The sequence below is a fragment of the Falco biarmicus genome, chromosome 1 (genome assembly GCF_023638135.1).
Source record: "Falco biarmicus isolate bFalBia1 chromosome 1, bFalBia1.pri, whole genome shotgun sequence".
NCBI classification, from domain to species: domain Eukaryota; kingdom Metazoa; phylum Chordata; class Aves; order Falconiformes; family Falconidae; genus Falco; species Falco biarmicus.
The window spans coordinates 58,701,114-58,771,395 of NC_079288.1; the positions used below are offsets into that span (position 1 = coordinate 58,701,114).

Sequence of the window (70,282 nt, forward strand, 5' to 3'; positions counted from 1 at the left end):
CCCGCACAGTAAAGAACTTCTTCCTTATATCTAATCTAAATCTACCCTATTTTGTCACTAAAGGCACTACTAAAAATTCTGTCTGTCTCTTTCTTATAAGCCCACTTAAGTATTCATAGGCCACTGTAAGTGCTCCCTAAAGCCTTCTCTTTTCCAGGCTGAACAACCCCAACTCCTTCAGCCTGTCTTCATAGGAGAGGTGCTCCAGCCCTCTCATCATCTCCGTGACCTTCCTCTGGACTCACTCGAACTCAATGTCCATGTTAATGGCAAAGATGTTAAAACAGCGCGAGTCACAGTACTGACCCCTGAGGAACACCACTCATCACTGGTCTTCACTTGCACATTGAGCCATTGACTGCAACTCTTCGAGTGCAACCCTCCAGCCAAATCCTTACCCACCAAATGGTCCACCTATCAAATCTGTGTCTTTCCAGTTTAGAGACACAGATGTCATGTGGGACAGTATCAAAAGCTTTGCACAAATCCAGGCAGATGACATCTTTTCCTCTTCCCTTATCCACCAACTCTGTAACATGCTTGTAGAAGGCCACCGAATCTGTCAGGCACAATTTGCCCTTATTGGCTATCACCAATCACCACCTTATTTTCCATGTGCCTTAGCATAGCTTCCAGGAGGATCTGCTCCGTGAGACTGACCAGCCTGTAGATCCCCAGGTCCCTCCTGGCTTTTGTGCCCAACTTCCTCAGTGTTGGAACGCACCGCTCCTGAGCTTGGAGGAGGTGATCCCTGACTATTAACCAACTTCCCTGGGTGCCTCTTCCCTCCAGGGCTCTATCCCATGGTACTCTACCAAACAGATCCGTGGAAAGTCCAAAGTCAGCTCTGCCAAAATCCAGGGTAGCGAGCTTGTTGTGTGCCCTCCTTGCTGCCCTAAGGATCTTCAACTTGACTGTTTCATGGTCACTGCACCCAAGGCTGCTCTTGACATTCACATGCCCCACCAGACCCTCCTCATTGCTGAGAACAAGGTCCAACACGGCATCTCTCCTCCTTGCTCCTCTATCGCTTGGACAAAGAAGTTAACATCAGCACATTCCAGGAACCTCCTAGATTGATTAGGCCCTGCTGTGTGGTCCCTCCAACAGGTATCGGGGTGGCTGAAGTCCCCCATGAGGACTAGAGCTTGTGAACGTGAGGTGTTTCCTGTCTGCCTAGAGAGGGCCTCATCCGCTCAGTCTTCCTTGCCGGGTGGCCTGTAGCAGACCTCCACAACAATGTCTCCTGTCCCTGCCTTCCCTTTGATCCTAAGTCATAAGCTCTCGGTCAGCTCCTCATCCACCCCCAGACAGAGCTCCATGTGCTCCAGATGGTCACCGACATAGAGGGCAACAACCCCTCCTCCACTCCACACATTGGTGTTCCTCTCCACTATCACCATTAGTTTAGAGGCCCCCGCACCAGCTTGGCAAGCCTATGGCCAATGTCACTCTTTCATTTTTCCAACAGATTATATTCCATACCATAGGATATCATGCTCAGCATATAAACCTGGGGGGAAAAGGATGAAAAGGAGGATGCAAAGAATTATGGCATTTTGTCTTCCAAGTAACTGTTATGTGTGATGGAGCCCTGCTTTCCTGGGGATGGCTGAACACCTCCCTGCCCATGGGAAGCAGCAAAGGAATTCCTTCTTTTGCTTTGCTTGTGTGCAGCTTTTGCTTTACCTATTAAACTGTCTTTATCTCAACCCACAAGTTTTCTCACTTTTACCCTTCTGATTCTCTCCCCCATCCCACATGGAGGGAGGGAGCAAGTGGTTGCATGGGGCTTAGTTGCTGGCTGGGGTTAAACCACAACAAAAAGAATTACATATTACAAGACATGGTCTTTTATTGCCAGTACTTGAATGAGGCTATGCTGGAATTCTCCACCAGCAACTCACCATTTTTAAACACACTTTTCTTCAAGAAATCTTCATAATATGAACTAAGGACATCCCTGAACCAAAAGTCTGTATGAAAAGGAAAACAGCTATAGGTGTTTTAACAATTGATGAAAATTCTGTAGCCATTCTCTACATAAGGTTGATCTTTACGAGACTTTTTTTTTTCCTTTGCACAGAAGGAAAAATGACCAAATTACTGTAAGTAAAATAGCCAAGAATGTATACAAAGAAAAATTATAAAACTTTCTCATGTTCTTAACAAAGCCATTTCTTTGTGGAGCTCAGAAGTGTGCATGTATTTAAAAATACTCACAGCAAAACATTAGAAACTATGATGAATCACTGCCATTGAGTGTCTCCTAACTACCAAGTAAAGCAAACACATTTTCAGTTTTCAGAAAGCAGCAGTGTTTTTCCTTGAAGAAATTATGAAGAGAGGAGTTAGTTATAACTGTCTCTAATTAAGAAGTATCAAAAATACTTTGCATTTTGCACTGTACTTTTGATGTTGACTCTGATGGCATGTTTATTGCTCTGCTGTCACATAGTATGATAGGAAATTTTTGCTCATTTAACACTGGATCTTTCAGACTGTATCCTATTTTAAACTATAATAGTGCTAAACTTTTTCCTAGTGGAAATTTACGCTTAAACATGATCTTGTCTCATGATTGTCTTCACTGTCTGGAAAAAATTCAATCAAATGATCAAAATATTGTTCTTCATAGGTGGCAGATGAACTATAAACAAGGCAGAACTCAATGGTACGTAAGCAATCCTACAAACAACCTTCCATTTATTACTCAGCTGTAGTTTTCCATTCTACAGGCAACCCATTTGAACCCAATGCTTAAGGGTCAAGGAGTCCCTTCTGCTTCCACTTAAGCCTTTGAGAAAGCTGCTGATGAAATCTAGTACAAAAGCCTAAACGTTTTTCTGTGAGGAACAATCCTGAAATCAGAGAAATGTTTCCATGTTAGGGGAGTGGGTTTGTCCTCCTGAACAGAATGTCATGTTTTGTAATAAATAAAATGCACCAATAATGTTCAGGGAATATTAACACATGGATACTGGTGTCTCTCATCTGTCTCATCACGACTGTTGCAACAAACTACTGTCAATCATTACAGGAATAAGTGATTTAGACCACAAAAATTCAGACACAAGTCATCTGGGTGGAAAGTGGAGATCTGCAGGTGCTCAGCAAAAACTGAAAACTCACAGCTTAGGCTGCAAGTCTTTTACTTGCAATCGTAACTGCTGTTATGAGATTAAAAGAAGTGAATATGGTCAAAATGATGCAATTCTTTATGATGCAATTTAGAGTGATGAGTTAGGACTCCACAGACAACACAGCTTTGTTTGCAGAGATAAAAGAAAAACTTGGGTGCTATTTCCACCCCATTGAAATTTATACCATTTTTTTTAATCATTTTATACATAGACAGGTAGCATTCTGACTACGATCATACTTCAAAGCATTGTGTAGATGTATTTTAACATGAAGGTCAGGTGACAGTCCTTATATTGAATCCAAGGCTCCTCGAGTTTTATGGCATATAAAAATCTCTGTATTCTCTGTTTAAAGTGGGAGCCATTTACTGTCTAAGAATTCCAGATGTGGCTTTATAGTAGTGTTTTCTAGCTTTCAGTGTAGTTGCCTTCCCCACTCCAAAATGATATCAAGATGAGGTTTCCAGGGCAAACAGCTCTGGAAATGCTGAAAGCGTGATTCTGGCTCATGCACACATATCCCATCCCATAAAGAAGAAAGTAAGTGATTTTAATAAAGACTAAATAATGAAAAGTGATACAGGTTTTAAAAATCCTAATACCACAGTGGCAGACACTGAGCTTGCATAAAGACAACCCTTCAACGGACACTTCAAAAGCCTAGTAAAAATCTAGCTATATTCATAATCTAAAAGTTTTTTGTGAATGAGAAAGCAAACTTAAAAGAGACACTGCTATTCCAGCCCTCAGGCTTTCTCCATGGTAAAATAACACAACTGAGCAGAAACATCAGCACAGTCTTCCTTTAAACCACGTTTACCCAACACCTGTTTGGCTGCTGGAAAGGAACTCTCCTATCCAAGAAATTGGCCATTGGGGCTTTAAATTTACCCTTGGCAATCTAACATCTCAGCTCCACCTTGTAAAAAAAAAAAACTCTTTAACATGAAAAAAATGGAACAAGTGTCACTCTCCTCTTCAACAGCATTTAAATGAGGAGTTTTGGTAAGCAAGTTTCCAAGGCAAGTTTATGAAGAACAACAAAATACTAATTCTGAGCTATCAATTGCTTTCATTCTTGCATTTAATTCAGCCAATTTACTCCAGGTTGAATTCTCTGTTATTTTATGGGTGGTTGTAAAGGATTCTGTGTCAGGTTTAAGGAGAATTCCTACATATTTCTTACTAGTGTTACAGCACCACAGTAAATCCTGTCCCTCTAAATGGACAAACAGACATGCATGCAAAGTTAAAAGAAGAATCAGTTTCCATCTTACTTTTTCCTGTGGATTCTCCTATGTTAAGTGAAGGAATAGTTTCCCCTTTCCCTGTCTTTGGAGATGGTGCCATAGATGCATTAAACTCATCTTCTGACTCACAGAGAAGCAGAGATGAGAGTTTTTTTCTGTGTTCCTACAGTGCCTAGCACAAAAGCTTAAAGGCTCATGACCAGAGATATAGGGGATGTTATTGTTTTTGAAGCTGTCAGCATTTACAGGGGAACAGAGTAATACATTAGCACATTTAGTACATCAGGAAGGGAAAAGGATCTGGGCTACTCTGTTGGTATTTGATCAGGATGCTCAAATTAATTTTTATTCTTTTTGCAGTATGGAAAGGCAGTAAGTTTAACCCTCCATGTGACCTACCTGTGGAACTTTTTGACATTAAGGAAAAATGAAATGCAAGGGAGGTCCAAACCCAAACCAATTACAGTATTGGCTACACAGTTCATGGTAGCCCTGTTCTATTTCCACCACCACACCAAGACATCCACTTATTTCCTCCCCCTCCTGACCTCTACTGAATTATTCCAGATTTACAAGCTTGGTTAGCTCCAAACTGCATCTAAAAACCCACTGTGACCTGGTCTATTATTTCCCATTTCACATTTCTGATGGTTTACTGAGTTGTTAGTGCTCAGATCCCCTCTTGAAAGAAAAAAAGGGGAGAAGTAATCATCCTTAGAATTCATCTACTATTTTTCAATCACAATGTGTAGATCCTTACTTGAAAATCTACCCTGAATACTCACGTTAGTCAAAAACAGGCATACAGGAGCTCACATAGGAAAACAGAATTCTCAGCCATGAGGTTCTTAAAAAAAACAATTTGCCTTTTTCTTAAGCTGCTCACAGGTACTGCAGGAATCAAAGTCATCTGAAATTATTACTGTCACCTAGGAGAGGTAGTAATTTTGTACCATTCATTTAATCCCAAGGATTAGGGCTTGGCAATCTCCACCTACCTCATTAATCCCTGTATTTTGGAAAACTGGGTCCACATTGTCCTTGTATCAGCCATACGGATCAAGGGTGTTATTGCTTTCATACATCACATGCCCAATACCTCAGAACGATCAACTAGAAGTGAATAATCATCCTGAGACCATACAAAAGCACAGGATAATAGCTGTAAATTATTCTGGGCACGAGTACCAGGTAAAGAACCTTTTACAGGGTAGATGAATGAACAGAGTAAAACTCTTCTTGACTGTTAAAGCAAAGTGACCTTTAGAAAAAGGACATACTTGAAGATTTAATTTTGCCGTTCTTCATAAGAAAAGAACACACCTATATAACTGCTTAGATTCATGATACCTCTATTTTTCCAGTTTGAAAAAAAAATAAAATAAAAAAGGCAGTTGTTTTTACGAACTGAAGAAATAAGACAATGGAATTATATTTTTTCCCCACTGGAAAGTTAAGTCAGGCTTGTCCCCATATCCATTCACATGGTTCAAGAGTATTATTACTTTTGTACGGTGTGTTCCTGAGGTCACTGCTCTTTGGTGACAGAGCAGGTGTGGGAAGACAGGTGTTGGGTGCAACAACCATTATCTCCTTAGTCCTTGTTACTGCCTCCTTGAAGATACCCAACTGTTGTCTCAGAAGACCTCAAACAACATAGCACCCTTAATAAAGGGGAACCTACTGTTAAAAACAGAATGTTAGGACTGGCCAACTGACAATGCTATGCACTGAGAGAAAAGCTAAAGAAAGAGACACACTGGCAAACGAACAGTTTGTGGGGTAGCCTTTTCCTGGAAGTACAGCTTCCTTAAATAAGGTGGCTGCAGACAAGAGATAAAATTTGAACTCTACAGATAAAACTCATATGATACAGGAAAATACTGTTGTATAGAGCAAGCTCTGCCCACAAATCAGCCAGATGCTCCTGTTCTTAATCAGCATTACGCTGGGAATGCCACGGCTGTTGGCTAAAATTTAGAATAAACCTGAAAGCTTCTTTAATACAGAGCTTTGCAAGGAATGCTTTCCAGAAGCACTCTAACAACAGGGCCTCAGCATCAAACCAGCTAAGTATGAAAACTAGATCTGCTTTTTATAGCTGTATTAATTTGCTTGAAGGCATTCCTGCTTCTAAATTAACTTTACAGGTTGATTCACATTCATGCTTACCACTCCCACTTATTTTCTGGACTACATGTAGCATTTTTAAAACATTGACTTCTATATACTTTCACCTGTATTCTGCCAAAATATTTTTATTACCTTTCATCATAGCTAGCAGAAGAATCAAACCTGACAGCAAAGAGTGCAAACTCCCAATAGCAAATCCCAATTTAGCAGCTGATAACTCTTGTTCATCTTCATAGTTAAATTTGAAGTTTTGCATGAACAGCTGCAAACAGATGAACTGACTCTTTCTTCTGGATTTCACACATTCTACATATTGATACAATCTAAAAAGAAAGCCAAGTTTGAAGAAAATCTGTTCAGCAGTTCTGAAGAAATAAGCTTTAAAGCACCAAAACACAGTCTCAAGTAATTGTTGTGGTTAGCTAATAAATATGCCTCTTGTCTTTTCCCAATTCTGCTTTACCTTCTATCAGAGGTAAGAATCCCATTAAAAGATACTTCCTACATCTCTTTGAAGAGACAGAGGAAGAAAAGAGAAGGAAGTAATTCTCAAAACATTTGTCTTAAATACTACTGTGAACAAGTAGATACTGCAAGTAGCAATCATCACATTCATTACACATCATCACAACCTGCCCTCTGTCCAAAAAAACTCTAGACGAACATATGCTTCATCCAGGCTCACTAGCAGGCCATATCAGCAGTTCCTCCTATATACATTGTTTAACAACAGAAAAATAAGTTTCTGTGATAAGGGTATGAGACAGTTTATAGCTAATAGGTTAAGAAGGGTTACTTGCAAATGCTTCAAAAGATCCCAATAGGTCAGTGTTACTCTACATTTAAAGAACTGTGGGGGGTGTGTGTGTGTGGGGGGGTGTTCATTTTTTTTTTTTTATGTTTTCCTTTAGCAGTTAGTGTTTCACATACCGAATTCACCAACTTCAGGATTTTTTAGGAGTTCTTGAAGAACATATGCTTTGTCTTTCAAGCAAGCAAATCTGAACTGAGAGATTATTCTTCGGACACTTGGAAAAAACCTAGAAAATTAACCTCAGGACAAAGTGTTTGTTAGGGAATGCCAAGATCTAAGGATTTTTTAAAAAAAATTTTTTTGCAACAATGACACATGAATTCAAGGTTGGTCTGTCATATTTTGTTTAAAGTTGTAGAAGGCTGAACAAGTATATTTGGAATCAAAATCTGGCAACTTTTATCAAATAAAATACAGCATTCCCTACTGACACCTATGGCAACAAGCACATATAAACCCAATTACCTAGATTAATTAATTATCAATTAAAAGTGAAAAACAGATATTTTCTTTTATTCATTACTTGGCCATCTCTACAGGTCCAAAGCAGAACAAAATCACCAGACAACTCAATGAACTCCAAAACTAAACAAAGAAAGCAAAAAAAGTTTAATTATGCAACATTTTAAAAAAAATCTGCTTTTTCATTACATATAGTGAGAAATTAATGTTAAGTGCTTCTGGAGATGATTATGAGATAAAGATGAGGACACTTTTACAGATTTTTAGAACGTATTTACTTTTTTGATTTATAGATAATCTATCCATAGTTAAGGGTCTAATCATTACTTTTTCTCCTACAAACTACTAAAACCAGACACTACTCAGCACTTTAAATAACATGTGAAAAATGCTGCATCTATTTAACAGCTGCAGAACTTATAGGACAGAGGCAGTAAAATATAAAAAAAGACAAGAGTTAAAAATCCTACTGCAAGAATATTAACTGTAATAAAAGAGAAGACATTAAAACCAGCAGCTAGTTAGGTGCCAGGACATAATAGAACCCATAAGACCAGGCAAAGAATGATGCTAAGTTAAGGAGAAAGAGTCTGTTTTCAGAGAGGAACTTCCTGACAGACACCACAACAAAGCAACATGAATGGTGACTGTGTGGTCCCCTTCTCGTAAATAAATCAGGCGTCAAAGGTTGATCTGCAGTTAATAAGAGGCCTAAGCCTTCTCCAAGGATTTGTAGTATTCTGTCAGCACAGTCCAAGCCTTAGGAGCCATGAAGCCTTCTGGCGGGTTTTGTCCTTCTCGAGCCAGCTTGCGCATGCGGGTCCCCGATATAAATTCAAAGTCTTCATGGCTGAGAAAGTAGGAGTGGGGGAAAGAGGGGAGAGGAGCAAGGGAGAGGAGGGAAAAATAATACATTTTAAAAGCAAGAAAAGTTGCTCATATTCCTTCTGCTTTCTTGATACTTTATAAATTTCTTCTTGGGAGTATAATGCTGTATAGCAACTGTCATTTCCAGACATTGGCCAGCAATGCCAGTAAATCTCTACGCCCTCTACAATATTCCACTAGGTAACTCCAGAGGTTTAGCAGCATGGGCATGCCTGGCTTTCTCTCTATTAGGAAACAGGTAACTGCTGTTGAGAGACAACAGTCTCCTCCACCTCCTGTCTCAGCTCTCTGCCAGGCATCCCATTCTGCACCTTGCCCTGCCATGGCAGTGGACCAACCCTATGTGCTGGTTGAAGAAGGTCACTTCAGTGCCACTACGGAATGCAAAAAACCAACGCTGCATGAAACCTTAGGGAAGGACACTTTGCAGAACAGAGAAAGTAAAAGCCTCAGAGTCTAGAGGCAAGCTCCACAGCTGGACCACTGCAAGCCACTGAGCATGCATATACAAATATATTCATATCAGTAATGTGGCACATACAGTTCAAAATAAACAAAAAACCTACAGAATAATAAAATTACCTTCCCCTAAAAATGTTTCTTCCTGAAAAACAGAATTCAGTTGGACAAATACACAAATGAACCCAGATCAGGATTGTTTATCATTGTTAACATGACAATCTAAATGAATATTAACTTCTCAGTTATGTGGTCATAAGCAGCAGAAGCTCTACAAGTTAAACACTTACTCCTCACAGGACTGAAACAGGAAAAACAAGACCAGAACACCAGAGGCATATCAAATGCTCCAAAGGAAAAATAATTTATTCTTAAATTAAATACGCAATTTTACTCATGCCATTTGTTCAATTTGCAACATGTATGCATTACTCATTCTTCACTTGTCTGTTTGAAATAATAGCCAAGTATTGGTCTCAGATGCACATGCCTCAGATAGAAACAAGAGCCAAGTGTGCACATCAGAGGGCAGAACTTGGCTCTAAGTGCTGAACTATGCTCAGTAGGGTATGGAAGTTAGCAAGATGCAGAAAGCACTCCATGGTTCCCTTTCACAAAACCACTAGCCCCATAATTTTTTGATTTGGATCGCATACATTTACACAACAGCACTGCCATACATACTTTTTTCTTACTGCTCTCAATTTTGGACTGTGGGTTCCTGAAGTGTCACAAGGCAAAAAAACCCTACTGTGCTTCAATTCTGCAAAATATAAGTTATGCAAAAATGAAAACTTAAAGTTGATGTAGGCCCATGGGAGAAAAAGTTATGTCACTGCTATTTATAATGCCTGAAAATTTTCTTTCTTGGCAGAGACACGCCTACTGTTCACTAACACTGCTTGAAGGCAACCTGTGTTCTTTGCAAAAACTATTTCTATAAAACATATGTGGGGAGGTGATAAGCCTGGTTAATTCTAGTGAAAAAATACTAAGTGTTCAGATGATCAGGAAGAGAATAGTAAAGTAAGTACTATAAAGTTGCTCCATGTGTGGTTCTCTCTATGGTGTGGTAGCAATACCAAAGTTCATGCATTAAAAAATTTTAGCTGCTTTATCCCCACTTTGCCTGTTAAGTTTTCAGAAAAACACTCAATTTCCATGCCCTACAAGTGAAATAAAGTACTAAGACAACACATTTATATATGCCATATAAGTTTGCTTCAGTAAGACCCCCAATTCCTTTAGCTTCTTCTCATCGCTGGTTGCATAAAAGGCACCTCTAGGAAGTAGAGATATCAAGGAGAGAAACATTAAAAGAAGCTAAGGAGATCTATAGAAACCCTAAGAGGAAAGAAAACATGGACAAGGTTTATTTAAGAAACATACTACATTCAGCATCTCATAACATTTCTAGAAATGTTTCAGAAATACTATTAACAAGTACAAAAGTATTAATGATAACCTCTCCTTATCCAAAATTACTGTTTTGAATGGGGTTTTAGTTAAAAAAAAACCACCAAACAAAAACACCTTAACTAGTAAACACTGAAGTGACTCAAATGGAGCTTTGGCAACATATACTGTATGTTGAAACAACACAGTAATTCCTGCCTTGTTTAAAATTACTGCATTTTCAATTTTATTGTTTCCAGTTTAACCTCCACTTCCATACCTAAAACAGAGTATTTGAATAACCACTCAATACTTGTTGTCTTTACTGATAGTAAAGATCAAATCTCTTGAATATCAGAAACTGAGATCTCCACTAACCAGAAATGCTTTAATAGTACTGGCACTGTGTTGTGATGTGAATCACCAGCATTATGAAAGCAAAACGTATCAGTATGAATAATTTGATTTTGTTGAAAAAGGAACCAGAAAGAAGAGTCAGGTAATTTTGTTCATAGTGAACTTTGAGGATATTAGAAGCTACTCTACACAAAATGCATTTGAGCAGAACATGACAGGGGGGAAATATCTGACCATTAAAGCTGCCGTGAAATATAAATGCCAAAGCCATTCAAATTTCATTCTCAAGTGAGACTTGGAATGACTATGAATAAAACTTAACCCAAGCCTTTTCTGCACATGGAACTTAAATGTTTTTGAAATTTTTATTCAGTGGGTGCTAGAATTAGCTTTCTTTGAGCCACATCGTATGTTAGCAAATGCCTGGAACATGGATTTGACCTTTTACTACCAATTGATTTTGACTAGTATTGACATAATATTTGGTGCCAATGCAATCAAAAGCATTCTCCAAAAGAAAGAGGAAAAAAGGCATAAATAAAGCCACAACAAAACTTGTCAACAGAAAACCAGTCTTGAGACATATTACATTGAGACTGGTATGTGCTCCATGGCATAGCAACCTAGAACCCTACTACACTTGCAGTGTGGAAAAAGCCTTACACACACATGCTATGAAATCTCCTTACTTGGGCAGGGGTAGGCCAACAGAAAATATGTAGCTTTGATGTGCTCTCATATGTCTAGCAAAAGGAGAAAAGCAATCTTTTCAAACACGTCACTTACAAAGACTGATGTTTTAATTTGTTAAATTGATTTCCCTTATTTTCGTGCATTCAGTAGTTGTTTTTTACTATAATACCACAAGTAACCCCAGCAGCAATGACAGCTCTTTACACTTTGTTATGAACTCAGACACTAAGAGCAGTGTGTGAGGCTAAGATTTCAAAGACCTTACAGCTCTTGTGACAAAACAAAGAAGTTACCACCAGTTTGCAAGCAGGAAATGACTGCATGAAGATGCCCACAGTGCTACACGGAACTTCTGCTGTATCTCTGAGGTGTCAATACAGTACCTTAAAACAATGACTGAGAAGAATATTTTTTCCGCTTCAACAAGTATTCCCTACAGGTTTAATCTAAGTATAAAATATGTTATGTAACTGATTTTTTCACTTGGGAGCAATGAAGATCAATCACAATCTCAGGAACCCCCACCTTCTGTTAGGGTATCTGGCACTGTGCAAATGACGTTCTTGAAATTCCCATTCTCTGTGGAGAGTAATGCCTAGTGCTCTAGAGGTACCAAGAAATGACTCTTAAATACAGGAAACACAATAAAAGTACAGACCATTCATTCATAGTTTTGCCCATTCGTCAAGATACGGGTTATTTGGAAACAAATGTATGGAAATACAACAATAACATGACTTATTTGCCCTCATCTGGCTTTGAAACAACTGCCACGTTCTACTCAGCTGGTAAATTTTAGATCCAATTAATTCCTAAGACTATTCCCAGTCTCCTTATTTGGGGTTTAGTCCCATAACAATTTTCCTTCTCCAACTTCAAACTTCCTGGACAGGATCTGTCATGAGGTGAAACCTAACTTTACAACCCTTTTCAGAAGGATTTTCACTGTATTTAAATCTGCAGCATTAAGTCATGACTTACACCATATCTTCTACAGGAACAGAACACTGCCCCATACAGTGTCAAGTCTTTGCCATGTCAGTCTGTGTTATGCCTTGGGAATGCCCCATGATGCTGAATGAACCAGCTATTATCAGCTAGGTTCAAAACCTAACTGGCCGTGAACAAACTCTCTGTGAAAGTAGAACATAATAATGAGATTAATATCAACATATGCATAGCAAATCCTTTACCTGCTGTGAATGAAATTCCTTTCTGACTGGCAGCAGTGTTTGAGTCTTCTGAGCTGCTTTAGTGTTTCAGGGTATCCTACATTAGGTACTAACGTTATTTCCCTTAGCTAAATTAAGGAGGACAGTCAACTATGTTCATCTTAGCCTCTTAATATCACTTTAAACATCAGGTATCACACCAAACAAATTTGGGAACAGTACATACTTAGTTGGAACAGCTGTCCCGTATGACTTGTAGTATTTAAAGCAGTCATGCCAAACACATGAAAGGTTCTGGGAATAAACTAAAGTTAAAATCTCTCCTTTTCACACATATTTCATTCACATTTTACAAAAAGCATTAACAGTTTGCTCTAGCAACCTTACTTACGGGTTTCTTTTAGCCAAAATGATCTCATCAGTTTTCTTTCAGGACAAAAAAAAAAAAAAAAAACCACAAAAAACCCACACACAACCATTTTTCCAGACACTGCTGTGGCTTTTTTAATTGCCAAACTAATTTCCTTTCTTAATTGAGTTTTTTCTCAGCAGCAGTCTGTGGCTGCATTTTATAGGACTGATCTTCTGTAAAGAATTGGGAATCTCTGCTCACCCAAACAACTACTATTATTAAGCCACCAATCCCAAATTACACTTGTCTGTGGTAACTGAGAGGCCTTTTTGGCTGAAGAAACACACTAACTGTTTTTCTGAAAGGATTTCAGCATTGGGTAGGGATTTTGGGGGGAATGGTGGTGGGTTTTGTTGGTTGCTTGTTTCTTTGGTTGTTTTTTCTTTACACTTCTGTCTAATAGTGGTTCATAGGTCAGACATTCATTCGGAATTTCTCTGTTACAACTAGAATAATTCCTATACATTTTTCCAAAACATGTTTGGACATATTCAACTACTGATTCAAATGTCTATGAAATCTGAAAGGATAAAAACTATAATAAGCAAAGGACTATACCAATATTCATGCTATTTTTTATTTGTATTATTTCCTCAGAATTCTGTGCAAGTGGAAATGCTCAAGCTTCCCATAGATACTTAGATAAGGCTTGCTATCTGACTTCAACAATAAAATAATATTTTTTTAAAAAAATCCCTTTATTATCCTCATTTTTACCAAAGGGAAAATAAACTGAAACTATTTCTACCTGTCCTGCTAATACATTGCTTCAAATGCATTCCTCAAATCCCCTTCCTAAATCTTAGTTTTAGAGACATCTTTTTCAAAGGTATGTTTTAAGAATGCAGTTCCACGAGGTGCTAAACCTAGTTCTAAGAGGTCCAAGAAACAAATTAAAAATTGTGCTGGCTTCATGAGGTAAAATACAAATATAGTTCCAAGATATTGGCTGTTCACAGGTCTTACTACTTTAAAGGGTAACTTTAGTAAACCAGTTTATACCAGTTAAACTTTGTGCACCACTCTGCAACTACAACTGCTGTGCAGCTAGAATAAAGGCTTTTACATCAGTCTTTTTTTATCCCCTTTCCTCGCACACAACGCTCCATGGTTTTTCCTGAATGCAACCAGGATACCTTTGCCTTTCCTTATAAACAGGGGTACATGTAGATACAGTGCTGCCAGGCGACTTCAGCTCCAACACAGCACCACAGCAGCTCAACATCATTAACCAGCAGCATGAGGCCTTGACACTCGAAGTTAACAGTCACGTTCTCCAGGCTGTTCCCAAGCAGATGCACCAGATCTATTGAAACTCTAAGGGCAGCACACATTCTGGAGGACACTAATGGAAGCAAGAAACAAAACTTAACTTCTGTATCAGCTCCACAAAAATCAGCACTTGCACCTTTGGGAACCGAAGGCCGTAAGAAAATGACCTCTTAGAATCACGGCCAGCACACCTGAGAAGTAAGGGTCTTTGTTACTGATTTGGAAGCAGAGCCAGTGGCAGGCTTTTTGATGCTTCCTAGGCTTGCCACAAGGCCACGAGCAGCTCAGCCACAGTAAGGTATCACACAGCTGCCCAGTATCTTATGGTACATAGCTGACCAGCACCAACCCAGCATGTGAAAACCTAACCCCAAAGGCATACTATGAATGTTATCAGCAAGTGTTAGAATTTTCTCATAAAAGCTGAGCATAAATGTTTAGAGATGTCATGAGGAAAGCAACTCTCTGCCACTGCTAATGTTGCAGCCCCAACTTGGCAGACATCCTTCTGGCAGTTGAATCAAGCTTTTGGTAACCTCTCACCACTAGCCAAAGATTCATCCCTCACCATCCCCATGGCTTGGGATTGCCTTCAAAACCGGAAAGATAATTCACTAACATCAGCAAAGAGTCCGGGTGCTAGAAACTTGGCATGTCTTTGCTGCTAAACCAGGCGTGGTTCAACTCTGCCAAATTACAGAGACACCCAGGATAGCAGATGGTGTCCATTATGGCTTCTTACAGGTAGCTCTCCCAGGTAAAGGAGTATAGGAGGCCTGAAAGACTAGAAGACATGACCACTCTGGGAAAGAATAACTGATTCCAGCAGCTGAGACACACAGCTCAGCTACAGCTCAGTCCAAAGGAAACCTGCTTGCCATAACCTTCCACGCATCCACTAGTGATGGAAATTCTTGAATTGCCTAGTTTTTTTGTCAAGTCTCTAAGCCTCAAAGAACTAAGAAAGGTACAATAGAAATCAAGTTATCCATTTCCAAAACAAGTCAGAGCAATGCTTCTATGCATGCAACCCTCCTCCCTACATTTTCATGCTGTTTTTCACCAGGTTAAGTGGTGAACTGAGGAATGATTTCCACAAACATCACTATTTCGCACCCAAGGGTCTTCTACCAGTACTGAATCCTTTCTGTTTCCAAACAATCCTGTGTTCCCTGCCATCCTCCTTACAGAGTCAAACACTGCATGGTCCAGGAGTCTGCCACATTTTCAGCATTACATAGACTATCTTGAAATGCAGCCAGCTGCATCCATCCAAGCTCTGTCTGGAGCCTACCACAATGTTCTGTCTATGGCAAGCAGAAGCAATAATGGCTCTCTCTTCAGGGAGCCTGCATGTGTCCACATTGCCATCTAGGGGGCTGCTGCCATACTCCAGCACACTCTGTAGCTTGCAAACGACACCTAGGGAAGGACGAGACAAATGGTCTTACATTCTGACAGCAGCAGGGCAAAACTGCATGTTAATAGCTGCATAGTCCTTTTTCCAAAACAGTGACAGAAACAAGAAAGAAATGCTTCAAACCAAAGGGTCCCCACAGGCGTGATGAGAGGATAAGAGTGTGCATATGCAGTCTGTGACAAAAGGCAAAACTTGTTACCACAGAGATTTTTTTTAATAGTTTAACTCTCCTTGATTTAAATCAAATCTATCCTCCTAAGAGTACAGTATCAATGATAACAGAATCAATATTATTCTACAAAGATTTTATGTTCCATGTAATGGGAATTCTGGCCTCTCACATTGCCATTCCCCTTCCATTCCAAATTATTAAGAAGTGACATACCAGTATAACTATTTCACTTTAATCTTTATGTATTTGTCTAAAACTTGCTGAATTACTTAAACAGGACAAATATCCATAGTATTTACTATAACAACCTTTTGAACCTTATGTTATAATCTATAGATATTTGCATAAAATTATCAATATTTGCATCACAATAATTACTGTGCAGAGCAATCAGGACTTCTAGATGCATCTCAATGAAAGGCACAAAGGTAGTGAAGTGTTCAACAGCTAGCTAAGAGGTAGTAAGTTTAGGTAAAGGCTTTCATGTCAGATACAGTAGAAATATCCTTCCCTCTGATTTAATTCCTCCTAATGAAAATACCATATGTATCAGGGCATAGGTCTGATCTGATGCTACTGTCTACAGCATCACTTGAAAGAAAAAGAAAAAACAAACAAAAAAACCCTGCTGCAATGCCATCCAAAGAGAAGCTTCACAGTACTAAGGAGAACATTATGCTGGAATGCTGCCTATATGGGAGGGAAGAGGAAGAAAGAACAACATTGGCAAACTACAACTGCTAAATAAGACTCCCTGATTAGCTTCAATTTTAAAACATCTGCAATGTAGCAAATCATCAAATTTCTAAACACATATGGACATCACAGAGTAATATACAGTGAAACTATTTTAATTCTTGTCAGGTTTCAACAGATTTGCCTTTACCATGCTGCTTATGATTTCCAAACAACAGAAGAACATGCCATAAAGTTATATTTAGTCATGTAAGAGACTAACACTTCGCAGCCTTAAAAAATAAAAGCAGACTAATTCAGGTGCTTGTAATTTACTGCTGAAATAATGAAGCAGTTATATAACTTACAATCAAGGTTAAACCAGCATACTATCTACTAATATAATTCATGGTAAGAAACACACAAGCTGCTGAATAAAACTTGTTGGTTGATTGTCACAAGCCACAGTGGCATCTTTGAAGACTTATACTCAAGTGTTCTTCAGCTGCTTACGCTGTGGTTACAAGAGGTAAGAGACAGGTTCATTTTTACATATCAGTCCATCCCATGCTGATTTCATGCTTTGAAAGATGAACTGTGTTGTGCAGACATACTTCTTCAGTTAGAAGTAATAGGAAATAGTTACAATAAATAGAAAAATTAAAAAAAAAATCTTGCTTGACTTTGTATTTCAGTATTCAGGTTGTATTTCAATAGTAACTTCAACTGCAGTTTGATGAAAACCAAAAATACAGTTCAATAATCTGAATGAAGATGTTTAAACTAAATTGACATCTTCCCAGTCCCACTCAATGCCACCATAGCAACACATACGGTGAGTTTTGGACTCTGCTGTTCCACGAGTGAAAGAAAATATTGGAACATGCAGAAGGTGAAATTACCTGTCCTGGAACTGGATGAAAAAAACAAAAACAAGACACCAAAAAACCCAAACAGCTGAAAACACTGTGACATTCAATGAATTTAGAGCACCATTTTGCACTACTGTTAGACAGAGCAAACACTTATTTGTCACCCTCTTGCCCACTATCTTCTCCCTCTGAACTCTCTCATTGTTTCTCCTTCCATCATAGCTGATGCAAACCTGGCACGTGAGAAGCATATTTAGAAAGGTAAACCACTAGAGAGCTAATCTTACCATTATAATAAATAGTAATATTTCTCTGTGGATTTGGCAGTCTGTGCCAACATATTCCAGAATTAGAGAAACTCCAGTACCTGTGAGGAAAAGGGGAGCTTCCAGTGGCAACTAAAGTTGGATCAGGTTAGCTGTGCTGTGAAACTACATTCAAATCATGCTGAAGTCAAGTTGCATTCATGATCTAAAACCACATCTAAACACTGCCATCTTTGCTCAATATGAATTTAATTAAAAACTTTTTTTTATGTGGGCAGGGGGTAAGAGGCAGCTATTGCTCAAGAAGTCTTAAAACGAAAATACAACTTACTGATCAGAGTCATAATAATCCATACACTTCTTTTTCTTATTATAAGCTGCAACTCTGAAGGGTACGATTTCCAGTGCTCGGAGGCCTGGAGCCATTGTCAACACTTTGGCGCCATGGGTTGGTTCATACAAATCTTTCCCAGTGTCAGGGTGCGGCATCCCTGCTGGATCTCGCCCTACAATGTAGAAGTTAGCTCCTGCGACCATCCGTGATCTACAGTGCCACTGAACCTAGAACAGAAACCAGGAAAAACTGTTAACAGAAGAAAACTGTCAAAGCATGACCCTTAAAGTGTGCCTGCATTGTATAATTACCACTTTTTCCCTAATCAGATGTGACTTCTACTGTGGTGGTACAACAACACAAAGAATCTATTACGTGAATCACCACCAAGCTTACTGCTGAGACATACTATTACCCTGTTTCATGTGCATGTTAGGATACTTTAAAAGCTACTTTTGTACAGCGTTTGGAACAGCACAATCGGAGCAAGAAAGATGGAGCTCATCACTTCCTTAGCTCAGTTCTTCCTGATGTTGTCACCTTCCATCCCTTTCCTGTTACATAAAAAGATTAACACAGAAGCAACTGCTTTGGGAAGCTTAGTGGGCTCTAGCAATGTATTGCTCTACTTAATCACAGTAATTTCTCTAATAAATAAAAAAAAAAAAAGACACCCTGACAAATAGATAGCTGCCAAACATCTCATTGGAAGACAGACAAGATAGACTACTTAAACACAGTGGTCACAAGTGATCTAATCAACTTATTTACACATCAAAAAAGTTACCCATGCTCAGCATTTTCACCTGGTGCATGTGGCAAGGATGTTGTCCAAGGCAGGACTTCAACACTTAGTCTGCATCAATATTATGACCCAAAGGACACATACACCAGGCACATACTGCACATAATGCTTTCGCAGCGCTAATGCTGCCTATTCATACCATGAGCTTCCAAGACAAAAACTGATCAAGCAATTCTAGCTTTGGTAAAGTTACGTTGATATATTCACTTTCCCTGATCATTTTGAAATAATTTCCTTTCTAACACATCTATATGAACTGGGGCGGAACCAAAGTCAAAAACAGAAACTTTAGCTTTACTGAATTTTTGCTTGGATGCACCAACTCCCTTCCACTTAATATTTCAAGTATTGTACATACTGACAAACGGCTTTCCCACACTACTTTGCAGCATATTTCACAATGAGTGGTTTCATAACTAACAAGTTGATTTTTACTTTTTTCCCTTATAGCTCAGTTATAACTGAAAGTAAAAAAAAAAAATATTATACTTCAAAGGAAATTCTGCACACAGATTATTCAATCACATGTTCCCTACAGCCAAAGAAATGCTTTCAAATTATTTAGAAATGCACCTCCTTTATGGTGAGAGGATTTTTTTCTCCCAAAGACTGTTTGCAGTATTTAATCGCAGATTGTTTGATGTTACACTTACAACAGATTTTAGACTTATTACACTATCCAAATGTTAGTGAATTTTAATTCATTTTTATATGTAATATTTTCAATAGCAAATTCAACTGTATCGTCCAGAAAAGTAAAATAAATATTACTTTATTTTAGGTAACAAAGACACATCACTTCAGGAAATATCAGTATGTTCTCATACTAGGAAGTATTCCTCTAAAAGAACTGTCATACCATCTATATAGTTTAGTATCTGCCAAAGGATATTCAGAGAAGAGTTTAAGAAAAAAAAAAAGCAAGTAGGTTAACAGTAGTTTCTTGTAGCCTTACCTTCACACAAAATTAAAGGCCTACCCAGTAACTAAACAAGATAAAATAGCTTCACAAGTTGAACAGTAACAAACACCTGTCAAGCACTAAAGGGGAAAAAAAAAGAAGGGGTGGCAGGAGGGCAAAAAAACCACAAATCACAGGACAAAAGTTTCTGCCACTACCTTGTGGTAAACTGGCAACATGACAGATAAATTTTCTTTCCATTACAAAAAAAAAAATTGCATCTGCCTACTTTACATAAAACAAAATCAGTATTTCATATTTTAGTCACTGTGCATGCTGTTTACGTTAACAAGCTTTAGGCAAGAAGCTCAAAAGTAATTTCTCAAAGTGGTAACTGCTAGCCCTACCTTAGTTCTACACCTAATCATTACAGAAATGATTCAAAGAGGAAGTTTTGCAGTCAATATGGACAGAATTCTGTAAATCAATAGTCAGATAATGAAATTAGGAACCAGTCATGAGTGTACCATTGGTACCAGTTTTCATTCTGACCACAGCCAGATGTTACACATGATGGATTCCACCACTATTCAAGCATACAGGGTGCTATGGAAGCATCTGGATGCTGATAGCTAGACTAATAATTTTAGTATTTACGTTACAAGCACAGAGTTGGCCATACACATGAAATCCCAGCATACTACAGCAGCAAGCAGCACGTTTTCTGAAACTATTCTAGCATAGTTAAGAAATCTAAGTTTCATGTTGTCACGTGGGTAACAGCAAGTAAGAACACCATTTTGATTAAGTGAAGCTATTTGACTAAGGCAATTTAGAACAATGTTAACCACATGTTTGAGACATAAAACTAGCAGCTATTGTCCCATATTCCTATACATCTATACTACTTCAGAACATATTTACTTTCCCCTAAGCAGGTGAATTCATTGCATTTTTGATACAGAATTTTCCCCTATAGAACTGTTTCTTTTCTTCCATGGTAATTATCAGGAACGTTAAAAATATAAAAATGCTAAATTGATGCTTATGAAACACGTCCATTAAAATCTTTACAGACTGGAAGGCCACATCCATCCTTCAGATAACCATGCTAACAGTTGCTTGTTCTGTAAAGCACTTGTGCTACAGAAACAAATCTGGTACCTATGTCTTTTAAATGACCTCTGGAAAAATATTACAGAAAGAGTCTCTTATTACTTTGCTACAAATATTATTGTCAGGCTGTACTCTGAGGTCACTGGAAATGCTATATAGGTTAGGAGAAAACTTTTATTCTGTTCAGGATAAGGATGTGGATTTTGTTCCTCCTGATCAGTCTTGTGTTCATGAACTTAAGTTTTCTGTTAATTCTCACAAAAGGTCTGTAGCAACAGTCCAAGATTCCCCACAGTAACTCACTCACATGCCTCAACTAGATGCAGACTACAGTTTTTTCTCTGGACTGAAAGGCAGTGCAAGCTCTGTTCAATCAGTCAACTGGCCAGCAGAAAATAAGCAACACCTGTCTCATTTGATTCCACTGGTGAGATTTCCATCTATCAAAAGCTACCACAGAGTTAACCTCTTGAGCCTGGTCAGAATTTGAACTTCCTGTGACTGGGGGGCAGGGCAGCGGGAAGTAAGGAGAGATGGAGAACCAATACCCCTTAAAAGAATTGCCCTCAAACGAGAGCATTTATTCTCTCTGCTGCTTCCCACAAACCTCTAGGGATTCCAGCCCAAGACCTGGCTTCTAAATAAAGTGTTGCCAAAGAATTATTTCATACAAAAACCTTGAAACAATTATCTCTGAATTAAGTTTGCCAAAAAGTAAAGCAAGCTTTTTTTTTTTTCTTTCTCTACTTTGTGTATAGTCCTCCAACATACAAATTTCTTGCTTAATAATCATACAACTTAAGTATCTTAACATTCAGGACAACTATTTGGTATGTTAATAGATCTTATAATTCCTTCTGAAAGAGACTGTAAAAAAGGAGGAAGGATTAATTCATTATCATACCCTTGTAACTGTAAAGAAAAGAGCACATAAAACCAACGTTGTCTCCCACCATTTCCACCAAAGTATTGTAATATATACAGAAGGTTTTGGTTGATGACGGAGAGTGTCTTCACAGTCTGGTTTCCCAAGGAAAATTAGGCTCCTCTCTCCATTAAAAAAAAAAACACAACAAACATACCTCAGGCATAGCACAAAACACTGTAGTGCACAATCAAAAGGGGTTTTGTTTTAAATTCTTGGTATATTTTACCTCAGTTGGTCCAGCATACATCATGGGGGAAGGGAATATAGCCACCACTGTCGTTTCTGGATTCAAGATTCCCTCCTCCAGTACTGCAGCATGTTGCTTCATGCGCCACATGAGAGGAACATCATCCTCCTTTGTCCAGCCTCCAAGTGGATGCAAGAGTAAAACTGGGCGACGGTAGCCACGCTCCAAAAGCTGCTTATGAGTATCCTGCATTAAAAGAGCATGCCCATTGTGCACGGGGTTGCGTAACTGGAATGCAAAGACAGCATCTATAGAGAAAAAACAGGGAAAAAAAAGTTAGAAAAGAAAGTTATTTTATCAGGAGTTGTACAACCATAGAAAAACATTATCTTTCCTCTGAACTCTATTAATCAAGTATAATATGAGTAGTAATATGTGATTAAGGGTTATGAATTATTATAAAATCACTATATTCAATAAACAAAGCTAATAATAAAGCAACCATACAAAAAAAAAAAAAAAACTAAACAAAAATACCCACAAATCAGCCTCCTTAACTTTTGAGAAGTTTCTCCAATAGCTATAATCTTCTCTTTGGATTTTTCACTTGGCATGAGCATATAATACAAAGTTAAATTCTAAGAGGAAATCCAACTGTGCTGCCTGTCTTAAAGGCTCAATGTATCATCAGGAGAACAAACGGACATGTTTGCAACAAAACAAATAAAAGGGTATTTAATGTGCCTTAATTAGTTTCCTTCACCTAAACAGCTTAGTAGAATTTATACACAGTAAGAACAAAGGAAGGCTAACTGCTATTACAAACCTTTCGATGAAAAACCCTGACACAAACAGGATTTCTCTCTTCTGCAAACTGAGATGAAGACAGCAAATCACCCTAACTGAGAGGTTTCCTAGTAAGGAACCAATGAAATCTAGAGAACAGGGTTTTTTTCAGGTATCAGATATGCTTATTTAGGGGCTAGCTAAAAAAAAAAAAAAACCCAAAACAAAACAAAAAAACCTGGTATCTCAAATCTGCAAATCCTGGAAATACTGACCACACTGAAAAATTACAGGAGCTCAGGACCAACCTCAGTTTGCATTCTTGATGTTAATCTCTCCCCTCACACTCAGAAGTGCTTAGCAGCTACCTGCCAGTCACTGCCACAATGAAAGCTGTATGATTGTTCTCTGCTTTATGACTTTACTCAGCCTCTTATTTAACTGCCTAACACAACTGAATTAGTGAGAAAAGTTTCTTCTGCAATATAAAGCCAGCAGTTAACTCATAATTTTTAACTGTGATACATTCCACTTGCACCAGTCTACTTGCATTACTGTCATAAGCTTTGCTCCCCAGAAGCAGCATGGAACAGACTTAAAAATAGAGCATGAAAGCTCAGCACTCAGCCATACCTGATAATTTTTAAATCATATTCTACCACATTTTCACATTATCTTTTCTTGCATTAGTGCCATGTCTAGCATGCATGGAAAGACAAAATTCAGAATCTCAGGCATTACCAGCTTCTCTTGTGTATTTAGGCAATGCCTGAGATCATAAAAATTAATACCAGTAAAAGGCAAAGAATGACATTTAAGGGACCATTCAAAATCTTCATCCTTGAAACAATGCTAGTTAGCCCCTGGGGTACCAAGACGGCAGGCATTTGGATAAATCTTTGCAGAAGAAGCAGAACAAGAAAAATTCATTCACCAGCATTCATTTCCTTGAATTTCTGCCTTAGTTCAGCTGGAGTGAGACGGTATTGATCAAGTCCATCATTCCAATAAATACGATCAAGGACCTGTAGATCTCCACCTACAAACCAGTTCCCTTGCTCCATAACCATCTAAGAAAAGAAAGGAAAATCCTTGTTAGGATTGGTTTTCAGGTTCTCCTGAGCATCTAGGGTACTGCACTAGGGACACATCTTTACAAAGGGAAGAGTTCCAGGTTAATTTTATTTGACAGTCTCACGTCAAGCGTCAATGTTTTTAAAAAAAAAAAAAAAAAAAAAATCATCACTGGAACACAGTCCTGACATGTTATACCATGGTGCTGGAGAGATGCACAAGTCTTCAGTAGGCATATGCCTTTTTTTCAAAATAAAGAATTTTTTTAATATATAGAAATGCAAGTAGCCAGCATTCTTAACCAACATTATTACATGACAAAAAGAGCTAGTGCCTGGAAATCCTATAAAATCCTATATATAAACTGCACACTTTATAGTTGTTGGTCAAAGCAAATGCAGTTCCAGTATGGCCCTGCAGTTTACAAGATTCTGGTCAGCAATAAAGCAAAAACAAAACAGTTTTGATTAACTACTTAACCACTTTAATTTATGAATAAAATCAGAATCTTTGGGGTAGGATCGCTTTAGGATTTGTTTTACAATAGCACTTTACCAAGGCAACATATGTTCTTCTGATGTAATAATTTATAGTTGTTAACTTGATTATAATAATCTTTTAGCCTTATGTAGCTTAAAGATGACAACAAATGTTAATATAATGTAAGACATCACATATTAAACCCAAAAGCCAAGATGCTGAAGTTAAGTGTGGATTTTTCAATTTATTTTTGCTTTGAGTTAGAGGACTTGCTGGAATTAGATTATGCTAGTCACCACCCCCTTCCCAAAGAAAATGCCAAACTTTGACATCTCACCAAGGTGAGGGGAAGGTGTGATAAAGATAGGAAGATAAGAAAACTCTGCATTACAGTAACTTTCAGGTATTCTGAGATTAGTGATTAATTTAGAAGGGCCACCGGATTCACGTGCTATCATGCTAGGGAAGTGATCATCTCCCTGTACTTGGCACTGGTGAGGCAGACTGTACCTCAAATATACTGTGCTCAGTTTTTTCACTACAAGAAAAACACTGAGGTGCTGGATATACGTCCAAAGAAGGGCAAAAAAGCTGGTGAAGTGTCCAGAGCACAAGTCTTAAAAGGAGCATCTGAGGGAACTTGGTTGTTTAGCCTGGAGAAAAGGAGGCTCAGGGGGAACCTTGTCACTCCCTACAACCTGAAAGGAGGCTGTAGCAAGGTATGTGTTGGTCTCTTCTTCCAAGTAACAAGCAACAGAACAAGAAGAAACAGCCTCAAATTTCACCAGGGTAGGTTTAAATTGGATTTTAGGAAAAATTTCTTCACCAAAAGGGTTGCCAAGCATTGAACCAGGTTGCCCAAGGAAGTGTTGAGTCACCGTCTCTGGAGATACTTAAAAGACACACGGATGTGGCACTTCAGGACCTGGTTTAGTGGTGGACTTGGCAGTGCTAGGTTAATGGTTAGACTCTGTCTTAAAGGTCTTTTCTAACTTACACTATTCTAGGAAACTACTATGCACACATTCATATGCTGTCATGATACTACTACACATCCCAGTACAGACATAATAACATCCTCATCTTCTATACTAGTTTGAGCCATGTCATTCTGTAATTGCTAATGCATTATAACAAGTTATTCAAATCTTGTCTGCATGAGATTTCTTTATAATTTCTTAAATTTGTGTTAAGTTTTCAGTAACGGGGTAATCTTACATTCATCAGCACAGACCACACCAAGGGCTTAGAAAATCTTCCAAAATAATCTTACTCATATCAAGCAGACACTCTTTTTCAGTTATACTCCTGAATACAACTTCAGTCAGTAGAAGGATGTCATTACACATTAATAAAAAAATTGATTACACATTAATAAAATAAAGATGTAAAAAAATCCATAGTTTTCACATATGTATAACTATTAGTCAGAGATACTTTTTGAACAGATCAAAGACTTTCCCTTTTTAAAAGCAAGCTCATAATTCAAGGTTTGTTTGATTTCTTTTTACCTGATTTTAAGTCATATTTGTAAACAAAAAGACACTATAGAGACAAATGGAGAAAGAATCATATTTTGACTCTGCAAAGCCAAGATGCAACATTTACATCAGCTTGCAAAATTCAATACAGCATTGCAACGAGCATGTTACAACTAAAATATTTCACTATGACATACACATAAGATCAAGATAATAAAACATACTGAACACAGTGGATGGGAAATAACTCCCCAGAGAGTTAAGTGATGAACTCTCCAGGAACAGCACCTATTTCAAAAGCATCTAAAACTGGCAGTTCTCAGGTGTTCCACATACAGACAGAATATAAGTTTTCTTGCCTTCACAATACATATACCTGCTGATTAAGGAGCTTTGATGATCCATCTGGCTACAGAGATGTGTTTCCTAGGCACACTAGAGGGCAAAATTCCCTCTTCTGTAGCGCAGATTCTACAGTACATTCTAAATTCATTTCATGTGTACATACTGACATTAGATTTCCACATTAAATGCAGACTATTCAACAGCTGCATAGAACAAAAAAAATCACCTTTGTTTCTGCTCAAATATTTTAATTAGTTCTCGAGTAGTTTTGCTACGGAAATTCACGCCAGCCACAGACATCTGCTTCACCTAATTTGCAGCTCCACAAACAATACAGCTCATAGGAATAAGTTTTCAACTTTTAAACACACACCTTGATATAGGGATGTTCTTTGCATGTTGTTCCCCATTGCCTAGCACAGCGTTCCTCCTTCCTGTGCTCATAGAATTCAGGATTACGGAGAATGGCCACACGGCGACCTTCATACACCAGTGCAATTGCTGTACATCCATCCAGTCTTTCTTTGTCTTCTTGAGTGGCTGTTAGTACTATAGGCACTGACAGATTAATAACTCCCCCTGCAAAATTAATTAAAAAAAGTCTTTATCTTTAGTAATGGTCATCAATGATGATATGAAAATCTACCTACCTAACAAGTTACAGTCCAGACTGTAAGTATATCACACAACAGGTAGTTCAAGCACTTTACCAGGAGTTAAAAGTAACTTTTAGAATGAACTCTTGCATAAGATACATGTCCTATAAAATGTGCAAGCACTGAGATTTAAGAGCAATGACAGTACTTAAAATTGCAAGCACTTATAACCCCACACAAGGCATTTAGACTGTGAGGATACTACTTTTTAGGGATCTCAAATTAATATCTTGTTCAAGATGTTACATAGTAAGAAAAAAACCACAACTGACATCATCTAAAATACAGGCAAGATTGGTACTGTAGTGGATAATGAGTAAAAAAATAGTATTCTTGGCAGCCATACTTTGTCCATAAGAAAAGCTCAATGCGATAGAAGCAGCCAGATGTACCCAAGCAGTCAGCATATATAATTCAACAATTTGAAAAGGTAACTTTTGCGCTTCACTTAAAGCTATATTCCAGCAAAAACTGTTGAGTCAGGCAGACATTTTGCATAGTTTGTTCAGCTGAAAACTTACCAGCTACTTCTAAAACTAAACCAATGTATCTGAATCTTAATGTTATGCGTGGTCCTCATGTTTAAGTATTTACTTCACTGCTACATGCTAGAAGTCTTATTTTTCTTGACTACAACAGTGAGATTTGAGAAACCCAGTGGAGTAAATACCATAAGTCTCATACAAAGGCTTGAATTCTAATGAGCAAACACTTGCCGAAAGAGTGCAAAACTTTTGGATGGTCTCCAGGAGAAAAGTCATGGGCCCCTTGAAGTTTATGGGGGTTTTGCTATTGGCTGTAATGGGGCCAAGACTCTAAATAACGCTGATTTCCCTGTTATTTGAGTAATACGGTTTTTACAACCGTTTCTCAATTTTACCTTAAGAGTGGTAGCAAGTTCAAAATTATGAAGCTGGATGAAAAGTTTAAGAGAAAAATAGGTACCCTTCAAAATGCAAAGCATGCTCTACACCTCCTCCTAAGTTCAGTCTTAGCACTCAGTTATTTTCAAAGCAACTAGATCATAAAATTGAGCTTGGCAACAGTCACAGAGAAGATGATTTGCCACCCCTAGCCTGATAATTCAAAAAGAATCCTTTTGCTTTGCAAATAGGTAAATAATTCCAAACTGGGAGCATATTTCAAAGCCATTAATTGTTACAATTTTGTCAGTGACCAATAATAAATATATAATATCTTTGCCATTATCTTCAGCCACTGTACAAATGAGAAACAGACAAGGTAGGAGTGAGTTCGTTAAGTCACGGATGAGCACAGTGTCAGCTTGAGACTATTTCAGATTACTTCAGCTTTGAAGAGAGAATTATCAACACACCTGAACCGATCTCCATAACGTAGAAGTCAGTCAGTATGAACATCACATTTAGAGTCCAGAGGATGAAATGCATTGCAGGTATTAAACAATACTTACTTCTCTTCAAAATCAGAACCCTGGAAAATTACTGCTGCTATGATACACCAGAACTAACGTACCAAGCAGGGAAGAACCTTTCAGGATGTGGTTTTGACTTAACAGTTGCCACTGCTTCAAGTAGTAAAAGCAGCTTTAAAGCAATCACACTTTGCTAAATAGGTTCTCATATGTGCATATTACAGTAGATAACTAAGAAGAGGAAATATGGTAGCATCTAGAAGAACATGATTGTTCTGTTCAGGCATAGGACTGAAAATTGTTTCCATCAATAAGTTATTTGTTAATTTTCATTGCTCGTTTTTTTTGCAGCATACATGAGGTCCAAAAAACAACTGCAAGAGAGGTTTAAAAACTTGTAACATTGCCATATCTGAAACACTCGGCTATACAAGGTCTTAAAAGCCTCATAAAAGTTCCAATTTACAGAAGACTACAGGGCAGAATAAGGAGCTACAAGCTATTTTAGCAGTTGAATGTATAGCACGTCATCTGCAGAGTACACTTCACCTGGATGGACACACAGAAGGCAAATGGAACTAAAATAAAACTAGCAGTCCATAACAATATGGCTAACTTTAGATACTCCAAAATAACAGAATGGCATTATATTGCCTAGGATAGTATCCGAGATGCTTATAGAAAAGGGAACTTTAAAAAAAAAAGAGTAACAAGAGTAACAGGGACAACTGATGTCTTTCAATTCTATGATCCAGACAAGTAACTTTTTTTTTTCCTGCTATTTGGTGTCCAGTAAGAGAAGAATAATGCAGAAGGAAGTGGGGAGACAGGAAATTTTACTATCCCTCTTTGATATAGAGAGAGCAAAAACTCTCAAAGACTGGAGTAAAACAGAGCCTTCAAAAAGGAATAAATGAAAAATGACAGCAGATCACAATCAAATTCAAAAACTTAAGGATGTTACCACTTGTTAAGTACCTTAACTAATGTTTGTTCTTAGCCAACTGGTAATACAAAATAAAATATATTCATTTAAATCACCACATGATTCTTCACTGAAATGGTGGTCAAGCATTGGAACAAGCTGCCCAGGGAGGTGGTAGAATCACCATCCCCGGAGGTGCTTAAAAAAATGCATAGATGTGGTGTTTAGGGACTTGGTTTAGTGATGGACTTGGCAGTCCTTGGTTAACAGTTGGACTTGATGATCTTAAAGGTTTTTTCCACCTAAATGATTCTACAATAATCACTAAGTCATAGTAATTTGATTGCATGTGACAATTGTCCATACTCAAGCCACCTTGTCAAATTCTAATTTCATATTTGCAATAGCTCCAGCACTCAAGTCAGTTTGTTGCGCTTTCCTTCATTACTATCACAGAACAGATCTTTTGGCACAGAGTTAAACAGCAATTAAATTGCAATTCTGAATTCTAACAATTTCTTGTAACAAATTAGAAATATGGATTTTATGTTTAAATGTTTTCCAAAATGAAAACATTTGAAAAATAAAATTTGTAAGGCAAAAAAAGACAAGACATTCAAACTTTAAACATGATGATAGATACAAAAAGAATAAAACCATCAAGCTTAAAATTGCTTACTATAACACCCTACTCTCCTACCCCAGGTTGTGCGCAAGCCTGGTAACGTGTTACCACAGAACCAAGAAGCAAAGCGTCAACAATATTCTAGAAGTAGGATTAGCTTGCTCAGGTTTACAAATGGAAGTTTCACCTTACCATCAAGGAGACAGTCAAAGTGAAGGCACTGTAGGTATTCTCTCTCTCTCATAAAGCCATTCAGGGGTGTTGCCCAGCCTTCTGCTAGCACTTGCACCCATTGCATATCCACCTTGTAAAGAAATGGAGAAACAGAACAGATAGAAGTTGTTGCTTCATGATTGGCATCAGGTATTAACGATAATAAATCATGATTTACCTATAAAATACAGAACAGTGTAAATGAAAGTTTTCTCAGTATCACAGTTTTTAAACACAAAGAATTCAAAGTTTCTACAAGTAAGAAAAAAAGAACAACTTCTTCCTCAATGTTGATATTTTTGGCTATTTTCCAGTCCTTACACTAGATCAAGTTTCCTTGTGTTAAAAAACAAACCAAAAAAAAAAAAAAAAGAAACAAACCACAGATTTTATTTGTAAGTGTTTGATAAAGTTCAACTTAACAGAGAGTCCCACCTGCATTTATTTTTTTAACAAAGGAAGATAACCACGATATTTAAAAAAAAAAAGAGAAAAAACAATGAAAACAATGCATACAATTACCACACAAATAACAGAATTATGGGGGTGAATATTAAGAGGTCTAATCTTAAAACAGATTAGAAAGAAAATTTTTATTGCATAAACTAGTGAGACAATCCAGAAGTAAAATTCTCTCGGGACTAGTACTTATTTTAGTTTAAGAGGTATCAGCTTACAGGGAATTTCCTTCCTTAGCACTTAAACAGTCACATTATGACTTAGTGTGTGGCCTCTACTATTTCTACTTGGTCAAGTCTGACAAGGACAGGCTTTGCTTGTGCAAGTCTCTTTTGCAAAGAGCATGACTAATTTTATTACACTGTATAATTTATGCTGAAGCAAGTACAACACACATTTTCTTCCCAAGTTTACATTACATACTTGCTTGATATTTAACAACACACTGGTTGGGGGTGGGAGGGGAAAGGATTTGTTTTTCTAGATAGGGAGCAATTTAGAACAGGACACTACAGAAATTTAATAATGGTGACCTTAAATATTTATTCCTCAAAGTAATAAAAAGTTTTAAAGACACATGTGAAAGGAATCTAGTATGATGCGGTGAAAGGAAGTACTAAAATTTGCTAGTAGTAGAAGGCTAGGCAAATTTTAGAACTATTTAATTCAGTGCTTGGTATGTTCTCTCAATCCTTCAAAGTCAAGTTACTCACTGCAGATGCCCAATTCTGAGCTTAGCTCCTAGATCAAATCCTGAGCTTTAAGTTTAGTAATACTGTCAAAAAGCCATTGAAAACACTCATGCATTGTATCAGTGTTTAAGCCTAGTTCTTCAGAAAACAAAGATAAAGCAGAACAGAAACACAGCCAGAAGCAGCTTTGTCTAATTCATCTGAGCTGGAAAATTGTGTATTTAACCAAAATAAGAACAGAGTTGATCAAGTTGATCCATATTTTTCCACATTTTCTCTGCTGGAAGCCAGAAAAGTAGCATGAATACGTTCTAACCAGAAAAAAAAAAATAAAGTACTTCTGATAATCTCTTTGTAGACTTAAATTTGCAGCTGCTTGAGGCTGCTATACAAGGTTACTATCGTTCAGCTGAAGGTTACCAACATGGACAATCAAGAAGCAGTAACTGTCTTCATATTTCTAGGTCACTGCAATTTAAAGTAAAATGGTTTGTGTAAGTAAAAAAAAAGTTAGTAATCCTTCAAGAAATAGTTAATCACACAGGACATGCCAGCCACGGTTTAGTCCGTGGACTGGAGAGGGGGCATGCATGGGAGGAAGTCACTGTAAATTTAATCTTCAGGCTCGGGATAAGCTAAGTAACACTATACCAGCCGTTATTTATGAAGTTACAGAGATTCGTTTATCTCTAATAAGTGATCAAAGAACACACAGATGCTGTGCTTTCTCTCAAGAACAAAGGGTAAAAGTATATTGTGATACATTCTGTAACCAGTACAGGTATTTCGACTATCTCTACTTACACTGAGCAACAGATTAGACTGTCTTTCAATTTCAGTGAGATAAGTGAACACACAATACCTTATTTATTTCCAAGGTTAACAGAGACTCAGCATCAGTTTTGGCCAACTGTAGCTTGTTTTCTGGCACATAAAGCTCTTTCACCTCATAAGAGGCATCCACTGGTACAATGTCCTGTATAAAAGGAATAAACAGAAAGCTTCTTGGACACTGAACACTTAGTCAGGAAATAAAATTCTAGTGTTACACTACTGTGTAGCAAAAGTTTATTCATTAAACATTTTTTACTAATTTAAAAGCCAGCACTGTTCCAAGATTATGATACGTTGCTAGCCAAGCTGCTGGCTTGAGTAACTGAAGCGAAACATCCTGACGAGATTTTCAAAAACCTTAAATACCCCACATAATATTTACCTAGTAAATATTTAACTATTGAATTATGTACAGGGTTTATGACTTATTAATGCCTACATTATCTACAGCAGAAAGGAAGACACTATGCTTTTATACTTGCTAAAGTAGTAAAAAAAGTTTTAGAGACTGAGCATTTATAAATTTAAGTCATTCGCTATACAACATATGTTAGAAGTGGTAACATGGAGATAAAAAAAAATATCTCTTTCTCAAAGTGATTAATGCAGAAATACAAATTAAATGTATTACTTACAATTAATGACATAACATCAGTGTCCTAATCTATATATGAACAGCTAGAACATTTAAATGTGAAGCTATCTGTGCGCATATATGCAATGAACTGAAATCTAGTTTTATAACCAGTTTTATTTGAAAAAAATTCAACTTCCTCCATGCAAGACATTCTCACACCACGATGCTCAAGACCTTAAACTTCTTGTAAGATATGAATATAAGGATAAAAACATTTGCTTTAAAAAAGGGGGAAATGAAAGAAGGCCATAAAACTTAGATAAAACTTCGAGTATCCTCTGAGAAAGGATGGTGCAAAATGTCAAAACCCAGTCAAATATTCAAGTGATATTCAGTAGCAAAATATCAGTGAAAAGCAGCTGACAGTCTTTTTAAAACACATTTCTCAGAGTTCTGGAAACTTTTGTAAAGTAACGCTTTACTTTTTGAGAAAAATGCTCACCCATACAGCAAATTATATACAGAGATAACAAGAATAAAGAAATTATCTTTATTTTTCCAGTATATGCAGCCCAGAATAAATAGGTATGCCTGTATGAAACACAAAGTTTGCCTAAGCATTTTAAAGCATTTATCCAAGATTTATCAGACATTAGGCACTACCTCTGTGGAAAGTAAAACAAAGGAAGTGAGATGATGAAAGGAAGTGGGAGATAAAATGACTGCGGGAGTAAAAATACCTAGTGAGTCAGACTCACTGGCTGTTACATAATTCATATCTCCAAAGACAAATAAAAGAAAATCAAATTAAACTAGCACTTAGAAATTATCCTTTATATGGAAAAGCTCAGTCCATTACATATCAGACATCATTTGGGAAGCTAATTTTATTAGACAGCAAGTTAGGCAAAACCTGCCTTCTCTTTTCTCCGACTGCACAGCAGCATTACAGCCCAGGAGAGCTGCAGCAGACTCCTGCCACAGCAATAAGCCCAGAATCAAATAAAGGCATTGCCTGCTGTAAAGAACAGCAGACCTTACAAGCCAAATATGACTTGAATACACATTAAGCTGCTCCATAGAAGATTCCCCTCTGGACCCTAATTCATTAACATGCTAAAATGTCCTGATTTTACAAACCATCAAAATCCTAAAATAGATGTGCCTATTGAAAGGGTGTCTTCAGATATTATCCTGTTTTTAGTGCCCCACTAACGGTCTAAACAATGGAGAAAACAAAGGTTTCACAATGTATTTTCTGCCAACAATCTACTTCACTATAAGGATGTAAATATCTTGACAGTTCTTGCAACACTGAGTCAGGTATTTAGAGAATTTGTAGGATTAGTAAACCTAGACTCCCTTGCCGGCATAAAAATGGTATTTAAAACAGCATCTTAGATTATAAAAAAACATCAGTATCTTAGATGTAAAAAAAAAAAAAAAAAGGCAGTAAGAGGAATCCATAGGTCTTTAAACCACATGAATTTTACGAAAATGCTAGGCAAGCAAGCCATCTAGTGACCACTTCAAGGTATTAAGTTTACTTAAAGGTTCATTCTACCAAAGGATAATTTACACCATATTCCACTATATTTCTTATTTATCGATGCATTCATAGAAATAATGACAAAATAATAAAAAAATAAACCAGATACTTCATGGGACTGTTCCTCCTCAGACTGTGATAGTAGGTTCTTTGCTGATATCTAACATCCTCAACAGTCTGTAAAGAGAGGGCCTTCAGGCAGGTTTCCCATAGACGGGCATTCACAAGTGACATCCAATTTACATTACTGAATAACTAGCCTTGTAAGATCATATTGAGGTGTAAGGCCACTGTATTATTTATATATGGAAAAAACAGAGGTATTTGCTTGACTATAATAATCACTTAAGTCTTGATACCTACAGCTTGCAAGGCAGTTTGTCAGTACTTTTAAGTATAGGGAAAACTGAAACATGTAGTGGCCACCACGATCTTAACAGAAGGAGACATTATTTTCTGGACTGAGGGCTGCCTCTTCTCTGCCCACCAGTTGTGTTCTATCGCTTTGTAAATTCACTGGAGCCATAGAAACACTCCTCCACTGATGCAAAGAATAGGAACTTCTGACCCCAGACATTAAATGATGTTCCTCTCATATGTGTAAAGACACCCCTTTACACATTTGTTTTGGTCAAAATAATTCATGTTTAGCTTATGTACATCTGCATAATCTTAAATAATTTTGACCACAAACACCTAGGAAATATTCATACAAACCTATCAGTCAGCAGATCTAACTGGATGATTGTTGCCTAAAGGAGAATCCCTGCAATTAATACAGAATGGCTCTGAACCAAAACCTTGTCTGTGCCTTTTCCCAGAACACAGAAGTTTAAAAACAAGAGAAGAAAGCAAAAGAAATAAATAACACCACCATCACAGTATTTAACAGGTACACAACTCCATGTAACTGCAGCTTGCTCTTTAATAGTAACTCCAAAACTATATGTGCCCTTTTACCAATTTGAGGTACTGAAATTCCTGTAACATTCAGTAGTATGTTTTCAGAAAAAAGCACCCACAACTAAAGCACACATACCTCAAAAATAGGAAATCCATAACTTAAAGTACAGGAAGCTCTGCTTAATTTAATCTAAGCGTGAGAAGAAATTGTGTTTTATTGATGTGGGAATTACAGAAGTCAAATACTGAGGTGTTTTTTTTTAAATTATGATTAAAAGCTTATACTGGTTTTTGCTCACTCTTGCTTACATCTTCACTGTTGCATGTTTAAATCTTCACTATAACAGTATAAAACTAATAGTATAATCTTGCATATACTTTACACAGAGCATAGGGGTTTTTTCCCCAGCTTCTCACACAAAACAATTACGAGCCATGTCACAGAATCACAGAAGGGCCTCTGGAGGTCATCTAGTCCAAACTCCTGCTCAAACCTGGTCCCAGTTCAGCAGGGTGCTCAGGAACTGGGCCAGTCAAGTTTTGACTAACTCCAAGGATGGAGCATCCACAAAATCTCAGAGCAACTTGTGCTAATATTTTACCATCTTTACAGTTAAAGTTTTCCCCTATGTCTACTTTGAATTTCCTATGTTTCATCTCATGAACAACCTCAGTTCCCTCAGCCTATCTTCACAGGACAGGTTCTCTAGCCCTCTCACCATCTTTGTGGCTCTCTTCCAGACTCACTCCAACAGATCCATGTCCTCCTTATGTTGGGGGCTGCAGAGCTAAACACCAGGTGAGGTCTCACAAGAGCAGAAGGGGACAATCACCTCCCTCAACCTGCTCGCCATGCTTCTTTTGATACAGCTCTAGATAGGGTTGGCTCTCTGGGCTGCAAGTGCACATTGTTGAGTCAGGTTGAGCTTCTCATCAACCAACAGCCCCAAGGCCTTCTCCTCAGGGCTGCTCTACATCAATTCTCCACTTATCCTGTACCGATAATGGCAGTTGCCCTGACTCACATGCAGGACTCTACACTTGGCCTTGCTAACTTCACAAGGTTCACATGGGTGCACCTCTCAAGCCTATCAAGGTCCCCAGTGAAAGCTCCCAGTAAGCAGCACACCTCTCTAGAGAGTATGTCAGGTCAGCAAATAGGTGCCTCTGTACCTTCCCAGAAGAGAGTCACCTACCACCATTACGGGTCACCTTTTCTTAGTTGCGCTAGGTATTACACAGGCAACAGATCAGGCTGCCTTACTCCCTGTTCCAGCATCTCTCCTGATGTGGCGCATCTTTCCTCTTCAGTCTGCAGAGTGGTGAGGCAATTCTGCAAGGGCACCTCAGGCTTCAGGGAAAGTCTCTTCTTCCTCCAGGTACTTGCCATTGCAAGCTTCCATTCCCCTGCACTATTGGCCCCCCTCCTCCCTCTTGCATGTGCTGGTGGGGGAGGTTTTGGCTGTTTACCTGTGGCCTGTAAGTCTACTGCAGGGTGCAACTTGGAACCAGCTATCTAACTTCTCCTCAGCCTACCTGACATTCTGCAGCCACTTTCTGCAGGAGCCTCTCCACCTGAGCACACCTTTTGCAGGCAGGTCTGCTGCCTGTCCCTGCCCCAAGGAGAAAGGTCGAGGCCCTTCCTGCAAGTCTGAGGCCTGCGCTGCAGCCTCTTCCTTCAGCAGCTCTGTCTGGGGAGGCATTGGCCACTGCTGGGGTAGATGGCACAGCCCCCCTGGAGCTGCAGCCTTTGCTCTCAGATGACTACCCACCATTCTGCCTTGAGGGTCAGGTAGGATGAGCGCCCTTGACCTGTGCAGATGGTCACTGACCAGTGCCCAGTTGCTGGGATGTGTGTACTTCAAGTCTCTCCATTCAGCCAGCAGAATGTCCATTCCTCGAAGAGGTGTCCTCCCGCTCAGCCATGCCATGCCACAGCCCGTTTGCCCACCCTGGTCACAGCACTCCCCAGGGCTGCCCTTTGTGGGAGTGGGGGTGGCCACCGTTACGCCCGGGCCCACGCACACCTGGTCAGCTGCTCCCATGGGAGCTGTCGGCTCCTGGCGGGTCTCTGCTCTGCCCTTCCCCTGGGACTCCCTGGCTCAGGAAACCACCCTCCATATGCCTCAATCTCTCACTCTGTTGTAGAATGCACCTGCACCAAAGCTGATGATGGCCTGGGTTCTCTTGTCTCTTTCTCATGTCTTAGGAAGAAAGATACTTTGTTTAGTTATCAAAAGGTCAGTCATTGCACACAATGTCAGCATGTATCAAAGGTAAAAGATAGGTATGCTGCAAGTTAATGTCATTGTACTGTATTTCATACAAATGCTTATTACCAGCATTATATACCATTTATAAAATCTGCATGATCTGCATTTTGTTTTAGAAATCCCAGTTAGTTCCATCCAATCGCCTTTTCCTGTAGGCATCGCCATCTGAACAAGTAACAGTTGTATTCATACAGTTTTTCTGCTGAAATTATTTTGAAAGCAGGAGGAGACAGGAAACAAAGTTTCACAAAAAATAATGATTCAGAACCCACCTAGCAGCTGGGTATAATCAATTGTCCCAAATATACTCTGAGTGTCTAATTTACAGTCTAATAACAAAGTGAGCTGAAGACCTGTAATGCCTGCTCTATGTGAATGTTGCAGATACTAAGCTCCTATGTTTGCAAGTTTCTTAATAAAAAAATACCGAAAGATGTTTTGGAGCCTGCGGTAATTCGCATTGATGACCAACATGATCACGCAGAGTATTCTTTATTATCAAGTTTTTGGTAAGTGAATGAGGAACTAGACAGGATTGAGAACTTTGCTCCAGAGAGAACCATGGTGTTGTTATAGTGATAGCTACAGTAAAATTTGAGGTTAAAAGAAAAACCACAAAACAAACAGATTTACAGAACAGTAGAATCCATTTTATATTTTCCAGGAACCGCCAGCCTCAAGCTTCACATCATTAACAAAAAAAAAAAAAAAAAAAACCAAAAAAAAACCACACACACAACTTGACCTTATAAACCACAACAAAGAACAACCCCTAACTTCTATTCTGCCTCAAATTCTCGCCACTCCAAACTTCAGAATTTGAATACAATTGCAAGCAATCGTGTGAGTAAGTCTAAGAAATCAGTACTATAAGATACCATGAGGACCACCTTCCCAAATACAAGTATAATGCTAAGCTTAGGTAAGAACTTGGCTGTAACTGTTGGGGGATGGATGGGAGATGGAACAAGGGACAGAACGTTGATCCGTACACTCACAGTGGACTGAACTAAATAGTAGTAAAGTGCATAATCAGATTCCAGTTTGGGAGGTTGTATTTGTAGAGCCACTGTAAGGTGATGTCCCTAACAGGACATTTATACAAAAGGTAGTTAAAAATTAAAAAAGTTACCTACTAGAAATGCAACTCTTTCCTTGTACACTTTGTACTTCCTCAACAATAAAGATGGCATTCCTGAGTTATGACTTCTTCAGAAAATATTTTCCAGGCTAAATATTGAACTTGTTCCATAGTAAGGAAGCATGAATTTTGTGCAAGGGGCCAGATCAACTATACTTGTTGACAGGAAAAACAAGAACACACACAATGAGATCTTTACAGCCAAACACCTACACTAGGCTTGTCTGACTCCATTGGAAAGTATCAGCTGATTGAAATCCAAAACTATCAAGCTCAAAAGCTACATAAGCCATTCTGACTAGGCTGGGGAGGAGGGGGCAAGCATGCAAACACCAATTTGTGTAGTACTGAAAGGAGCTGTGGGGGAGGTGGTGGTGTGCAGGCATGGAGAAGTGGTGAAAGGAACTTTCATATGACTCAGACTCAGTAGCTTTAGGAGATGCTCATCAGTACCTTGTATTCTAGGTCCCTAAAAAGAACTTTGAAGTATCTATTACATTTACATGCAAAGATACCAAGCCAGATGATCCTCCAAACCAAGTTATACCACATAAGAAGTTTTCAGGTTCCACAGCTGTTTATTACTCCTATTTCCATGTGGTTCTCCCTTATTCTTCCATAAAGGACTGAACATGTTTTTGGAAAAGACCTGATATATTTGTTTCAGAGTTCTTCTCAAATATTATGAAAAATTCTAAGAACCAAATAATTCCACTACCTATAAAAGAACAATGTTTCAAATTCTAGTTTAATAAATACGTATGTGTGTATATCTGTATCTCTATTTCAACACATATTTATACAGTTCCAGCTGTCTTTACTGCCATTATTATCTGAACTACTATAAAAACAGACCTTGAAATTCAAGGCTTACCAATACTTTGTGCAGACTTCTTCCTAAACGTTTTCACAGCTATTGAAACAAAACGAATATCCCAAATTATTTTTAATCCTGCTAGCCTATGGTCTTCTTCTTTACTAATCACAATCCATTATTAAAGAACACAGGCACAGCTTGTTCCAATTAAAGGAAACTTAGAGAAATTATTTTCTCAAGATATCACTGTATTAATATGGCCTGAGAACAACACATGCCTGTTCAGCCATGCCTTAGTTTCATTCTCTCTCATTTAAGTAAGCAACCACTAAGGTATCTTGACATTTGTGATACTGTTGGCTATAAAGACAAAAAATAAAAGCACTAAAACTGTGCCTCAAGCATAGGACAGCTGACTGGGCCAGGAGCCAGCATTCAGCACCGTGTACCAAGTGTGTTAATGTACTTTGGAGATCACTATCTTGGCACACGTGACATTGGTTTCTACAATTATGAAGTTTACTTAATAGTTCTGAGCAGAAGGCGCAAGGCTTCCCACAGTCACGAAATGCCACCTCCCATAGGTAGGACTCCTACACAGGCGTCTCCTTTTTTCTTCCAGAAAATATTCAGATTAGCATTAGGGTAAGAATAAATAATTCTGCTGCGGTTTTCTGCCCTGTCTTATCTCCTGAGCAACACTGTGCAAGCAGTGATCTATTAACAGGGCCTTCTTGAAAATTTAGATACAAGGGACTAAATCTCTCCAGAGCTGTAGTGGCACAGAGGATTAAAATCAACTCCACGCTGGCTACATGATGAGGTCTTTTGCTTGTACCAACTTCAACACTTGATGGAGCTTTACTCAAGCTACTGCCTACACTCTAAATTTCCAGAACATGCACCTCACAAAAATATGAGTAATTGCCTGCTAGAGTATCTAAATTAGTTGTCTCAAATGTCATCCCACTATCCACAGACTATAGATAAGAATGTAAGGAGACCTATTTCTTCTAGATGAAGATTAGTAGATTCTGGGGGTATGGTTTCAGGAGAATAAAGCCATCTCATGGCTGCCTCCACTTTTGGCAGGTTTGGGGTTATTGGTTGTTTATTTGTTTTGTTTTCTGTAGGTGGTTTGCTGGCATACTACTGTTTGTTTGTGAGGGGTTTTGTTTGGTTTTGTTTTGTTGGTTGGTTGGTTTTCTGTTGGTTTGGTGTGTTTTTTAGGTTGGGTAGTGAGCTGAATCCACTTATCAAACAGGAGGAGGCCCAGAGGCTTCAAAAGTGTTGGTGTAGATCATAGGCATGAACAAAGAAAGAGACCTACCTTTTCAGAAGCTATGAACCAATAACATAACTCAGCCACGTCAAGAAGATCAGCTTCCTGAACCGGTCATTACACAGTTGCAGAACCACTTTTACTAGTGCAAGAAAAACATTGGGAACAAGGGAAACCAGACACAACCACAGCAGCCCCTATCTAAGCCAGCTCAAATTACTGTGTAAATACAGCCCTGTCTCTTCACATCTGCAGTATATATTAATTGGTTTGCTATAGAGACAAAGTAGAACATTTCAGGCCCTTACAAATGCCAGTAACCAGTTTTAAAGTCTGCATTCATCATTGGTTCTGTAACAGCTGAGACACCCTTCTCTCCCTTCCAGTTATCAATTAAGATAATTAATATAATTTTCCACTTGTCCAAATCTTATTTCACTTAGAGATCAATGTTGCTGCAATGTTTAGATTTAAAAAGGATGCACATAATAGGACAAGTTTGAAAGCTAGATTTTAAAGATGCATAAGCCTTCAACTATTAAAAAAAACTGTCTCTGCTTTTCCAAGTACAGATGTTCAAATTGCAGGCACAAATGTTTTGAAAAGGTTACTAAGATCTATCTGCATTTCTGCTCACCCTTTCTTGAAGAAGTTCCACAACTTGTTGTATACAATCATTCACATCACAGGAATCAGTTTTCAGCACAAGCTCGGGGGCTTCTGGTTTTTCATATTCCGAGTCAATCCCAGTAAAACCTACAGAACATAAGAAAAAAATCTTAACTGACTTTTTCCAAAAGATTGTGCCAATTTTAACATTGTTCACAGACAAGTTTTCTATATAATCAACAGGTTTTTTTCTTCATCAGTCCATCCGCTAATCCTACTACATGACTGCATCAAACTTCGGTATTCTGCAGCACATACATAGCTCATTTTTGTTAGTGAAGTTATTTGATTTAAATTGCGAATAAAGGACGGACCATTGGCAGAATAACTGTGCACATCAAACCAGAGTTAGTCATCCATCACCTGTCCTTCATTATTAGCTGTGATGTGATTGTTGTGGGGTTTTGGTTTGTTTGGTTTTAAACACAAAGCTGAACAATCAGTATACGTGTAAATTTACACTCATGCCACCAAGCAGCACTCCAAAGAGTAAGGAATTCCAACATCTATTACATTAGCTAATCACTCATCTTAAGATAGCTGTTAATGTAAAGTAGATTGTGTGTTTATTATAGTTACAACAACTATTGTCACAGACTGTACAAGCTATCACTGACACTTCTTCCAGCTTACTTAGCTAGCAGTCTGCTTTGAAACAGAGGAGATTCTGAATAACCATGCACAAACAAGGGACAATCAAGCCCAACAGCAATGCATGTAAGCACTACAAGTCAGATCTGCAGGAGTAGTATCAGCTGGGTTACAGCAACTGAACATCTGCATCCTCTACAACTGCAGATGCAAACATTAAAAATAGAGTTTTTCACTGCAGAGTTAAATAATCTCAAAATTAGTAGCTTCATTCCCCATCTAAGAAAAAAATCAATTGCTGCAGTACCCCATGTGAAAAAGAAAGGCCAGTATATGTTCCAAAAACCATGCAATTTAGAAGTATTGATCACTGGAGAAGTGGGAAGAGGGGGCAAAGAAAGTGTCCCATTACCACTGCCAGGGAAAAAGAAGGAAACAGTTGCTGACGCTCCTCGTGAACAAGCAAGTTCATTTAATTTTCATCCTTCGTATATCTGACAAGTCAGAAGATACAGCCACTGCCAGACCCATTTGTAACTTACTTAGCCACTGTATACTTCACTACCACTTCTAAAGTAACACAGTTCCATTATGGGTCTTGTAAGATTAATAAAATATTAATAAAATTCTACAGGACAAACAAGGATTTTGTACAGAACTATCTTTGTACTGTAAGGTCTCAACCCATCTTGCTTTGATTCTGAGCAAACCTTAGTTCAGCCTTATTTATTCCTGGTCTTCACATGGTATATTTGGTAGTACTAGAATTATCAAGTAACCAGTCAGGTGGAATATCTTAGATTCTTGAATTTTGTATCACTTTTGCTAGCGGTGAGTTCCTCATTACAGCATCTGCAAACTCAGCCTCTGAAAGTGATTAAACACTGCTTTGCTTCTTAATACAGGTAAAAAGTGCTATTGTCAGCCTCTGCAACTGTAATATAACACAGCTTGAAACAATACTTGCAATGAGTAATCACATATTTAAGCTTTTTTTATTGCAGGCTGTACTTAAATCTTGATCTGAGGCTGGGGATATGAAATTATTTTCATGGGCACTAGCACAGACCCTTAAACTTCAAAATAGAAGTTAGTCTCTTCAGAAGCATTCTTAATGGTCTTTAAAGAAAGACAGTGATCATGTTTTACTTTTTGGAAGACATTAGTTAACTCTTATTAATGCAAACCTTTATAGACTTTAGAGTGAATCGGGCTCTTTTTTAACTAGTTGATGGATACTCAAAGGAGGTAAGACTAACCCTCAATCATAACCTACAACAGAAACCACATAAACTGCTCAAGGCTTTTTAAGGATAGCCACTTCTGCCCTTTTACTCTCCTATGCATTTATCTAGTCAGTTAAATGAGCTAGAAGTTGATCCTGATTTTCTGCTTGGTCCTGTCCCCAGCCCATGCCGCTTTTAAGGGTAGTACACTCTCAGACTTGAGCACATCCACTTATGTGGAGTCAAATTACACCAATGGTTCATTTATGTAGAAAGGATGTGACTACATCTAGGTTCACCTTTAATTTCTCCAGCCCTGGCTTTCTTATACAGTCCTTTAACATCTCTCTGCTCACAGACATGCAATGGAGCATCCACAAATACTTCAAAAAAAGGCAGACTTGCCCCTTCATGAATTTGTCTGGCGTTATTACGATCCTGAAAGAAAACAGAAAAAAACCTAAAAGATTGCACCTACATATCGTTATTAGCTTCTTTAAAATGAACTTTGAAAGCAGAAAGACAACAGTAAAATGGAAATGAGCTTTCAAAGTTTGAAAAAAGAAACATGATTAAATCAACCAATGCCCTGCAAATTACATCAGTTTGGCTACAGTTCATCACATGGCAAAAGCTGACATGAAGATCTGAAATAGTTTAGATTAACCTGATTTACGAAATAAATAAAAAAAAAATAAAATCCAAACAAAAACATACACCCCACCAAACAAAAAACAGGCATAGAGCGCAGATTTTTCTATACCTGCCGCTATCTTAAGACCTGCATTCCCAGTTACATCTGCATAGCTCACTAAAGTCAGAGGTGGTATTACCTGCAGCTCCTGATATGATCACCCTTCTCTCCAGAGCACCAGATTTCTCTGCATTCATCAATCTAACAAGACTTGTATGCTCCAAATATTACTTTATTTGTATGGTTTGCCAAGCATTGAAACAACTGAATTTCATTTAGAGAACAAAAAAATTTTCAAAAAATCCACTATAACCATCTTTTACTGAATATAGGGTTTTTTCCTCGTATCTAAAGATTTCTGTTTTACTGCAGGATCTTGAGTTCTCCAAATGATTATCAGAAGAACTATCTGTACCACTATAACTGAAGAAATAACACCTTCTCATGCTGTGAAAGGTCTGGGTCATTCTTCAAGATACTTAGTGTTCACACATCCTTTCTGTCATAGATGAGAGTCATCTATGTTCTCATACACAGATGAAGAGTATTCACAAAACAATGTGAACATGGATTTAGGTTAGTTTTCAGTTATGTTGTATACATAGCATGAAATAAAGTAAAAAGAACTACAGCCTATTCAACGTTTTTCTCCTAACCCACTGGGGAAAATACAGCTCACATCATTCATTCACTAATGGAAAAGTTTTAAAAACAATTTAACTGAGTCTTCAGATCTATATCTGGTCTTCATATTAATTGAAGTACTGGAAACTACATAGATCAAACAAGATATTCTAAGACTCTTGGAGTATCATTTGGGTTTATTCCCAATATTAGATTAATAATTCTGCCTAATAGACTGAAGGACAGTTCTAATTATAGGACTAATATAAACTTTTTATATTTAAGATTAATGTTTCTGAAATTTGAGTAATCGTCTCTAGAAAGGAAAAACGTCATAAAAAAAAACAGGCAAGCAAGTTTAGCAAGGGATTCCTTTAACTAAAATTGGTGACATTTTGCATTTTGTATATTCTCTACACTTTACCTAGAGGGTTTTCACATTTACCTGAGTATAAGGAGAGATGAAACTAGTAATGCACACCAAACCAGCATCTGCAAACAGTTTAGCAACCTCAGCAATACGACGAACATTTTCTTCTCTGTCTTCTGGTGTGAAACCCAGATTCTTATTAAGGCCTTGGCGAATATTGTCACCATCCAATGTGTAGCATGGAATGCCATGGCATACTAAATACTCCTCCAGTGCCATGCTCACTGTAGTCTTCCCAGCACCAGACAGACCTAGAATATTCAATAATAATATCAATATAAGCATAGAAACAAGTTAGGGAAAATTGTATCACATGTACCACTGCTAGTATGAAAAATCAAGTGACAGGCATCAGCAGCAATGCCTCTCAGAGGTGCTTACCTGCAATATAAGCCAAGCGCCTTCTACACGGACAATAGGTATAAGGAGAGTAAGGCACAAAGTTAAGTGTGCAACTAGAAGCAAATAAAAAGTTTAGCCTTGAGACCTGCTGCCACTTACAGAGCTGGCGCACATTTCCCAGCATTGCTGGTGGCAGTTGTTATGACCTGAGCAAACTCAATTCAGAAACCAAACACAGAGTCAAGATGTTATATTTACATCAGAAGAGGAAGATCTCACACTGAAGTGAATTTCAGTCAACAAAAGAAATAGGATCAGATCAAACCACACTCTGTACTTACTCCTTGCAGAATAACAGCACTGAATTAGACCCAACAGACACAACAAAACTCACTCAAGGCTCACACGCAGCAGTGATGCTCCACTAACTGGAGTGTGTTAGCACCAAGCAAAGACATTAAACTTTGATCTAGTTCAGAATCTTCAGCAACAAACCTTTAAACAATTGAGAGTTTTTGCTGGCGCTAAAAAGCGTACTGTTTGCTTTAAGTTGGAAATGTTTTTAAATAATTTTCCAGACTAGATTTCAGGAGTTTATTTGGAACACATGCTTCAGCTTAGGGATCAATCAATTCCTACATGGAATACGAACTCAAATCTTCATAAGATGACATCAATTCCTGGAGTAAGGAAAAAAAAATACAAGGTAATGGTAGTCTAAAAAAAATAGCACTAGTGGTTGAATAAAAATATTGTGATCTTTATCAGTGGTGGTTAAGACTTCTTATAGCTTTCAGAGAAAGAAGGAGGAAAAAAAAAAAAATCACACAGAACAGCGGTCTAGTTTTAATTCTAAGACCTTTACAGCAAAGGATGACAATCATGTTAACAACCATTTCTAGGAAAACAGAAAGTGCAAAGGGAACCTTGATACTTTGGGGTAATTTAAAGAAGAGGTGTCACTGCACTGGTTCCACCTTCACTCAATATCCAGAAGATGCAGAGCAGCCTACTGAAAACGTAAGAATATGTGTATCCCAGGACAAGTCCTATATAAGAACTTAAGCCAATACCCTCACCAATCTCACAGATTTTAGTATGGTTTGGCTCATACTCAAAAAATTGCAGAGTTGTGAATAATGACCTATCATAATCTATAAAAAATATCATTTTCTTGGACAACTCCAGGTTTTTGTGTCAATGTTCACCTGTCTACTTTGACAAGAGCAACAGTTACACAAGATGAAGCTGAGTATTACAACTTAGGCCAGAACCAGTTTCCAAAAGGGGAGGTCCCGCTCTCTTGCCCTCCCTTGTCTCCACTCCACTCCATCCTACCTCTATTATTCCACTGCCTCTTGTGCCTGTTAGCCAATTCAGTTTGCTAATTTTTTTTCCCAAGTTTTTTCTTTTTCTCTTTTTCCCTTTTGTGTGTGGAAGGAGGCTGTATTAAGTTCACTGATTTATCAAGTTGAATCAGCTCAAGGTTGGACTAGGCAAGCACTACAGCTGTGCAAGGCAAGAGAAGGAAAGCAAGGCTGGAAACAGAACAGTTGTCTTTTGGCAGCAATTAAGTACACCCCCATCTTAGAAAATAAGCACCGTAGTCCAAATTAAGATTTCAGCAACTTCATCATTTACTTCTCATTGATGCAGTCTTTGACTTGCAGTTACTGTCCCCACATCTAGCTTGCTATTCACCCAAACGCTAGTTTTTCACACATCATTTGGTCTTTAACATGTGATTAAATGCAAAAGTTAAGGTTATATAATAATGAAAATTAAAAACATCTTTTGACCTGACAAAGTCTTTACAGTAATTTACACTTCCAAAATGGCATATTATTTTACACACAAAAGTAATGCTTTTCCATTTTTTTGATACATTACTCTGGTTTTTTTACTAGGACTCTCTCACTTGACAGCACAAGACATTCATTAGTATTTAGCTCTCAAATAAATCTTAGCTTAAAAATGAAAAGTGACACCTGAAAACTTTCTGTACACTCCCACCCCATGACTGCTGATGAGATGAGAGAATCTTGAAGGAATTATACCATTTCAGCTTTTACTCTAAAACCTAGCAGAGTTTTGAAGAGACATGTTTGCATAGTTCTAGAATGGGTAGTATTGCTTAGTTCAATACCTATAGTCCATCTCACTCCCTACCATAAGCGCTCTAACATCTTCAATAACCTATTAATACTTTACTGCCTTCCTACTTTTCTGTATTCTACCACCACCCTTCTTCCTCCTGAAAAAAAGGAAACTGGGCATTAGGATTACATTTGTTTAAAAAGAACGATGACTGGAAAATGTTGCCATGTAGCTAACTGAAAACACATTTTTATCATGACCTTTTGCAAAAGGATATTAACAAGTTATCAGAAACAGAAAGACAGCCTACCAGATCATTTGAGCCTTGAAAGACAGGCTGGAGCTACATGACAAAAATAGGGAGAGAAAGGGCTCCATTCTTTTACCAAAGAAATACATGACAACAAGCTATTGTTTCAAACCAGTCTGGAATGGCTCTCAGCAATTTGTTCTCAACTACTGCTTTAACTTTTATGCATGTTCATTAACACTAATGGAAACAAATTTTACTTTGGGTAGTAAATTTCTCTAATACTCTTTGAAGATCCTTTGTACCACAACACAACAGTGCTCTAAACTGTTTACAAACTAACAACACATTTTGTGATATTTATCTTTTATTTTAAGTTTTAACCAGAAAAAGAAAAAAACCTTCAAAGGAAATACATTAAAGCTTCCAGGAACATTGAAAGACAGAGCAAAAATCTCCTCACAGTTATGAAACAAAGCTGTCTTCCAGAATTTACTTACCCCCTCTTTTTACAATCAAAACAATTCAGTGAAAAAAACACAGAGCTGATCTCAAAAATAACTCCCTGTATGCACTGCCTCAACATGCAATTGGTGTCCAAAGGCATAGGTTTATGTTGAAATGTTTAACCCAAGGAGACAAGTACATTCCAAAGAGAAGAGACCTTTATACAAAGGATTCAGAAATACAGACTTAAAAAAAAAAAGTTAGGTTTCATTTGTTAATAGCTAAAAAGGACAGCAAGAACAGCCAGAACTGATTAAAACACCAAAAAAAAAACCCCATGCCATACACTCCAAAACTCAACTGGAATTAAGCTGTGCACAGTGCCAAAAAACAATGCTCCCAGAGCACTGAACAAAATACGTTCTCAGGTTACTATCCATCCCAAAGCAATTTCTTGCTAAAAATCATAATAAAATTGCATAGATTCCACACACATTCAACTTTGCATGAAAAAAAATCAGCTGCGAAGTGCCTTTTCAGAAAAGTAACTACAACAAAAGCATCCTCAGAAAGCTGTGACTGTACCTGTTAACCAGACTGTGCATCCACGAAAACCACTTCTTGTTCCTACCACTTGGCCTCTCTTATTCCTGCTGACATGATGAGCTTGGTAGGTAACATTGGTTGCCCTTTGCATTCCCTGTAAAAAAAGTTGATTAGGTTTTTAACTTCTGAAAGGGTGAGCTGGCAAAGCATACTAAAACTTATTCACAGGCACAAAGAAAGACTTGGAGACACACCAGTGGAAGTAAAATCAATACCCAATCCATCAGCTGCAGCATAGCTCAAAGGATACAATGGAAATTAGAAAAGCCACCCATAGCAAATAGCATCCCTTCTGCTCCTTCTGTGAAACTTGGGATTGCCAGATTAGTCAACTACTACTTTCAAATACGAGTCCTTTAAGAAAAATCAACTATAAAAATAGAGATGAACTGCTAGACTTGACTTGTAATTACGTCATTTAAATTAAGAAAATCAAATGAATTCTCTCTCACTCTGAGCTAAAGGTTTCCATCATAAAACAGTCAACCACTGGCTCATTTATAACTCTGAAGAGGCCTTTTCATTGCACATCTAGTCCAACTTTCACTTCAGCAGACACACCTCCAAATCACTCTGCCTTTATCTGCGACATACTAAGTCTCCAGAATTGAGACAGTTATCATATATTCTGAGCATTTAAAGAAAGTACTATTTCTAAGCAACTTACTAAAGAATTTACTGGAAAAGATGGGATTTTTCCAATATAATTTTAATTAAAACAAAGCTTTTAACAAAATTAAAAAATTTTAACATTAAATTTTAAAATAAATTTAAAATTAAAAAATAAAAAACCCAAAATTAAAACAAAGATTACAGACTTTATTACAGCTATTTATTCATCATAAGCTGCTGTACAAGTATCTTAAAATTACACTGCTGTCAAACACATTTCACAAGCTGAGGGAACCCACAGGAAGATCAGCCTCAGCATTCCCTTAAGCTTTAATGGTTTCTAGTTATATGAACTTTGATTATAAAAGATCAAGACCTTAGATAACCAGACCAAGTACGAACAATCAAACAGACAAGAAGGCTTTAAACAAAATAAAAAAGGGGGCAGTGGGAAGGATTAGTGGTATATGTAATGCTTTTTTGACTTCTCTTGCTTACAAACATACTGCAAGATACTTACACTATCTTCATCACTGTATCAGTGCTAGCTGGAAAGAACTTATTTAATAAAAAAGAAAAAGGCAGGATATAAACCTATGGAGTACTGGCAGCGAGCTGTTTGTAGTTTTACAGAGAAACAGCACAAAGTAGGGTTAACAGAAAAATGACAACTAATTGTGGCTTCAAGAACTGCTACTACACCATTCTTCTAGAGAAATAGATTTCAAAAGTTATCTATAACTTAATTGGAAGTTATGACTTTCTGTGATTGTATGTCCCTGCTTCTATACACAGCTGGACTCATAGTTAATACAAACAGAAACTCAAGGTGGGAACAGATGTTCAAGTTTTTAAATAAAACAACTCCGTAAATCAGTGGTTACAGTCCAGCATCTAAAATTAGATGAAGACTGAATACCAACTCATTAGAAACCACCACCTGCAAACAGGTTAAAACACATAAAATGAAGTTATACTTGCTAATCATTTTACCTTCAAATAATTTATGTCCTAAAACAAAGTTGTTCTGCACATGAAGTCATTGCAATACAGCTAACTAAAACCAGAAGTCAAAAAAATCAGGCATTTTTCTTATAGTAGAAACAACTATACACGACATAAAAAGAGCTCTCAGTGAGCAAATGCAGAAATGGTGGAATTAACAACAAAAAAAATTTCAGTACTTAGTTTGAATTGCTGTGTATGTTCATTACCCATAGCGTATCTTTCTTTTAATTGAGACCAGTACTTTAACAGCAACATCCTTTCTCATTAATTCCAGTTGTACTGTATTGTACCAGACACTGGATAAACAGAAGACAGTCTCAAAGAACAGCTCCCATGCCACTGTCTCAGTAAGGTCTTTTACATTAAAACATAAAAACACAAATGCTTTGCTTCTGACTCCTGGCAACGAGTCTCTTATCAGACTCAAATACTTCGGAGATCAATATACATTGGTCTCCTCCAAGACTTCTTCCAGTCCATATTCAGTAAATTGCATCAGTTTTCTTTGTTTTCCAGAACTAGTAAAGCAGCAATGAAACTGATCAGGGTATTGCACTAAGCTCACAAAACACATGTAATCCTGAGGCAAGCAGGATTCTTAAAATGATGAAAAAGACACAACCTTAAAAAAGAAAAAACAAAAAAAGTATCAATTAACAAATTAGCAGAGATGATGAACCACAGCAACAAGGCCAACATAGCTAGAGTACAAGGCACACAAGTGCAACAGCGCAGCCAGCAAGCTCAGCGATAGGACAATAACACAACTGTACTTCAGACACAGGCATCTAAGACTAAAGGTTAAACTGCCCAAACAGTCTCCATGCATTCAAAAACACACCCATCCCCAGCAGCCCCACCTTTTGTTCATGTGCACATGCACACAAACAAGACAGCTCCGTACTATTCCTGGGCAAAGTAACACCAAAATCTTTCTTATCTTCCAATAGAAAACAGCTTTTTATAGATACGTTCTAAAGATGTAGTAATTTAGCAAGTGATTCTCTCTTGCGGAAAAAAAAACAAACCGAGAAAACTAGTAACGTTTCCTAATCATGTCCACTTTGCTACTAGATGATTCACTACCACCACTGAGCAACAAAGGCTGAACACCAGATCCTCAATAGGTTAAGTTTTTAATTACTATCTCTGACATACATTCACTACAAATATTGATGTGGCACAGAAAAATACTCAGGAGCAGAAATCAGTGGCTCACACTTGTGCTCTTAAATTATTCAGCAAGTCTTCAAACTCCTGTACATAAAATTTGATGACTATCAGCTGATGAAATTAAATGGCCATCCAAAATGACAGAAGAAATAAAGACCAACCATTTCCTTTTACACTACATCAAAGTATCACTCATTTTTGAGATCCATATCATCAATGAAACATTAAAATTAGTAACAGAAAAACTCAATGTGATGAGCAAGTACTCTTTAAAAAAAGCTATTTTAAACTTCTTAGCCTAATTACAATCACTATAATAGTCACTACTGAAAGGGCACCTAGATTTTTGTGAAGGGGCTGACAAAAAAAGGGCATTCATCTCAAAGGTCTATGTATCTGCTTTTTTTTTACAACCATTTGAAATTTCCTACTTGTCCACAAAAATATTTCTTCCACGCTGTGTTACACATTAAGTTCTTCCACACTACTTATACAAATACTGCATTTTAATATTTTCCCTACTACTCACCATGTTAAATAGAAACAATGCTTCAGTCCACTGTTTCATTTTAACAGTAATGTCAGCTGAGAAGACCCATATATCCTTCCTTTCTTCTCCCCCACTATGCTAGTTTGTTTCTCACATGAAATCTGAAGTGCTAATAACTTTGTACTGAAAATAAAAAAAATAAAACATGGAGTATTAAAATAACAAGTCTTTTACAGCTGTGCACTGAAGAGCTGTAATGATAAAGAGAGCAAGGAAGGATGCCTCTGCAGCACGCTTTTTTTGGCAAAAAGGTAACCTTTTAGCTTTGCAGATAGTTGACCACGGAAATAAATACAGACCTCTGAGAAGTATGGGAACAAAAAGGAAATACTCTTGTCAATTTCTCTACATAAACATTTGCCAAGATAGAGTTGACCCATTTTTTTCTTATTTTATTCTTGATGTTTTGCCCAGTTGCAACTATTTTTTTGCTAAACCCAAATCCGACCATCAGTGCCAAACACCTTTGATGTAAGAGCTCAGATTGCACATCCAGATGAAGAGCAAACCCAAGTTACAACACCAAGATCAAAAGGCAGCAGAAAGAAAAGATTATTGCTTAATGGTTTCATAGTTAACAGAGCACTGCACTGACATTAACTTAATTTATCCTTCATTACTTTGGAGCAACAATGAAACATTGTGCTTCTATAGTCACTTTACATCAAATTTTAACTTTTCACAAAGCAAGAGCTCTGGGGTAGGAAGTAAAGCTTTCAATGGCAAGCAGAGACTCCCCAAGCTACAGCACCAACCTGATACAGCTTTGAGGTTGGAAGCATCAGGAAAGAACTGTATAAAGAACAGGCACAGTTTCTACACAAACCATATATACTCAGGAAGCTGTGACTAATTCCATATTCTTCTGCTCTAAGATAAGATTGTTGATTTCCCAGGCTAACAACTTCCACAAGCTAACAATAGCAACATACCCTGCATCACCTCTAAAATGTAGTCTTATCTTTAATGCCTTTACCATTTCCCAGTTATCTCCGATATTTTCTAGGCAATCTGCTAACTTGCCCACCACGTGCCTCCTGTAAGCCAGGGACACCCCAATAACAATATATCTTTACAGCACTCATAACTCAACCAAATAATAGGTTTCCTTTTCCCCCTCCAAACTGCTCTCCCTAATAACCAAACAGCAGCTCAAGCAGACTGAACGTTGCCAGTTTTCTTCATCTATATACAAACACAAGCAAGGAGAACAGACATAGCTCCAACCTAAAAATCTTGACTACCACAGCTCCAACCTAAAAATCTTGACTACCACAGATGCTAAAACAAGGGCACTTCACCTGAGAGTCTGTTTGTTCAAGTATTTGGATAAAGTTTCAGGAACCATTCACCAAAAGATCTGCATTGGCATGACTTCCAATAGCTACTTTCTCAAATTCTGGTGTGAAAGTTGTGCTTTGATTTGGACAGCCATGCTGGGGAAAGAAGGACAAGTCCAGAAGTGATATCTGAACAATAAGGTGTTTTACAGTGATCTAAAACCTAACAACTCACCAAACCATATTCTGCCATAGCCTACAGCATTACATTTTCTCCCACTTGCAACAAAAATTCTTACTGTTATCCTCACCACTGACCTCTGGAATGCAGTTTGCAAAAGTGATACTGATACAGTAAGACACCTAAACACCTCTGCACGTAGCACCACCCACTCTGCCAAATGCATGCTCTCCTGCCACTTACACAAACTAGTTCATCTTTGCCAAACGTTCTAATGCTGACACAGTTTCAAAAATCACAGCAGCAGAAAGCAGCCAGAATCTTCTACAGCACCGTGGATACAAGCAACTCTGTGATTAACCATACTACAAGTATATCTTCACTCGCCACCCGCTGCAGTAACAGCATGAGCAAAAGCAGAGACAGCTTATTCACCAGTGCTGGAGCAGAGTCGTTAGCTGGCATCAGAGGGAATGGACAAAAACAAAGCCAGAAATGCCTGTGTTGAATATGCTCTCTGAAACAAGAGCTGGAGCAAGATCTTATTAGGAGTCACCTGCAAAACGATGCAACAGCACGGCCATGGTAGGAATTTGAGCTACACTGAAGAAAGTATTCCAAAAGTCTTCCTATGAAGCTAGCGTAATAACAGTACTTGTGGCTATGTTGTCTGCTGCTCTGTAACCTAGCGTTTGCTATGGTCAAGAGGTGGGCTTGATGAGGGGGTTTCCACAGACAGAGGTGTATTTTGAATAGCATTGGATTCCCAGGGAAAGTTTTGAAGACAAGGCTCTACCTACTCTCCCAGGGGCTGCCAATTCCATTGGGGCATAATAGGTTGCTTTGACTTTGCTCTCAGCTAAACAGATGCAGAGTCAGAAGTGCCAGAACATTTGTCTGTGGAGCATGTGAATCAGCAGCACTCTTTTTCCTGGTGAAGCTTATTGTGTTATAAAGACCATTTCAGCTGAGGTCTTCCGAAGAAAAAGAGAGAAGCAGAAGACTTCCTCTGCTTGCCACATAACACTGAGGGGGTTGCTAACCTCAGCTGAACTCAGCAAACAGTTAATGTCAGTTAACTTATTAAAAAAAAAAAGTTATTTCCCTGGTTAGGACAAATTCATCTTGGCTTGGCTTCTGACAAATGATAAAAGTAATTTTTAAATACACTTTGTTACCCCCAGCCCAACATGATCTATTTCCCACCTTCCTAACATCTGATTTTGTCTTTTCCTCATGGAAATTGAATGTAATTTACCAATTACTCTTACATAAACAAGTCTGAACTTGTACACAGTGGAAGAGACTTGGACAGGCACATCTACTGAATGCTTTTGAGTACAATACCATCTTCCCTGGTTTTCAGGCAACTTTAAGCCTCTTTTCTTCTTCTGTAATAGATCTGTCATTTAAATAGAAAAGTTGTGGCCTGTACTACTCACAGCTAGACTTCAAAGACTGTTCTACACTATTACTTGCATATCAAATGTTTTCTGGATCTTATCTCTCATCTCCTTCAGCTTAGCATTGCTTGAAAGAAATCATACCTTTTTTTTTCCCCACTCATCTTGCATCATCAAAATTATGAAATGTTCTCAATGGCCTGCAGTGTATCTTCTAAATAGCTGCATTTTGGTCTTTGCTGTAAAATACCTTCCCCCATCTTTATGAACAAGAATGAAGGCTTTGGCTAGATTTTTTCCAAGCTCAGTCTCGCCAGTTTTCCACATAACACCCGCCACACAAAGAACCTCAGTCTCTGGCCAGCCCAGGTTTATGAAAGGCCACATTGTACATCGCATTCGTAACTCTTCCTTCCTCCAGAACGCTGGAGGCTGCGGGCTCACGGCGGAAGGGGCAGGGATGAACCCCCCGACCGCCGGTCCCCTCCGGAGGGGCTCCCCGCCCTTCCCCACCGCCAGCCCCCGCCTGCCCGCGGACAGCGGCGGAGACCCAGCCCGCCGGCCCGGGGCGCACCCCCCGCTCCCCAGGGCCGCCCCCGCCAGGCTCCGTGGCGGCGTTCCCCTCGGGGAGCTCGCGCGACCGTTCCGTTAACGGTCCCGGCTCGGGGCGTCCCCGGCGCGCGGCAGGGAGCGGTGCGGGGAGCCCCGTCCCAGCCCCCGTGGCCGCCCGCTGCCACATCACCGCGGCGCCGGCCGCTTCTTCCTTCCCTCGGCCGCCCGCCGCCCCGCCCCGCTCCGCTCCCCCGCATGCCCACCCGCCCACAGGCGCCCCGCCGCCCGCCCGCTCACCCAGCTCGGCACCCTGTTGCTCAGCTTGACTTTCTTGCACTGGCTCTCGGGCAGCTCCATGGCCGCGGGGGCAGCGGAGGGAGGGGAGAAGCGGACGCGCCTTTCCCGCGGATGCTTGCCGCGATGCTGCCGCCGGGGAGCGGTGCCGTGTGCGCGCCCCCGCCCGCGGCTCGGCCAAAGGTGGTGCAGGGAGGAGCCGCGGCCCGGCGGGCGGAGAAGGGGAGGGGGCGGGGAGCGGGCGGGAGCCCGGCCACGCGCGTGCGCTGCGCCGTGACGCGCACCAGGGTGGGCGGTGGGGCGGGAGGTGGCCACTTCCGCAGCGGCAGCCCGCCCCTGCTGCCCCCGCCGCGGCCCCGCCCCCGCCGCGGCCCCGCCCCCGCCGCGGCCCCGCCCCGCCCCGCCCCGCCGGCGCAGCCCGCCTGGGGCCCGCGGCGTTACACCCGGGCGGCGTTAGAGAGGCAGCGGCTCGTGTGCGTGATGCTCCTCCGGGTTGCAGAGCTGGCCGACGCGTGTGGCACTGAGGACGAACGCAGCAGCGAGAGACCGTTTGCCTGCTCCTGCTGCCGGCATTGCTCCGCTGGCGCCCGCAGCCCAGGAGCTCCCACCTCCTCCCGGTACCGCACAGCGGCGGGGCGGAGGCTGTTACGCCTCTCAAGAAGAGTTGGGGAGGGGGCTCGAAATGACTGTCTCATTTTTCTGTGACAGGGCAAGCCAAAGACACCGCCAAAGCGGAGCGCTCCCCCGGGGCTTTGCTGCAAAGCTTTGGCCTGGAAGTAGTGAAACTCGAGCAGCAGCAGAGTGGGCACCGGTAGCAATGTAGACATGAGTGGCTGGGAAGGCAAGGGTTGTTTCAGTTAAATCTGCCACTTTACAAGGATTTCCCCAACAAACAACTCTAATCCTGCCCATGGAATCCCAGGAAATGTCTCTTACTGTGAATTCAGAACCAGCAGTTCTTGCATTCCTGCTTCCAGAAAGGAACTGCTTTAGCCCTCAGGTGCTAATCTTCAGGTATAGGTGATGCCGTACGAACAGGAGTTACATTTGCTGTATAAATATTAGTCCATCTACATTAGTTCAAGAAAGGAATTGCCTTAGCACTTAACTGCTAATCTTAAGGTGGACATGGTGCTGTACAAATGTGAGTTGCATTTACTGTAAAAATATTAGTCTATTTACAATCTGCCTGTACATCCATTGTTCTCTGACAGTTTAAACAGGAAATAAAAAGGCCCTCTGTGGATGTATGTTTGCTCCTGCTATATCATAAAGACATCCTTCCAAAGATACAAAGGTGTTGGTTTTAAAGCATATTTTGAAATTCAGATTAAAAGCTTAAAATCCTGCAAGGTAAAATAACCCGACTGAAATCAGAAAAATAATTAGCAATGCTCTCAAGCAATTTGCAGGTCAGACAACATTAATACAATGTAACTAAGAAATACAACAATTGCAGTTATTTATTTAGGCTTGACTTGAATGAGAAGATTGTACTGCACGCTGGCCTGCAAATAACTGTTCAACAGATGGTCCCTGGCTGTATTCTGAGGGTGAAAACAGTGACAGAGTCAGGGCCTGGATTTTAATTAGCAAAATCTCTCACACAATGCTCTCCCAAGCACGGAAGGAGAACCAGCACGGCACTGTGGAAGAATGAGTTGAGGGTTTCCCCCTGCTGAATATTCAGTTATTACGGTTAACCGCACTTTGCACAACATTGTTTTATGTGGCTTAAGAATAATTCTAAATGTTAAATTCTACCGTTACTTTATTCTAACTGTATTGATATAAGTTGGTACTGTTCATTCCGCAGTCTGGGAGACAATATGGGAAGGTGGTAGATTGCAAGAGTTGTAAATTAAATCAAAAAATACAGGCAGCCCACTTAACTGTGCAAGTTACTTCTTACAGATATATTTGGCTCCCTTGGACTGGGAGCAAGACACATTGGATTTTATTAAATGATCTGCATAGGAGTTTTGCCTTGGTCAGCTGTTTGCCAGCAAGGAGTCCCATCCCATCATGGGATTTTTGTTGCCACCTAGTTTGTAAAGGAACTCTGTTGCATCTGATTTGAAGGTTGAGAAAACGAGGCTTTGAGCACACGTAAGTTTTAGGCAACAGTATTTAGTTTGGAAAATCACAAGAGAAGAAAATGCAGTTGTATTAATCAAAATGTTTGCACAATACTACCCAAACAGACTGAAGGCAGGGAGCTGTGTGATTCCTTCCAGAAAATATTGCAAAAAACCTGATGAATGGACCATATACTAAAGAAATCTGAAGTATGACTGCAAATAAAGGTGCTGGTGGTCAGACAGATGACGTAATCTTAGAGGTAATAAGAAAAATATTTCTGAGTAGCAGTTCCTGAAACAGATCGCCTTTTATGATTACACTACCATTCTAATGTACACACACATATGCATATATAGTATAGTAAAATATTAACTATATAGTAAAGCCACATGCGTAGATGAGGTATATCAGACAATAACCAGCCTTTATGTATTTTACAGAGGCTAATGTCACAAGCATAGGTCGTACTTCATCAGTTCTTGTCAAAGCTGTTTCAGTGAAAATGTAAATAAACTTTTGGTGTACAAAAGTTTGACATGTAAGTCCATTCAGAGCTGCCCATGCATTTTCCCTCTCTAACATCTTAACCTCATTAAACTATTAAAGAGGGAGATGAGAAGAGCTTTCTTTAAACATAGGAAGCAAATATATGTTAATTTATAAAAGATTTGGGAAAATGAATAGACTATGAATTCTTTGTAAGGTTATGTGTAAGTTCTGCATGGTATTAAGTTCCAATTCCACTTTCCTGAAATCTTTCATGATGGGGTAATTTTGATATCCAAGCCAGGTGTTTTCTGAACTTCAAAAGCAAATTTCTGTGGGAGCCCTTAGTGAAATTCAAATCAATAAACAATGTCTGATGAATTGCTGTTATTTCTTAATCTGCTTCCAACCTGAGTTAAAAACTGTTCTTATGACAGCAGGTGTTCTTGCAACCCTTCAGTATGGAGCTAATGTGTTCTATGCCTATGCCCTTACTAAATGTTAAAGTCCAATACGAGAATGATGGCAGAATTGATATTATGAACTAAATCTTTGGCTATTCTGAGCCCCCAGAAAGAAGGCCCACTCTAAATCTGGACGAAACGCCAGGATATAGTATTCTTGAGTTGATTGTGATACTGAATATTTCTATCAAAGAGCTACTGTGTAAAATAATTATCATAAATCTGGATTTAATGTTCTTTAAGGAGCAATAAAAAAAACCCATCCACTACTGTTGTGCTTAATTTCAAAAAGGGAAATTACATAAAAATGGAGGTACTTGTTAAAAAGGAATTACTAGAATCTTTGTAGGCAGCGTGGGAACTAGTTAAAGAAACTATGTTGGATTCAGATGTGAACGTAGGGGAAAATAGGCTTTGAGCACAGATAAAGTTTTAGACAAAGCAGCCTACACCCAGTCCAGAGCCAGTTCTACATATGGACATGCTGAACAGACCAACTCAGGGAAATCCTTTCCATTCTACATAGGGATAATGCCATAGAAAATAATTCAATACTGAGTTAGCTTCTGCACAGCCAGTTGTACTGTGTAATACCAATCAATCCCAAACATATAGTAAGAGTCCCAATGTGCAGAACATTATCAGAGGGATACATGGTACCATAGAGTTTCAATCCCCAGTAAAATCTAAGCTACTAAGCACATTAGGAAAAAGATGAGAAGATTTCATCTTAGGATATATTTCAAAGAAATGTACGAATTTGAAGTCGAAAAATCAGCTTTTTAAAGAAAAAATGTTTACTTAACCATAATATTAAAAGACTATGATGTCTGATATTTGCTTTTTAATAGTGTTTCACCAGACAATCTGTCCCAAGATGTCAATTGAAACAACAGAGAGCTACATCAAGCTTTAGGATCTTCAAAAATTGACAAGATTATTTTGAGTATCTTCCAAACATCAGTTATAACATAAAAGGAATGTCTGAATTAGACTTGACTACAAACTAGATACAAAGTATTCTGTTGTTAAAGACTGACCATCTGCTTGTATATGACTGATATACAAACCTAGAAACGCTTTACCTATAAATATTATCTTTAAGATGCATATTCTTATATTTCTAGGAAGAAAAACAGTATTAATGAAGTATTCTCTAGAATCCACCTACTGTAGTCACTTTCAATACAATGAGAAATTGGGATGGAAATTCCTTTAATATTGGAATTGCTCCTCTGGTAAGCGTTCTGATTAAATTCTGATAGCATGTCATGGTCATGTAAAGATACACCTATTCAGTATTTTTTTTTCCCTTAAAAACTCAGGTAGTAATGCAGGCCATCTGCAGTTTTGCTTTTTTGGGGTTTTTTTGTTTTTTTTTTTGTTTGAGAAAGATATCATTTTCAATGACAGGGATACAGACTGGTGGAGCCACTCTCTACCATCACTGAGACAGATGGACAGATGCCCCAGATGGACACATCACAAGAACCAGAGGCTCCCCTATCTATTTGCCACCAGGCAGACGGAGGGGTCCTAAGTGACGGGGAGGAATGGAAAGAAGTCCCTGCTCAGGGCAGCAGGTGGATCACCTCCCAACCTACTTCACCTTCCCAGGTACCCCTACACAATAAGCATGCAGCTCTGGAACCTGAAGGCCAGGAAAATGATGATGTGGATGAAAGCCCGTCCAGGTTGGAAGAGTCCCCTGGGGAGAGTCAGTCAACCCCATGAACCATGACCAGCTCTGCTGGGAAGAAAAGAAAGGTGGTTGTCATCAGTGACTCCACTCTGACAGGAATGAAGGGCCCGATATGCCAACCAGACCCAACCCATAGGGAGGCCTGTTGCCTCCCTGGGGCCCAGGTCAGGGATGTTACTAGAAAACTCCCTTGTCTGGTATGGCACTCTGGTTGTCTTCCAAGCGGAGAATGACGAAGTCCAAATGACAAGAAGTCCGAGGATAATTGGGAGACCTCAGGGCCTTGGGGCAAGTGGCTGAGGGATCAGGAGCAGAAGTAGTGTTTTCTTCTATCCTGCCAGTTGCAGGGAATGATGGGGCATGTAATTGGAAGATGATACAGATGAATACATGGCTCTTGGCCTGGTGTCAATGGGTAAATTTCTTTTTTTTTTCATCATGGGTCAGTTTACATGGCACCAGGCCTGCTGGCAGCAACGGGGTTCACCTGTTTCAAAGTGGAAAAAGTATTCTAGGTCAGGATTTAGCAGGGCTCATTGACAGAGCTTTAAACTACATTCAAAGGGGAAAAGGAATAAAACCAAGCTTGTTAAAGATGAGCCTGGGGGCAACATGCCAGGATTTGAGCTGAGATCGATAGCACAGCTGAAGTGCATCTATGCCAGTGCCTGAAGCATGGGCAACAAATGGGAGGAGCTGGAAGCCATCGTGCAGCAGGAAGACTATGACATAAGTGCCATCATAGAAGCATGATGGGAGAACTTGGACAACTGGAGTGCTGCAATGGGTGGCTACAAACTCTTCAGAAGGGATAGGCAAGGAAGGAGAAGCAGTGGGGTAGCTCTGTATGTCAGGGAGTGTTTTGACTGCCTAGAGCTGGATGATGGTGACAGTAGGGCTGAGTGTTTATGGGTGAGAATCAGGGGAAGGACCAACAAGGCAGATATCCTGGTGGGAGTGTGTTATAGACCACCCAGCCAGGATGAAGAGGCAGGTGAAACATTCTACAAGCAGACGTGAGAAGTTGCAAGGGCAGGGGGGTGTTGACCTGCTTGAGGGCAGGAAAGCTCTGCAGAGAGGTCTGCACAGGTTGGACCGATGGGCTGAGGCCAATGAGTTTCAACCAGGAGAAGTGCTGAGTCCTGCACTTGGGTCACAACCACCCCACACAACGCTACAGGCTTGGGGCAGAGCGGCTGGAAAGCTGCCTGGGGGAAAAAACAGCCGGCTGAACATGAGCCAGCAGTGTGCCCAGGTGGCCAAGGAGGCCAATAGCATCCTGGCTTGTATCCAAAACAGGGTGGCCAGCAGGAACAGGAGAAGTGATTGTCCCCCTGTACTCAGCACTGGTGAGGCTGCACCTTGAATCCTGTGTTCAGTTTTGGGCCCCTCGCTGCAAGAGGGACGTAGAGGTGCTGGAGTGTGTCCAGAGAAGGGCGATGCAGCTGGTGAAGAGTCTTGAGAACAAGTCTTATGAGGAGCAGCTGAGGGAACTGGGGTTGCTTAGCCTGGAGAAGAGGAGACTCAGGGGAGGCCTTATTGCTCTCTCTAGTTATCTGAAAAGAGGTTGTAGGCAGGTGGAGGCTGGCCTCTTCTCCCAGATAACGAGTGACAGGACAAGAGGAAACAGCCTCAAGTTATGCCAGGGGAGATTTAGATTGGATATTAGGAAAAATTTCTTCCTAGAAGGGGTGGTTGAGCATTGGAACAGGCTGCACAGGGAGGCGGTGGAATCACCATTCCTGAAGGTGTTTAAAAAAATGTGTAGATGCGTTGCTCAGGGACATGTTTTAGTGATGGACTTGGTAGCTCTGGGTTAACAGTTGGACTTGATGATCTTAAAGGTCTCTTCCAACTCTATGACTCCATGATTCTATGGGTGTAAATGCTGATGCTGCATACAGAAGTCTCATCAGTTTTGTCAGGATTGTTTCCAGACTTTTTCTCACATAAATCATTCTTCTTTTGACACCATTCTGGTAGGTGAGAACTTCAGGATGCCTTTTAAACAGATTAAGCATTTTGTTCAAGCTCTTCTCAAGTATTTTTCAGCACTATAAGTAGGACCATGAAGCAATCCTTAATGGTTCTTAACCATAAATTCCTTATTCAGTGGTCTCCCATCAGAGATGCTATTTTTATTCTGCCACTAGGTTCAGGCAGTGGAAAAGATGACCGCCAAAAGCTACCTGAGATTAACAACATTAATGTGTGGATACTTCACCTGTAATGCAGCTTGGGTTGCAGACAACATACATCATCTACATACAAAATATGCAAATGCAGGAAGTTCTGTGTAACACCCATATTTAAGAAAGGTGGAGATATTTCTGGGAACCCATTCTCTGTCTTTTGCAAAAGCTTTCAAGGAATTCTTTAATATTTGGACTGATATGTATGTCCAGCATAACAATCTGGCCCAGCTGTTTAAAGAAGCCACAGAAAGGTCAGCAGAAATGCTAATAAAAACCCTGGGTGATGAGAACACCGTTTGTTTTCTGACATACTGCTGAATGTTCAGCTCAGATTTCATGTCCCACAATACTGAGGATTAGAGCTCTGTTCCCAATTATGCTGTGTTACATCTGCTGAATTTGCTCTTTAGACAGATAAACTTGCTCCATGTGCCATCAGTGTGCAGAATGAAGTGGTCTGGTTTGGCCAGCACTAAGAGGTGATGGTTGGTGGTCACTTCCAGGTAGTACAATAGCGTTATGAGAAGCTGAACAGATGTCATACAAGGTAACAGGATACACAGCCGCACTGTGTTGGCCATGGAAGGCTGCCTCTGACCAAATTCAAGAAAGGTAGATAAAAGGAGGTACTGACTAGCAGAAAGAGACAGCAAGGTAGTACAGGTACTAGAACTCTGGCTTAAAAGTGCAGAGTTCAGAGAGTTCTCACTTTGTAAAGTGAAATAAAACACTATTTTAACAGCGACGGGGGTAGAGAAAAAGTGCATAGCACACAGTTTTGAAAAGTTGATCTTTATGCTCCATATTTTGCAAAAAATGCACATCTCTGGAATGTTCCAAGCTGGCATCTCAACTGCTGTAAAAGCTGTGATGACCACTAGAGGTCATTCAAAGAATAAGAAATAATTCAGGCTTTCAGTTCAGTAATTTTGTGATTTGTCATTTATTTGTTCTATTTCGTTCTTGGTCATTAACAACATAAAGAGTTAACTTTATAAGAGAGCCAAGTACTAGATTTCTGAAGATAACTGACTGTCTATAGGTACACAGTGACTGTAGGTAGCCCTAGGTGACTACTGACATTTTCAGGAGCGCTAGTTAAGTTGACTGGGAACTAGAGAGACACCTAGAAACCTGACTACTTTGCTGCATGCTTCTCTGTGTCTTTAGGTAATTAACACCCTTCAAAAATCTGGTCCTAATTCCAGTGTTCAAAATTTCAGAAATACTTATCAATATGAGAGATATCTATTTTCCATATAACTTTGTCTATTTTAAATTTAGGTACTATATAATTTCACCCTGTCTTTGGCAGATACAAGGAAGAACAGTTGTATTGTTTATTTCAACATCAGGAGCAAAACCAAGAAACTCCAGACAGAGGGACCTTGAGTGAAGCAAAACTAAAGACAGGGTAATTTTAAAGGTGTTTTCTCTATTCCTATTAAAGTCTTTGTTCAACATTTGAAGAAAACTAACTTTTTTCTCTTTTTCCACATCTCTGGATGTGACATTACATGGAGAAAATATCTTGTGGCAAACCTGTAAATAAGCCAAATCTGGTAGGATGTCAGGATAAGGAATAAGGGATAAGGAATGGGAAGAAGACGGGTATCAGGCAGGAAGATAGGATGGTGCTTAGAGAAGAAAACTGGGAGAAGGACGAGCAGTTACAGCTCCTGTCAGGTGAGCAAAAGATGAAGCAGAGATATGCAACAGTTCTTACCCTAAAGCCAAAGAAGGACCGTCTCTTCTTAGCTATGATCATAGTAGGAGAGACAGGCTGAGAAAGAAAGCAAATGCGAACTAGTAGTTTGTTTTCTTAGGGATGAGGACACACAGAGAGGACTTTCACACTTGTCAACAGTCCCTGGACATAATGTCCTTAGGACTGTTTTTGCCAAATCACAGCTGTTGAAAAGGAAGTTCCTTCCAAGACTAAATGGTTTTCAACATTTTCAACATTTACAATAAAGTAAATATATTGTACATAAAGATTTGCAAAGTAATTTCTAATGTCACTGTGCTATTGAATTGCTTTCTCACCTGCTACAAGTATTTTACCACTGTCTGCTACTCACTACATACATCATTTAGCTTAACAATAGTTTTTGTTGTTAGAACATAAAAAAAATTTCTTTAATGAGGAAAGCTCTCAGAAATATTTGTAATACAATTTCTTCTTCAGTCATTTGATTTGTTGCAAATGGAAAGTGAGCCATTAGAGTGCTTTTCAATAATTTATTGCTTTCACCATGCAAATCCACCTCCTAAGAATAACACATTTAGGAGAAAGATATCTATCTCATCTTGAAAATAGTTTTGTACTGCTAAATAGAGGACTCCATCACAAGCATACCCACCTGTTGGAAACAACTGTAGCAAACTTACTATCTGTTTGCCAATGCAACCATGGCACATTTTGAGAACCTAACTGATGTTTACCCCCAGAATTATTTCTGCTAAAGAATTTTTTCAGAAAAGTTATTTTAGTTGTCTTTAGCAGTTTTGGCAAATACACATTAATTTCAAGACCTATTTCTTTCTAAACAGAAATAGCAAATTCCAAGGCAATTCATAAATAGAATGTTGCCCACAAGAACCTTAGAAGATGGAAGAAACATTCTGTATGGAGGTATTACAAGTGTTGTACACATGGATACTAAAAGATAGCTTAGTGAGTTGCCACAAAATCACTAAACTTTGAAAGGTAGCTTCATAAGAATCACCACTGAAAAAGTGCATAAAAGGTTTCCAGAAGAGTATGGTCTGCTTGTTAGAAACCAGGACAAGGATCATAAAAAGTATAATGGAAAGGAAAAAGTAATTTATACGTTACACCTCCATTATTTGTTGTTCAGTATCAGACCCTTTGACGTAAGTTTTGGAGGACTACCCAGACTACTAAGGCCAGATAAATGCTAACCATCCTTGAAAAATGAGTACTTTAAGTATGTCTGCAAAATTACTACTTGACTTGCCATTCTGTGTTTGAATTTCCCATTCTGTAACATATGAATAGTCTTCTTACTGTAGGTATTTAATTTGAGGAAAATGCTTTGAAACCAAAGACTTCTTATATACCCTAAATATTACTATGTCATATACATTAAATACAGTTATTCTACCATGGTGGCATTTACTAGTATAGAATTATAAAATGTATTTTGGTGGAGAACACCTAAGGGCGAAAGCTAACAGAGACTAAAAACGCATTTCTAGTTCAGTTCATAAGGTGCTTAAATCCAGCAACTCAAGAACAGGAATAACTCCCTTTTAATCTAAAATATTTAATCAAACTTCAGACATTTCCCTAAAGGTTAAAAATATGGAAGTATTTGCCAGCTGTGCAAGCCTGAAGCAACTTTAACAGAAAGACTTTCTTCAAGACATCTCTAAGGAACTTAGGATTCATATTTTCCCAGAATAACTGCTTCAGTCCCCAGTGGGATGCATTACCAACCAGAGCTGTTGCAAGCTGTCTTGGTGCTACCTCACAACCAGAGCTGGTCACTTCCTGTGTCCCCTCTTCTGGTTAAAGGTGGCAGCAGCAGTTGGTTGGTTAGTTAACTAACAGCTAACTTAGTTCCCAAGGAGCACTTTCTCACCCCAGTGCCTTGGACAGATGCTTGTTCTCAGCCTGACTTTACTGTGGCTTTGGTCAGAGCGATTCAGAGAACAGTGTGTGAAACGTTTGTACTCAGATCTCTTACTAACTTAAGTTAGAACAGATGATTAGTGTACTTAATCAGATCAAAAGGAGCTGAAAGTTTCAGCCCTTTTTAAGAGGCTTTCAGCCCAGTAGCTAACAGGATCAATCTCTAAATGCTAGAGCAATGATTTATTTCCTTTTATTCTTTTTGATGTCTGAGAACAATACTCTTTGCTATGCTGGAAAACACAACAGCAAAACTGAAACAGGAGAAAAACAACAAAAAAAATGTCATAAGCTTAACTTTTCTTTCCTGTGGGCACAGTCAGTTTTGGTCAGACTCATTTATCTAGTCATCTTGAGTCCTCTCTGTCTCCTCAAAATTCTCTCTTATGACTATAAACAATGTAATAAATGGAAGAGTTTTATAAATGTCTCTGCAACACAGACCTCTCAATTTGCAATCTCATTGGAGTAATCTTTTGAGTGACTAGAGGTCCCTAACCGTAGAGCTAAATGAAATCACAAGGGTCACCCCTGGAAAAAGGCCTGGAATTATTGTTACTCTCTGAAAAAGATTGCACTATCTCTTGGGAAAACTTTTCAGTGAGGAGACCAGGTGGGATTACAGCCAGAATCTGACATTCCATTCAGTGAGACAGCAGATAATGTTTCCAGGCTGCAGTAAAGCTTCAATTTTGAATTGGGGGAAGAAATCCTGAAAAACACAGCCCCAAGAATGATCTCTTGGAAGCATTCAGAACAGGACATACTGAAGCTGGAGAAGAATGAAAAGAGCTCCTTTCATCACCATATGAAGAAAGGAGAGAGAAAAGGAAGCAAAGAAACTAGGAGAGAAGCTACGTATCTGGCAGGAAAGTTTTTCTGAAATGTCAGGCTGTAAAATATCTCACTAAGAATGAATTGTCCCCTCATGAGCACTGTAAGCATGTGTTCTTATCATGAATCTTTCTTTGTTGTAATATCTTTCTGCCGTAAACACTTCTAATCATATCAGGCTTCCTCCCCAGTATCAAATGTTTCACTTTATATAGAATCCAATCAGATAAATTGGATGAATGTTAAACATTGTTATGAATATAGTGTGTCTATGTGGAACACATTTGTACTCCTCTATCAGTTACAAGGATTTGAGTAATCTGGTTATGAACTGTGTTTATCTCGGGCTTAAAACATTGATTGTAAAGCCATATGTCATTCCTCTACCTGCACTTTGCAGCAGAATTCCAAGGAAAGTTGTCATGAGATTGTAAAGTTTTGACTATTATTTTTTGGACAAGGAGATGCTTGTATTACAACATGCCCTTCCTGGTATGTAGCAGGAGAAAAGGATGGGGCATTTAAGCTACAGGTCACCTGGATGCATAAGGTAATGGCAAAGATAAAGAAGTCTTGTGGAACAGGGGCTGAGAACTTACAAAATAATAACTAACCTACGTGGGCATTTTCACCCAACGCAGGTAGAGCAATTGCAGGAAGGAGTCCTGTCACATTGAACTAGATTTCTAGTAATTTCAAAGAAAAAAGTGCATTGCATTTAGATACTGTTTTCTAACGAATAAATCTGCTACCTTAGAAGTAAAGACAGATCATATTTCAGTCCTTTTGCTGCTCACTAAGTCTTTGCCTTCACACCTATGTATGCCCAAAGAACTAAAGCAGAGCTCAAAATGTCCATGCAAATTGAATCCTTCTTTAAAGTGTGTTTCAACAACAAAGAGCCCAAAGAGGCAACAACAGGCACAGGAGTCAGTTTGTTGAACTGCATGTTCAGTTTCGGAAGGGAGCATTAAAGTTTGCACCTCACAATACAAACACAAATTAAGCACCTGGAGTCTCTTCAGACTGGATGAAATCAGACTCCAGATGCTTAACACATAGCAGGCCCAGTGAGCAAACAGCACAATCTGGTAAGTGTCCAAGGGGCAGACTGACCTGGTTTGTGGCAGCATTAACTCATGTACTACACTGTATTTCATTTGCCCATGACAGATGTGGCTGCAGTTTGTTTGGTGTTTCTAAAACTATAAAGGTTATGCCTGTATATGGCCTTTAAAATCCATGGTTTAATATGTATACATTTACATGTAAATTCACCAAAAGACTCAAGTAACATTCAACACAATGCCTAATAATAATTACAGTAACCTTAGGAGATTTATTATTGTGATGAATAATTTTTCATATTAACATTATTACTCACAGTTGGATTGTAATGATATAAAATATAGCCATGCAGGAAAAAGAGTATTTCAACAGTGTGCTTTTGTTCTCTAGAAAATTGTGCTGCAGAATCATCTTTCAAGATGTTAGGAGAGAATGAAAAATAAAGCTCACAGTATTTTGAAAAAAAGAGAACATTTGAATAGGAAGGGCAAAGAAGCAGAACAGAAGAAGTTAGAATCGGTAGAAAACAAAGAGAGCTTTGAATTTGTAAAGCAAGGTGTACCTCTGGCAGAATCATCACTGTATTCATATCCAAATTTCCTGTTCTACAAAGCTCCTATTTCAATCTTCTATTAGTCTGGAAATCAAAGCAGATGATCACGATGAAATTATTTGAAATGCAGGCATTCATATAGAGATGTCATTCATATAGTCATCCTTTCAAGAAAAATGTTCATTCCGAGTAAATTTTAGAGACAAACATCAGTGCTCCATAAACATCATTGCAACACTTCCATTGTATATATGGTCACTGATGATTTAGGGTAATAAACACCATGGTTGTTCTCACTAGAAAAAATGGTTACATCTAGGTTTAGCTTACCACACGTAAACACGATCTATATTCCACAATCAGCAGTCAGTCAAGAGTGCTACCTAAATTCAGTCTGCAGTACAGAGAGGAAAAAGCTTGAGGATTAGCCAGTTAAGTTCTAAATTAAGTTCTAAGTTTCTACATAGAGCTTTAACTCCAATAATTTACCTAATTACATTGACTACCTTGAGGTAAGACAGCTTTATACTCCCTCTCTGGAGTATAAAGGAGCTGGGCAGTGGAGCAGAGTGAGGAGCATGGTTTTCTTACTAGAACAAGGTGGAATATTGCCAAAGGACTATTTTATCCATATTTCAACAAACCTTTTTTCTTTTTTCTTTTTTCCTTTTTCATTTTCTTTTCTTTTCTTTTCTTTTCTTTTCTTTTCTTTTCTTTTCTTTTCTTTTCTTTTCTTTTCTTTTCTTTTCTTTTCTTTTCTTTTCTTTTCTTTTCTTTTCTTTTCTTTTCTTTCTTTTTTAAACCAAGGGACCAGCGGGTAAGGGGAGGTTGTCATGTAGAATTTTGTCATAGAAAGGTAACCTGCAATGATTAGGGGAAGGGTCATAATGGGAAATACACTTATCCCTTGTTACTATTTATGATATAAAACTTCTCCAATTAACCAAAAATACAGCACAGACAGAGATGAAAATTAAGTTCCTTCTAAATTAATAATTTTAATTTTTTCTGAATAAGTTTTTCTTTATCCTCTAGAGCATCTTCACGGCTTTATTAAAATACTTTGATTTACGGATAGTATCTTCACAAGCAAACTCATTAGACTTTGTTTCAACTCACATTGATTTTCACCCCTTAGCCTGGTAAAGTTGTTACTTGACTTCATCCAGAACATGATTTCAAAGCTGCACATGAACAGCTGGCTACCTGCTGTGAGGGTAGGTTCTTGTGATCCTGAGCCTTTGTGTTTAGTCCCTTTGATCCGGTTAAACTGACCCATACCATAAAATTACTTCATTTCTTGCTGCCACTCACCTTCACCTTGCCTCATGTGCCTGGAACCACCTACCTGCATTCTAAATATTTGCCTATACTATAGTTTTTCAGCAGAGTTATAGTGACCAGTCCCCAGTGTGTGTAGACAGCAGAAGTTATTGTTTCAGACTCTGGTTTTAGCTACTGGCTGTTCTCTTCTGATTTTTTTCTGTTTTGGTTTGGCAGAGCTAAAAATGAATGAGGGGGGCTTTGTGGAACTTGTCATTATGGCACTCAGTGAAAATTGCACCAGATGAAAGCCTAGA

The 70,282-nt window shown here is 38.9% G+C and overlaps 1 protein-coding gene across 3 annotated transcripts; it reads right to left on the reverse strand.

The window, feature by feature from the left end:
* Positions 1-7,926: 7,926 nt before the first annotated feature.
* PAPSS1 (3'-phosphoadenosine 5'-phosphosulfate synthase 1) lies at positions 7,927-55,884 on the reverse strand. Of its 3 annotated transcripts, none has more exons than XM_056336869.1 (12): positions 55,664-55,884; positions 48,587-48,701; positions 44,881-45,116; positions 43,417-43,555; positions 41,269-41,387; positions 32,118-32,231; positions 30,084-30,195; positions 26,666-26,871; positions 23,847-23,982; positions 22,166-22,434; positions 18,187-18,416; positions 7,927-8,652 (listed from the first exon to the last, which is right to left on the reverse strand). In XM_056336869.1, the coding sequence occupies exons 1-12, from the start codon at positions 55,721-55,723 to the stop codon at positions 8,514-8,516; spliced, it is 1,875 nt and encodes a 624-aa protein (XP_056192844.1). In that variant the 5' UTR covers positions 55,724-55,884; the 3' UTR covers positions 7,927-8,513. The 3 variants fall into 3 exon arrangements, with proteins under 3 accessions (XP_056192844.1, XP_056192852.1, XP_056192861.1); XM_056336877.1 differs by lacking the exon at positions 55,664-55,884 and adding an exon at positions 51,930-51,983; XM_056336886.1 differs by lacking the exon at positions 7,927-8,652 and adding an exon at positions 8,907-14,523.
* Between the last annotated feature and the right edge of the window lie 14,398 nt (positions 55,885-70,282).

Coding starts and splice junctions, on each gene's coding strand:
- PAPSS1 (XM_056336869.1), bottom strand. CDS start 55,723: ATGGAGCTGCCCGAGAGCCAGTGCAAGAAAGTCAAGCTGAGCAACAGG. Junction 41,388..43,416: donor CAGGGCTGGAGAAATTAAAG/GTGAACCTAGAT, acceptor TATGTTCTGTAG/GTTTTACTGGGATTGACTCG. Junction 32,232..41,268: donor TGGAACTTCTTCAAGAAAGG/GTGAGCAGAAAT, acceptor CCTTTTATACAG/GACATTGTACCAGTGGATGC.